General features: G+C 41.1%; 1 protein-coding gene across 7 annotated transcripts; it reads right to left on the bottom strand.

The window, feature by feature from the left end:
• Nucleotides 1-15,201: 15,201 nt before the first annotated feature.
• On the bottom strand, nucleotides 15,202-71,089 carry LOC143293461 (alpha-1,6-mannosyl-glycoprotein 2-beta-N-acetylglucosaminyltransferase-like). 7 transcript variants are annotated; one of them, XM_076604337.1, is made up of 11 exons: nucleotides 70,970-71,089; nucleotides 44,410-44,492; nucleotides 38,328-38,871; nucleotides 36,386-36,682; nucleotides 35,356-35,453; nucleotides 34,599-34,698; nucleotides 31,553-31,683; nucleotides 28,576-28,651; nucleotides 26,351-26,440; nucleotides 24,702-24,826; nucleotides 15,202-24,074 (listed from the first exon to the last, which is right to left on the bottom strand). In XM_076604337.1, the coding sequence occupies exons 3-11, from the start codon at nucleotides 38,676-38,678 to the stop codon at nucleotides 23,846-23,848; spliced, it is 1,497 nt and encodes a 498-aa protein (XP_076460452.1). In that variant the 5' UTR covers nucleotides 38,679-38,871; nucleotides 44,410-44,492; nucleotides 70,970-71,089; the 3' UTR covers nucleotides 15,202-23,845. The 7 variants fall into 7 exon arrangements, with proteins under 7 accessions (XP_076460452.1, XP_076460456.1, XP_076460457.1 ...); XM_076604341.1 differs by lacking the exon at nucleotides 70,970-71,089 and adding an exon at nucleotides 55,706-55,801; XM_076604342.1 differs by lacking the exon at nucleotides 70,970-71,089 and adding an exon at nucleotides 55,347-55,482.
• Nucleotides 71,090-72,089: the final 1,000 nt, after the last annotated feature.

Below are 72,089 nucleotides of genomic sequence, written 5' to 3'. Positions count from 1 at the left end.
TCTTAAGAAACCTGGACAGAAAAAAGAACCCTACACTAAAAGAAACCCACGACAAAAGTTACAGGATCGTTTTGGGGGAAACCATCATTATCACATCAATTACAGGAAAAGCAAATGCTGTTACTTTCAAAACAACTGTTGAAAAGATTATCAAAGACTTTTCCAAAGAAACAAAGACTGACGACGAAACAGAAAAAGAAACTTCGTATCATTCAAACAGCTGCTTCACTTCTCCTCTCGGACATCGAGGCCATGGTCACATCGAAAAAGCACTACCCACTGAGTTCTGACATTGCTAGCTTGGATAAAAACTTAGAATACCTTCAACCATCAGTCAAACTCTTTATTGATTATCTGCTTCACGACAACAACAACAAAAGATTGTCAACTGAAGATCGCTCCTCTTGGTCAGACATCCAAGTAGCAAGACCAAAGGTCGTAATATCAAATTTACATTAGGTCTCGGAGTTGAAGTTCATCATCTGATCGGTTCGAAATATTTAGTTGGTCATTTGAGAAAACTAGGGTTCTCTTCTTCATATGCTGAAGTTAAGAGATTTGAGCAGTCTGCAGCACTGACCCAAGGCGTTAACACTAAAGGTTTGACTCCAACCAGTTATGCGCAGTTTGTGGCACTGTGGACCACAACATCCAAACAATTGATGGGACTGGCACCTTCCATGGCATGGGAATGATAGCTGCTGACACTCCTGCCAACAGCAGTAACAGAGCCATCAAAAAGGACCAAACTGCCTCGGTTGAGAAAGTGAAAAACACTTGGAAAATCCCAGTAAAAATAGTTCACTTTTCCAACTCTGAGCTGAAGTTAGAATATGGTCTTCTTGATGTCAGTCATACTGCCGTAAAAAATTTCATTGACCTCTTGTGGAAAATTTCACGGCCATTACGCTCTCCGCGACCAGGCTGGTCAGGAATTATGCAAGCAGTGTGTGATGGCCCCTTCCCAGGACGAAGCTGCTTCACCTTCCTACCCATGATTGATATGGACCCCACAGACTTGTCAGCATTGGCAAACCAGTTCCATGTGACTCCAGTCACCACCTTTGATCAAACTCTCTGTGGAAGTCAAGGATAATTGTAGCCGGTGAACCAGATGGCAGCCCACTCCACTCCATTGTCTTACTGTTTCGCGGCTTTCATACAGAAATGAACTTTCTTCGTTCCATAGGATGATCATGGCAGGATCTAGTCTTCAGCAGTTGCTGGAAGTGATATTTGCACCGAATGCCATAATTCAAATGTTGACAGGAAAACTGTGGCTGTTCAATAACATTTATTTGTTCATCGATTTGTTTTTGTTGTTGTGGTTGATTATATTTCACTGTTCCGTGTTTTAAGGAGAAAAAAAGTGATGCTGAAGGAAGCCGAAACACTTACGTTTTGGTCATGTTCTTTCTATCACGGCAGCATTATGATCAGCTGTTAAGGTATTTAATATCATACTAACTGCATAGTTTATGTTTTGCCCTTTCTCTTCATTTATACAGCAAAAGGCTGCTAGGTTTGTATTCGGGAGTGTATAGTATTTTGAAAAAATGAGCCATAATCGTGCGCCAGAAAAGGCTGTGATCACGCGGGTAACACGGCAACAAGGAAGTGAAGCTGCAATGTGGGGCCCACCCCATATGCTTTTGAACTGACCGCTAAACTGTTTCACAGTTTATTGAATATGGGTATATATATATATATATATATATATATATATAAATTCTGCAAGCATATGGCGCTAATTAAAAACAATGTATATCAGAACCTTTCCAATGAATGGTTACTCGACCATGTTTTACTGGCCGCAGTCCTGTTCTAAAAATAGAGCATTTAACATCATCAGTTTCATCGAAATTATACAGATATGGCACATTTTCCCAATCAACACGCTAAATTATGTTAAATTCTGCTGATTTATAACGATACCTATCCAACGAATGGTCACTTGGCCATGTTTACACTGAGCGCAGCTCTACTGTAGAAATAGAACATTTGTGGCGTCATTTCATCAAAATTATAAACAAACTAAGAGTTCAATCAATCTCCCTTTTTCACAATGTTTTTATTACAATAGGTACTATCCAAAAACAACATAAAACAAACTGTTGCAATTTGTTCCTAACTTGCCTTATTTAATTCGTTCCACAACCGGACTATCTGCCCTGACTGAGTGAATGGATGCCCAGCAGTTGAGAGTTTTTGGCCTACTGTTAGGAGCTTGCACATGCACGTGCGTGCACGCACGCACGCACACACACACACACACACACACACACACACACACACACACACACTGCACTGACTGACTGACACACATTGAAGTCTGTCTGACTGTACTTTTTTAAATAACGGACTGGCATTTGAATTTGGCATACCTTCTTGCATTCCATCATTTTAACCCCCTTTCTTTTTCTTTCTAGATCGGGGGGTGGGTTGGAGGAGGGGGCTATGGAGGGTGGGAGGTAGCGGGATGGAGGATGGGAGAGCAGCAAGATAGACAAGAAGGCGGGGGGGGGGGGGGGGGAGTGAGTGTGAACGCCGACATAGAGGGAATGTGGAAATGGCTGAGAGTGCCGGAATATGGAAATTTCTGTTTATGTCAGTGTGAGTCAGCAGCAGCCGCCTCGCTGGCGAAGTGGTTAATTAATGGCGTCATGAGACTGACAGGAAGTGTACTCATGGGACTGAGGACGTGTGTTCGTCAGTAACCCCCGCGGTTAGCTCACTCAGTACGGCCAGTCCTCTCTTCTCCTCTACACAGACCCCTCGGATGTCCAGTGGGTGTCTGAATGACCCAACCTTTAGCTTCCGTCGTCAGAATTGTGGTATTCTTTGTCAACATTCACGTCTTCAGTGTAAGAGCCTTCCGCTGGTAATATTTTGATGGTGGTTATTGGGGTGAAACGCTGTTAACGTCGTCTCTTTCGCCGTTCGTATGGAGAGAGTTAGAGACGTGTCAGTGTGGCTTTGATCAAGGATTGGCTTGAATGGGAAGACTAAAAAGGCGATCGTTCTGCCGGGAAAACTTTGTGAAATGGTCAGTGTACTCCGTCCCCGGCACTGATCAAGCACTAGTGAACTGACACAACTGACTTATTTGTGTGTGGGGGGGGGGGGGGGGGTGGAGCGGTGGAGGGGGTGGAGGTGAGGATGTGTGTGTGGATGTGGGTGTGTGTATAGAATGTGCACCGTATAGATGTATATACAGTCAGGGATTATGTGTCGTCATGTCAAGTTGTATATAAGTGTTCCTTTTTTTTCGATATCTTTGTAAAATTTTGATTTTAACTCTCTCCATACGAACGGCGAAAGAGAAGACGTTAACAGCGTTTCACCCCAATTACCACCATCAAAATATTGCAAGCGGAAGGCTCTTATACTGAAGAGGTGAATCAGTGTTGACAAAGAATACCACAATTCTGACGACGGAAGCTAAAGGTTGGGTCATTCAGACACCCACTGGACATCCGAGGGGTCTGTGTAGAGGAGAAGAGAGGACTGGCCGTACTGAGTGAGTTAAAAAGTTTGAAAAGAAAAGTGACCACAACTGACCACTGACCGGACCAGGCACAGTAGTCCGGTTCTGGAATGATTTTCCAAGGAAAAAATTGCAACAGTCAGTTTTTTTGCTTCAGTCGACTCTAAAAATCAGCAGCAACAACATATCCAAAAGGGAGAAAAAGGGAGATACGGGAAAGTGGATTAAAATTAAATAAAAGATAATTCATTTCACCAAGATAAGCTTTTTAGTCCGCAAGGAGAACCATACTTCGGCATGCACAAGGCAGTGCGCTGACCCCGAGGTCAGAGCAAGAATGCCACGCCGCTCACAGGAAATGATAAGATAAACAAGTGATGGCGGACGCTGAGTCGTCGTCTGCTGCAACTTATCCTGGTGAATAAAATGGTAATCTTTTACATCTAGTGTGCAAATACAGCAACACAAGTGTTTTAATGAATTTATCTTTGATACATGTCATGTGTGACTGGAAAATATAATTCTAAAAGACAACAGCATAGATTAAAACTGGCGAGCAAAGCACTGGCAGTGTGCAGTTGTTTTTTGTATGGAACGATTTTTCCGTCAAAAAGTTATATTGCTCTCTCTCTCTATACACACACACACACACCACACACACACATACATACACACACACACACACACACACACACACACACAGTGTGTGTGTGTGTGTGTGTATGTGTGTGTGTGTGTGTGTGTGTGTGTGTGTATTTCTTACTCAGTGAAACACTGGAAATGTGTCTGAAGTTATCACAAGATGATTGTGGGTAAGTACGTAAAAAGTAATACATTATTATATCTTTTCAAAAATTAAAACGTGAAAAGAGCGAAAATAGCAGTTTGTGTGAAAAAAAAATCGTATATGGTAAGCGTACACTAAATGAGATGACTGGTAGAAAAAAAGTGTTGATTTTCCTCACTTCCTTCTGTTCTTACTTGTGGGACATTGCTGTATCTTATGTGTAAAACTGTAACTTGATGGCGACAACACAGTGTAGACTATTCAGTCAGAAGAAGCTGTGGAAGGACTCCAGAAAGCATCATGCCGAGAGAGGGGACAATTACACATTTCATCTTGGACAGAGACTTCACAAAAATGCCAACACGATAATACAAACGCCAATTCAATAAATAGTGACTTTGAGCGAAACATAATGAAGAAAAAACTGAAGAACACTCGCCCGTTAAACTCCGAAGAAAGGTTGACAAACCATTTAGAACAAAATTTCTTACTTTGGGCAGTCGGAAACATATGATAGAGTAAGGACACAGACACAGTGTTCGCCGTTCTGTCTTATGAATGTGAAAAAAGTCTGGAGAAATGTTTTGAGAGGGGCGACCAGTGGGCACAGACCGTAAGAAACTGTATCAAGTCTGTTAACGATCTGCATGCAGCAGATGCAATGCATCACCAACACCATAGTGTCAATTTTAGAACAAACAAAAATACTCCACAAAGCGCTTGTCTTGAACCATCAACAACGGGAATTTAAACCATCCGACACGAAAGGGTAGACCAGCTGATGAAGAGTGAAAAGCTGCATTTCTCAGAGTGGTACAGTTTCTGTTGGAAAATGATGATGAACAAATCACACTAACAGGTCTCCAAGAGAAAATGCGACAGCTTCTTAAGAAACCTGGACAGAAAAAAGAACCCTACACTAAAAGAAACCCACGACAAAAGTTACAGGATCGTTTTGGGGGAAACCATCATTATCACATCAATTACAGGAAAAGCAAATGCTGTTACTTTCAAAACAACTGTTGAAAAGATTATCAAAGACTTTTCCAAAGAAACAAAGACTGACGACGAAACAGAAAAAGAAACTTCGTATCATTCAAACAGCTGCTTCACTTCTCCTCTCGGACATCGAGGCCATGGTCACATCGAAAAAGCACTACCCACTGAGTTCTGACATTGCTAGCTTGGATAAAAACTTAGAATACCTTCAACCATCAGTCAAACTCTTTATTGATTATCTGCTTCACGACAACAACAACAAAGATTGTCAACTGAAGATCGCTCCTCTTGGTCAGACATCCAAGTAGCAAGACCAAAGGTCGTAATATCAAATTTACATTAGGTCTCGGAGTTGAAGTTCATCATCTGATCGGTTCGAAATATTTAGTTGGTCATTTGAGAAAACTAGGGTTCTCTTCTTCATATGCTGAAGTTAAGAGATTTGAGCAGTCTGCAGCACTGACCCAAGGCGTTAACACTAAAGGTTTGACTCCAACCAGTTATGCGCAGTTTGTGGCACTGTGGACCACAACATCCAAACAATTGATGGGACTGGCACCTTCCATGGCATGGGAATGATAGCTGCTGACACTCCTGCCAACAGCAGTAACAGAGCCATCAAAAAGGACCAAACTGCCTCGGTTGAGAAAGTGAAAAACACTTGGAAAATCCCAGTAAAAATAGTTCACTTTTCCAACTCTGAGCTGAAGTTAGAATATGGTCTTCTTGATGTCAGTCATACTGCCGTAAAAAATTTCATTGACCTCTTGTGGAAAATTTCACGGCCATTACGCTCTCCGCGACCAGGCTGGTCAGGAATTATGCAAGCAGTGTGTGATGGCCCCTTCCCAGGACGAAGCTGCTTCACCTTCCTACCCATGATTGATATGGACCCCACAGACTTGTCAGCATTGGCAAACCAGTTCCATGTGACTCCAGTCACCACCTTTGATCAAACTCTCTGTGGAAGTCAAGGATAATTGTAGCCGGTGAACCAGATGGCAGCCCACTCCACTCCATTGTCTTACTGTTTCGCGGCTTTCATACAGAAATGAACTTTCTTCGTTCCATAGGATGATCATGGCAGGATCTAGTCTTCAGCAGTTGCTGGAAGTGATATTTGCACCGAATGCCATAATTCAAATGTTGACAGGAAAACTGTGGCTGTTCAATAACATTTATTTGTTCATCGATTTGTTTTTGTTGTTGTGGTTGATTATATTTCACTGTTCCGTGTTTTAAGGAGAAAAAAAGTGATGCTGAAGGAAGCCGAAACACTTACGTTTTGGTCATGTTCTTTCTATCACGGCAGCATTATGATCAGCTGTTAAGGTATTTAATATCATACTAACTGCATAGTTTATGTTTTGCCCTTTCTCTTCATTTATACAGCAAAAGGCTGCTAGGTTTGTATTCGGGAGTGTATAGTATTTTGAAAAAATGAGCCATAATCGTGCGCCAGAAAAGGCTGTGATCACGCGGGTAACACGGCAACAAGGAAGTGAAGCTGCAATGTGGGGCCCACCCCATATGCTTTTGAACTGACCGCTAAACTGTTTCACAGTTTATTGAATATGGGTATATATATATATATATATATATATATATATATATAAATTCTGCAAGCATATGGCGCTAATTAAAAACAATGTATATCAGAACCTTTCCAATGAATGGTTACTCGACCATGTTTTACTGGCCGCAGTCCTGTTCTAAAAATAGAGCATTTAACATCATCAGTTTCATCGAAATTATACAGATATGGCACATTTTCCCAATCAACACGCTAAATTATGTTAAATTCTGCTGATTTATAACGATACCTATCCAACGAATGGTCACTTGGCCATGTTTACACTGAGCGCAGCTCTACTGTAGAAATAGAACATTTGTGGCGTCATTTCATCAAAATTATAAACAAACTAAGAGTTCAATCAATCTCCCTTTTTCACAATGTTTTTATTACAATAGGTACTATCCAAAAACAACATAAAACAAACTGTTGCAATTTGTTCCTAACTTGCCTTATTTAATTCGTTCCACAACCGGACTACAGCATTAACTGATACTGGGCCTCCTCTACTACACTGATTGGTTGTGACCTTATGGTTGACTTATGCCTGTCTTTGTCTGCCCCAACTGTCAGCGACCATTTCGTGCGCAGATTGGACTATTCAGCCATCTGCGCATTCACAGATAGATTCATGAGCATCCTCACCCCCCCCCCCCACCCCACCACCACCCTCCCCCCCATCCCCCAGCTGGATGACAACGATGGTCATCATCGATCTCGATGGACACACCACCATGGTGACTTGACACTGATGGTTCCTTCCGCCCCATGAATTGGGTGCCACGTGAGAAGTGTCAAATGAATAAATAGATGAATAAACAAATAAATGAATGAACAGATAAATAAACCGACAAATAGATAAACAAATAGATATGATATACAAAAAGGAAGATAAATAAACAAAAATAAATGAATTAATTAATCAATTGATTTAAATAATGATATTAAAGCTAGAAAATTAGGGGTTGTCTGTTGACTGACGTCCACAATCACTGACAGCATCAACTTGACAACAAGACTCGAAACTAAAGAAAGAAGACTTCAGATGCTTCTTCTTCTTCTTCTTCTTCTTCTTCTTCTTCTTCTTCTTCTTCTTCTTCTTCTTCTTCTTCTTCTTCTTCTTGTGCGTTCCTGGGCTACAGCTTCCACTGACGTTCACTCATGTACGTACTCAGGGTAGTGGACTTGTTACCAGTGTAACACCGTTTTCACCTCCTCCAATGTGCCGGGTTAGCCATCCTCTCGGCGTTTACTGCTAAAAGGGGTTGACATGCAGGCCCAGTCTCACAACTGAACCAGGAAAGAAGAAGCTACTGCCTGCATGTGGAAACATGACCCCCCCCACCCCCAACCCCAACCCCCCTACCGGGACTCAGTGACTGAGTGGTTCCACTGACTTGCCCCACCCATCCTCACCCACCCACCACCCGCCCTAATGCCCTCTGCGTCCCTCCCTCCCTCCCTCCATCCCTCCCTCCCTCCCTATACATCATACAACCCATGCACATCGCTGGATGCCGAAAGGTCTCCTGCTGACAGGCCAGAACAGCAGCACAAGTTGTAAACATCATCCCCCCCCGACACACACACACACACACACACACCCCAACCCTGCTCCCCTCCTTCCACCCTCTCCCCCCCCCCCCACCCCCCCCCCGCACACACACCTGCCTTTTACCTGTGATCAAATCATCAAGAACTGCCAGACCTGCCTCACCCCCCACCCCACTACCCACCACGCCCCTCCCCCCCCCCCCACCTCCCCCAACTCTCCCAACCCCACCTCCCTTTTCTTTTCACCACACACTGTTGATCAGAGCAGAAAAAAACCGTAGGTGTGTGTGTCGTTAAGGGGAAGAGGGGTAGAGAAGAGGGGCCAAAGAGGTTCATATTATAGTTCTTCAGTTATCATTATTATGTTTCAGGGAATAGTCACACACACACACACACACACACACACACACACACACACACACACACACACACACACACACACACACACACGCACACATTTTTGATTATATGCGTGTGTATATATATATATAAGATATGCATTTATAAAAGAACTAAAGTAAACTGATAAACACCTCATTTAGCCATTCTAATATTTAAACAAATTCACTCCGAAGGGTGACTACAATCCTGTTATCGAAAGCACTTCTTCTTCTTCTTCTTCTTCTTCTTCTTCCCCTCCTCCTCCTTCTCCTCCTCCCCCCTCCTCCTCCTTCTCCTCCTCCTCTTCCTTCTTCTCCTCCTCCTTCTCCTTCTTCCCCTCCTCCTCCCCCTCCTCCTTCCCCTCTTCCTCCTCCCTCTTCTTCTTCTTCTCCTCCTCCCCCTACCCCTCCTCCTCCCTCTTCTTCTTCGTCTTCTTCTCCTTCTTCTCCTCCTCCTCCATTTTTTTTAACACTGTCAAGGCCTGAGTGACCAGCGCTTTTGGTTCATGAGAAGGTCAGACAACTGCCCCTCCTCGTCAAGACATGGTGTGGCATGTATGGATCTGTCCGCACGCTTTGGCACCTCCTTGAAACTGAAACTGAAATTGAAATGCCTCCATCCCCGAGTATGACTGCCGACGTACATGGCGGGGTAAAAAAAAACAAAAACCAAACAAACAACCAAAACAACAACAACAAACAAACAAACACGGTCATGCACGTAAAAGCCTCCTCGTCTAGATACGAGTGAACGTGGGAGTTGCTGTCCACGAACGAAGAAGAAGAAGAAGAGTGTTGGCTTAATGGTAACGCGTCCGCTTAGGAAGCGAGAGAATCTGAGCGCGCTGGTTCGAATCACGGCTCACCCGCCGATATTTTCTCCCCCTCCACTAGACCTTGAGTGGTGGTCTGGACGCTAGTCATTCGGATGAGACGATAAACCGAGGTCCCGTGTGCAGCATGCACTTAGCGCACGTTAAAGAACCCACGGCAACAAAAGGGTTGTTCCTGGCAAAATTCTGTAGAAAAATCCATTTCGATAGGAAAAACAAATAAAACAGCACGCAGGGGGAAAAAAATGGGTGGCGCTGTAGTGTAGCGACGCGCTCTCCCTGGGAAGAGCAATCTGAATTCTACACACAGAGATCTGTTGTGAAAAAAAAAACACACAAAAAAAAACAAACGCCTGCAACTCTGTGAGGACTCATCGGGGCGCTGCGCAGAACTGTTGAAAGAAAAGATCTAAGCACATCACTCCTATTTTGCAACATCTCCATTGGCTCCCTGTCTCACTCAGAATAAAGTATAAGATCAGCACTCAATGTTATAAATGTATTCACAAATCTGCCCCTTCCTATCTTTGTGGCTGCCTTCACCTCTACACTCCATCTCGCTCTCTACGATCGGCTTCGGTTTTCGCTTACCCAGATTCAAACACTCCACTGTTGGACGCCGTTCTTTCTCTGTCTCTGGACCTTGTATTTGGAATGAACTTACTCTTTCGCTTCCTCAGGTCTCCGTACTCAGCTCTTTCAAGTCTGGCGTTAAAACCCACCTCTTCCCAAAATAGCTTCCCTCACCTACCTCTTCCTTGTCTTCAGTTTCTTCAGTTTTAGAGTTATGCATGTGTGTGAATGACTGGTGTGGGAGCGCTTAGATTTGTCTCTGCACAAGATTCAGCGTTATATAAATACCATTATTATTATTATTATTATTATTATCATTTATAACTGTTGACCCGGTCCGTCGGTTACTGTGTGCCAAAGGCTCGGGGTCTCTGCAAATGTGTTGTTTTTTCCCTTGTCCATTCAGCAATGTTCGGATCCTGTTAGTGGCACAATATTTTCTGCCGTCTTTAAAAGTACGCGGTGATGGTGTGGGTACATATTCAGCCTGTTTTGCCACCCCTCAGTGGTTTGGACTATCAGCTGTAGTGAAGGTCTCAGTCCAACATCCGTAGGTCCCCGAAGGAGAAGGCCCTGCTGCAGATTATAGTTAGTTCTTTTTCTTTTTCTTTTTTTTTTCAACATTAAGTTTGTTCATTACCTTTTTTTTTCCCCAGTGTGTGAACAACTACCTGCTGTGTGTTGCATGAATATTGTACGGTGTGTGTGCAAGTGTGTGTGTGAGTGTGTGTGTGTGTGTGTGTGTGTGTGTGTGTGTGTGTGTGTGTGTGTGTGTGTGTGTGTGTGTGTGTGTGTGTGTGTGTGTGTGTGTGTGTGTGTGTGTGTGTGTGAGTGTTTGGCTCAGTCAAGGATTTACAGAGCTTCTTCATTAATTTAGCTGGAAGCTGTCTGCTTATTGGTCAGTGGGTTGCTGTTAGGTGTGTCCAAGTTATAGTGAGTGGTCAATGATACACTGAAATCAAACACTACCACCACCACCATCAACACCACCACCACCATCAACAGCAAGAACAACAGCAGCAACAACAACAACAACAACAACACCATCAAGGACAACAACATTGATAACAATAACAACAACATCAGCAACGTCAACAAATCATAGCTCACGAAGCGTTGCCAAGACAAACTTATTCGTGGCGCTTCCGGATGACAAGTCAACAGTGTTATCGCTGTTGCTATTTTCATTATCCCCACTGCCTCGCCCTTACCCAGGTTCTCATGGTATTGTGTTAAAGGTCACACACACACACACACACACACACACACACACACACACACACACACACACACACACACACACACACACACACATGTAGAATTACGAGGAGAGGGAGAGCATGCGTGCGCGCGCGCACACACACACACACACACACACACATGGACATGCATGCACACGCACACACGCGCAAACACATATATGCACATGCGTGCACACGCGCACACACACACACACACACACGCACACACGCACTGTAAGGAGCGTGAATCAGGGAACAAGACTGTTGCCAAAGGCATTTTCTCCACATATACTGTGTGTGTGTGTGTGTGTGTGTGTGTGTGTGTGTGTGTGTGTGTGTGTGTGTGTGTTGGTGGGAATTTTCTCATTGCATCCGGCAACGACCACCCACCACCTTTTACCCCTATCCCATCCAGCCAGCTTCATTATTTACTGTATTCTTACTGTTGATGATAACGATGATGATAATGGTGAAAGGTGGTTGGTGGTGGTGGTTTTTGTTATTGTTATTGCTATCATCGCATTTGCTCTGGCAGATTTTAAATGCGTATATAGGTAGTGATGTGTTTAGTGACCTGTTGGCTGACGCATTTATGGCCAGGTTGTTCAGGACTGGGTTTATGGGAGAGAGACAGAGACAGACACACATACTGACAGAGACAAAGAAATAGAGAGATGGAGAGACAGAGAGATGGAGAGATGGAGAGAGATGGAGAGACAGAGAACTTTGAAGTCAAACGTTTTTATTCGAGGATTTAAGATTCTAGACTTGGTCTATTCTTCCTATAATTATGTCCTTGAGAATGAGAGAGGGAGAGACAGACAGACAGAGAGAGACAGGGAGAGAGAATGTGTGTGTGTGTGTGTGTGTGTGTGTGTGTGTGTGTGTGTGTGTGTGTGTGTGTGTGTGTGTTTGCAATCATCCAGTGCAGGTGCTGTGACTTCTTCCTGAAGATTGTTCCACTCAGACAGTGAGCGTTGGAAAAAAAAAAAAAGAAGCAAAATAGAAGGTGAACATCCTGTACGGGGTGCCGTGGCAAGGAATGTCATAAGTCAGGGACCTAAATAATTGTAGCGGCGCTTTTTTGCTGGCCGCAGGGCGTTGAAAGGTGTGACTGATAGTGATCTAACGAAAACGTCAACCCTTCGCACGATAAACCTCCCAAGTCGAATCCTGTTAGTCTTCTCTGGCTCAGTGCCATCTCCAGTCAACAGTTACTCGCCCAATGTAATCAAGAGACCCATGATCCATGAGAAAGCGGTGAAAGTGGACTGGACATGTCATATAAATAGAGCAAGGTGACGCCACGCGGAATTGCCTCGATAGCGCAGTAGGTTGCGCGTCAGTCTCTTAATCACTGAACTGAACTTTAAAAAAAAAAAAAATTATTTAGTTGTTTGGGTGTTGTTGTTTTTTGGGGGGGGTATGCTTATAGTTGACTTCATCAAGTTTTTGCGCCTTATACATATTATTATTAGTAGTTTTAGTTCTTTTTTTGTTCTTTTTTTTTGTTTGTTTGTTTGTTTGTTTTTCCCCAAGGCCTGACTAAGCGCGTTGGGTTACGCTGCTGGTCAGGCATCTGCTTGGCAGATGTGGTGTAGCGTATATGGATTTGTCCGAACGCAGTGACGCCTCCTTGAGCTACTGAAACTGAAACTGAAACTGTACATGGCACACGGACAGCTCTTCAGTGGACACCAGAAGGCAGGTCTGACACAAGAGAGGAAGGCCAAAGAACACCTGGTGCAGAACAGTGGAAGAACTCAAGACCCTGAAGGACACCCGAGGTTACCATTCAGAGACTGACCCAAGGCAGGCAGAGAGCTGTGGATCTTTATGTTGCTGCCGTACATGCCAAAGGGCGTAGCGGGCAGTATGTAAAACAAATTATCAAGGGTCGAGGCCTGGCTGCTATCGTCAGGAGTCCATGGGTGGAATTTATTCATTGTGGCCAAGGAGGTATTCCATGCCCTTCCATCTTAAAAAAAAAAAAAAAAAAAAAAAAAAAAAGCAATACAATACAGTCCAGTAATACAATACGATCCAGTACAATACGATACAGTACAATACAAATACAGCAAAGCAGACCGAATTATTCGATTGGCCTGCAGTGCGGGTGATAACCGTGTAAAGGTCGGATGACACTCGGTTTCAGATTCTCTCCCTTGGTCATTGATCTCTGCTCAACAGCTGAACTTCAGTTTCAATTTCAGTAGCTCAAGGAGGCGTCACTGCCAGCTGAACAAAACGCATAACAACTGATCAGATAATTATGTGCACTCATCACAAAGGAAACATGGTGTTTTGTTGGTGTTGTTTTTCCTATCTTTTTTTCTTCTTTTATTTTTTTGTCTGGAAGTCTTTTTTTTTCCCTTTGCGTGAGTTGTGTTGATTTCGAAGAAGACAGGATCACAAGGCGCAATAGCCGAGTGGTTTAAGCGTTGGACTTTCAATCTGAGGGTTCCGGGTTCGAATCAAGGTAACGGCGCCTGGTGGGTAAAGGGTAGAGATTTTTCCGATCGCCCAGGTCAACATATGTGCAGACCTGCTAGTGCCTGAACCACCTTCGTATGTATACGCACGCAGAAGATCAAACACGTTCGTTAAAGATCCTGTAAGCCATGTCAGTGTTCGGTGGGTTATGGAGACACGAAAGTACCCAGCATGCATGAACCACCACAGAGTCATCGGCAAGTCGATGTTGGTCGTGTAACGGAAAGAAGAAGAAGAAGAATCACAAATGAAGACCTGTGTAAACGAACAAGACCACATCCTGCAGAAGAAGACAGTCCCCCAAAAGACGCTGAGACTGATTGGCCACAAGTTCCGCAAGCCTGCATCCAGTGGCTCAAAGCAAGCCCTCACCTGGAATCTGCAGGTGAAAAGGAAAAGAGGTCATCTGAGAAATACATGGAGCTGTGACCTGGAGACAGCTGCAGTGACTGGCACTGGACCGGGATGGCTGGGGAGCTCTTGGCGGTCCCTGTCCCAGACAGGGCAACATGTGTTGGTGAGGCGAGGTTTCTGGATGAGACAATCCGTAGACTGCTAGTTTGACATCCGTAGACCGTTTAGTCTTTGGCACCATAGTGGTCACAAAATTATATTAAAACGCCCGTCTATCTCTCCTCCGTTTTCGATACCTCGATTGCTCCTGCGACTGAATGCAGTTTTGGCATGCATGACCACTGTTGGTATTTAGCACTGCACTCACCTTTCAAAGCATTTGACTGATTGCTATTAAAACTGAACATACCCGTTTGACATGCAGAGGGCAGGCCGCACCTGAGGACAGCTGAAGTGACTGGCACAGACCTGGAGATGACTTGTGTCCCAGACGGGGGCAACAGGCGTAGGTGAGGCAAGGTGAACATACCCATGCAAAGAGGTGTTCTCCAAGTGTGTTTTGGCATTGTTATACATTGCGAATTTCTCAGTGAACACAAGAACAGCCCGCTGTTGTTGCATCAGTGATTACAAAGAGGTAAGTGCGATGAAGGCATATAATTTCCCCGTAATTCATTAACGCTTTCAAATTGTCATGCTGCTTTGGTAACTGGCAGTGTGTGTGTGTGTGAAGGGCAGAGAGAGAGAGTGTGTGTGTGTGTGTGCATGCATAGATTATGATGAGCATGTACAAACATGTCTCAAATTCCCCTACTTTTATGCTGTTGATGAACAACCTCTGTATATTTGTGTGCATAAGAAATGCAGGCATGGTACAAGACAAACAGCCCACGCAGTGTGACAGACACAAAGGACAGACACCAGAGGTAACTGTAATCAATGTCAGTTTAATCACTCTGTACCTTTCCCAGCAAAACAATACAAATACAAACAAAAGTTGTAGCAATCTTGAGAATACAGCACAGAATGAACAAAGCCAGTGTGAGTATTATTTTTCGACTGTTGTCCTTTGGAGACTGAACTAATTTTTTTCTGTTTCAGAGGCAACTGACCAGTAATGAAATGATGCAAAAAGAAAAGAACTGCTTTGCTCCCATGCATATGAATCTATCCATTTTGTGTGTGTTAAATAAAAATTTTAAAAAAATTAAGCTGCTTTCATTATCTCCATACCACAAAGGTTTCAGAAGATAAAAACATTTCTACAAATGTGCTGGGCAATTGGATCAAAAGCTCACAATTCCAAGAAATGTTTACAAACCCAAATTACCTTTCCCAATGCATGAAGAAGCATGAATAATACTTTTCACTTTTTTTCCCCTGAACATGGCATGCAGTGAAAATGTCAGCAGATACATTTACTGTTAGAAATGTGACAGCGCGCATTAAAAAGGGAAGGACAAAGAGCACAGTTTGATTTTTCAATGTCAGTGACTAGATGTGTAACTGATTTAGTTGGCTGGGGTTTGGGTCAACCATCAGGTGTGACTTAGTGGGGTCTAAGCTTTGGGTCAACTACTAAATGTGAGGAAGTGGGGTGAGGTTTGAGTCAACTACAGTGAGGTTTGAGTCGACTACTAAATGTTAGAAGTGGCGTGGGGTTTGGGTCAACTACTAGTGGGGTGGCTTTTGTGTCAGCCATTGGTATGAAATCCAAGGGAGAAAAATTCTGGCCAGACCTCTGTTCACAAGTAATTCATGACTTGATAAATATGACTTGAACATTTAATATTGTTTACAGTACACAAATTGACAGTTCATGACTTGATCAATATTATTATAGTTTACCATTCATGGATTCATATGAAACTGTTCATAGGTGTGTCAGCATAATGTAACTTTCTAATCTTATGTAATTTCATGATTATCTAAACAAATACATGTGTTCTAAAAGCATATTTCATGTTTGTAATGTGAGCATCAGCACCACTAAGAATTTCTCTTTGGAGATAATAAATCTAACTTGACATCTGAAACTTCAGTTCCCCATAAGACAATTATCATCACACAAAAAATTCTAAGTGACCAGACACATTACTTTTGTCAACACAACTGGCTGGACGTTTTCCATATGGACAATTTATTAAACTTAATTCCCTATAGGCACCTACAATCCATTAAGAATTATCAAACATGAAAAAAAAAAAAAAAAAAAGATTCCATACTTCAGGCATAAAGTATGACGTCAGAATAACAGAAGTATGATGTCAGAATAAAAACCACCAAATAAACAAACATACACACAGAAAACATGGGGAGAATGGGGGGTGATGAAATGTTTACAATGACAAGAGTTGAAGACTGATTCTCCAGCTCACCAACTGATATGTATGAAATTTCTGTTCTTTTTAAAATGGAGATCGTATTCATAACAACACTGACTAGGTCCCTAGAGCATGGCGGACTGTGCAGTTCTGCGCAAGAAACCACAGGATTGAGAGGTAGGCATATCAGTATCTCTCTCTCTCTCTTTTTTCTTAAAGTGATCACTCACCATGGTTTATTCCACGTCTAACATCTCTTGAAGCAGATGTAACAAGCCTGGCTGATGCCTTGATAAAATCTCATCTCAAACATATTTTACAGAACAATGTAGCAAAAATTCCAATTCTAAAGCAATGTAAAACAAGTCCAATCAAGAATGATGACCTTTCATTTTACCTATTTATTCATTTATTGATATTTATATATTTCAGTGAGTTTAGCCAAGTGGTTGGTGTGTTATATTTAGATTCTTAAAGTTTGTGCTCGCTTTCTGGAAGCCTGTACTAGCATTCTGAAACTACGTGCTTGCATTTTGAAAGCCTGTGCTTGCATTCTGAAAGTCTGTGGCTTCCATCAAGGTTTTTCACCTTTGCTTTGCCAGGCCAGCATAAATTATGTGCGACCTGCTAGTGGTGCCTTTACCCCCATTTTGATGTGTATCACATGCCAAAGACACAAAACACAATGGCTTTCAGCAACTGTGTTATCACAAATTTGATGCAAAGCTTTCCTGCACATCTATGCATTCTGTTCCACTTCCAGTTTGTTTCCAAACTTCCAAATACACCGACTTCCTATCACAAGTGCACACATGTTGCTTTTTATTTTCCAGTCCCATTCTTGGGGAGCTCTTTCTTTTTTTCTTTTTTCTTTTTTTTTTCAAGACACACCATACATCTGAAAGACATTCAGACTGCTATAATCTGAACAAAACACTTGTTTTGTCTCAGGCTGATTCTCACTTTTCCCTTTTGGTATACAGAACACTCTCTTTTGTTCTGCAACACTGGTCATCTGTGACAAAATGTCCCCCCTCAACTCCACCCTTTTTTTTTTTTTTTTTTTTTTTTTTGGCTTGGGTTCACTTGGAAAGTCAGTATCTTATTTCAAAATTCTTTAAACTTATCACCTTCTTATGGTGCCTCATCTGACATTTCTTTGGGATATACATTTGCACCCCCTACCCTTTTCCTGCTTAGTTTCTAACAAGATGATGATGTACATCTTACCATGAATCTGAACTCGAGTGATCATAAAAACATGGAACTTTCAAAGACAAAAACAAAAAAACAAAACAACAATGAACAGATCATAAACAGGACACTGGTATGGGTGTATTCTTTTGTGAACAAAATAAATAAGCAAACAAATAAATGAAACGTCAATAAATATGAGAAACGTTTCATTCCTCAGCGGGATTAGCTATGATCATCAAAAGCCACAAAACAAGCTATGATTTAGTTTCATTTCTTTGATTCATCTTGATTTCTTTGATTGATTTTAATTTCTAACATCATATCTCTGATTTGTTTTGAATTCTAAAATATCTCTGGTGTATTTTCACTTCTAACATCTTTTTGCTGTAAGCACAATTCAGAGGTCATGTTAATTTTCTAGCACTACAGCAATCAATTTTTTCCACAGTAATTAATTTCTCCTGGTAAAAAATCCACTCATGGCCAGGCTACAGTTAATCAGACATAGAGGTCCATTCAATACACTGGCTATGTGATCCAAAATCATGAAACGATTTTAACAGTCAGCACAGTAAATCGTACAATGGTTATCAACGGCAATCTTTCTTTTTTCTTCATACCCATAACAATCCCATGTAAATAAAATTTTAAAAAAACCCACACACACACAAGAAAACAAACAAATCAGTCATTTTATGGTAAACAGAGAAAAAGAAGCGATTCATAAATTATAGAGATAAATTTACATTATTTTATGGAAGTCCTTGGGCAGAAGGTTAAAATAACAAATTATACCCCCCCCAAAAAAAACCCACACAAACGTACCTTCCTTTATACCCAGTAAGTTTGTGGTAACAAAAATGAACATTTTAATCAAGTCCTAAAATAACAAATTATACCAAAAAAAAAAAAAAAACCAACACAAACGTACCTTCCTTTATACCTTGTAAGTTTGTGGTGACAAAAATGAATATTTCAATCATGTCCTGATATTTTGATTAACTTCTCTTTGCTGGAAACAAATGTGCAGACCTGTCACTCTGTCTGACTCAGCCCACTACAGCATCTTACAATTCAAAGTATCACAAGCGTTGATAGATGATAATCCAAAGGTAGCAATATCACAACATACAAAGATGACAATAAGTACTTTCCCACTTTTCTGTGTACAAGTCATATGATGGGGGCAGGGAGGGGGGGTGCTGGGAGGGGGGGGGACTAACAACAAAACAAAGACACCAACAAACACTTACGCACAAAAACAAAACAGCAGGCATTGGACTTGGGGTGGGTGGGAAGATAATAAGAGGAAGAAAAGTAAGCATTCAGAAGGGGGACTCGGGGAGTGAAGTCCACAAACGGATATGTACAGGATCCAACAAACAGGAGAGGCACAGGTCAAGACACAGGTAACCAAAGGAACAGGACAACAAATTAAGAGAGAGAGAGAGAGAGAGACAGAGAGGGAGAGAGAAGAAAAACCATTAAAAACAAGAAACTGAACAGAGGAGTGAAGAGACAGAAACAGACCCACATGAAAGAAACAACACAAACTAAAGGAGAAAAGAAGACAGACACGCACACAAAGACAGACATTCACAGATGGACAACTTTTACATGAAGACAGACATTGGTGATTCACAAATGGACAACCATAACATGAAGACAGACATTCACAGATGGACAACTTTTACATGAAGACAGACATTGGTGATTCACAAATGGACAACCATAACATGAAGACAGACATTCACAGATGGACAACTTTTACATGAAGACAGACATTGGTGATTCACAAATGGACAACCATAACATGAAGACAGACATTCACAGATGGACAACTTTTACATGAAGACAGACATTGGTGATTCACAAATGGACAACCATAACATGAAGACAGACATTCACAGATGGACAACTTTTACATGAAGACAGACATTGGTGATTCACAAATGGACAACCATAACATGAAGACAGACATTCACAGATGGACAACTTTTACATGAAGACAGACATTGGTGATTCACAAATGGACAACCATAACATGAAGACAGACATTCACAGATGGACAACTTTTACATGAAGACAGACATTGGTGATTCACAAATGGACAACCATAACATGAAGACAGACATTTACACATGGACAACTTTTACATGAAGACAGATATTAGTGATTCACAAATGGACAACTATAACATGAAGACAGACATTCACAGATGGACAACTTTTACAAGACAGACATTAGTGATTCACAGATGGACAACTATAACATGAAGACTGGCATTCACAGATGGACAACTATAACAAGAAGACAGACATTCACAGATGGACAACTTTTACATGAAGACAGACATTAGTGATTCACAGATGGACAACTATGACATGAAGACTGGCATTCACAGATGAACAACTATAACATGAAGACTGGCATTCACAGATGGACAACTATGACATGAAGACTGGCATTCACAAATGGACAGCTATAACATGAAGACAGATATTCACAGATGGACAACATGAAGACCGACATTCACAGATGGACAACTTTTACATGAAGACAGACATTCACTGATGGGCAACTATAACAGGAAGATAAGACATTCACAGATGGACAATTATAACATGAAGACATTCACTGATGGACAACTATAACATGAAGACAAGCGTTCACAGATGGACAACTATAACATGAAGACAGGCATTCAGACGGGTAACTATAACATGAAGACAGACATTCACAGACAGACAACTATAACAGGAAGACCGACATTTACTGATGGACAATTACAACATGAAGACAGACATTCACAAATGGACGAATGCAGCGTGAGCGTGAATATGACCGTCAACCTCACCATCACAAGAACAAAACCACGATGAACCAGAAAGAAGTGACAAGTCCAACTGCAGGACAAATAAAAGCCTCCAGTCAGTTCATCACAATGCAGCCTTGGGTTCTGCACTAGTGGAGCGCACTGAAGCCAAGAGGGGAGGGAGGGGTGGGGGGGGGGGGGGGGGGGGGGGGGGGGGGACAATGAAAAGCACAATGCTGGATGAAAGCAAATGATATGTTGCTGGCTCGACAACTCATCACAATACACACAATCTGGGTTAAAGCGCTCTCGCGTGACATCCAGTTTAACTGAAATGGCAGGCGTCAGAAAGGGGGTCTTAACTATGTACAAAGTGACCAAGAACACTCTTCCACTCATCTCGCACATCCACACCCATTCACACATTCAAATTTTCTTTCTTTAGGTTAACGTCCTTTCACTGTTTACTGATATTAGACAAGCACACACCAAAATCTCCGCAAGCACATATGTTTATATATGTGTAAACATTTTCTTTTCAGCTTTTTTTGTTTGTTTGTTTCTAAAACCACAACAAATCAGCTGCTCACAGTAATTTCATACATGCTCACCAGCACGAAAATATATAACAAGTAATCTACAAAGCTCATAATAATCATTCATTCTATGCTATGTACATCTTTCATCATCGTCATCATCATCATCATCATAAATACACACTGAGGAGAAGGGAAGACAAGAATGGACACTAGACAAGTAACAAAGAAGAGACAGAACGCACATGTCATGACCAGTACACATTTCTCCAACAACTTTTCTTTCTTTCTAAAACAAACAAACAAACAAAAAAACCAAAAAAAAAGTGTGGAAGTGATTCATTGAGAATAAAAGGTTAAAGGTTCATCAGCCTTGTACAGGCATCAGGAGAGTGAACTGACATCCACTGTGTCTAGGGCTCGGCACAGGGAGGTGGGCCATAATCCTCTCCTTCCGCCGTTTTAACCTTCCCCAACCAAAGACAGGAACCCATTCCACACCAAGGTGGGGTCAGGGACATCAGAGTAAAATCACTCTCCCCAATGACACGTCACCAGGCTGAAACGTGGCCTTGAACAAAGATCACTGGTGGGTCTGAAGTCTAACGCCTAACCAGTTCTGTCATGGTGCCTCAGAAAGAGAATGGAGCAGCCGAGTTCATCCTCAAGAATTCCTGACCTGGAGTACCACCACTTCACCTCAACTTTCTCATCATTGGTCATGAAAAATGGATGAAGCTTCAAACATGTAAAAAGAGAAGACAAGAAAAAGGACCCGAAAAAGGTAATAAACAAAACACAAAATAAAAAAATTTTGATTCAAGAAACAGTATTCACTTCTTTTCTTCTTTCTTTTTTTTTTTGTCAAACAAGACCTCCGCAATGACAATGTATCATTGCCATTCAAATACTCTCCAGATTAAAAAATAAGTTTATCATATGTGTACAGTCTTTACCAAAAATACAAGAATCAGAAAGTGAACACAAGCAAAACACAAGCAAAGATCAGGTGCATAACATATAAACATATAATTTACAAAACATCATTAATTTTTATGTTAATTTGTACCTGTGCTGGCTGCGTTGCGTACAGCTCTTTCTGTTTCAAAGCAGTCTGATCAATCCCATCCCCTCTCCCTCCCTCTTCTCATAACTGAACAGACCACATCTTATCCCTATCCCCAGTGCTGGGATTCTTTGAGCGTGACTTTCTCAGTGCTGACTCCCAAGTATTTACTTCTCTATCCAACCCAGAGAGACATCTTCTTCTCATCGCAGAGACACAAACTGTGTGGTTAACTTGCTTCTCATCCATGGAAGACGTTATTATGAATGCATCCACTGGGTGGAGATGTGATCTATGTTAGCACACGGAACACTATTTCATTTCAAACCGTGACCACCAGCACAAGAGCAGACAGGTTTGGGACTTTTGATCCCTGTTGTGATAAACCCCCTTCCCACTGCAATTTATGCTGGACTAGTTGACACAGCACTTAGGTAGGATGTGATGATGCCAAGTTTGATTCCTGCAATCACCAGACTTTTTATTCCCCCCCCCCCCCCAACCCCCCCTCTATTAGACTGTGGTATTTAGGGTCTGGGTGCTAGCCTGGGTAATGAAGCATGCTCACAAAAGCAGCAAGCAGTCAGTGGTGCATGTTAAAAAAAAAACCATGGCAACAAGAGAGTTGTCCCTGGCAATTTTCTGTTGAAAGATTTACTGTGGCTGGTGAACATTTAAATATACACATGCAGGCAGAACAAAAATAAATGGAGTAAAACATGTGGTGCCAAGTTATGGCCACTGACTCTCCCCATGAATCATCTTTGAGACCAGATACTCTAAATCATGTTGTTTAACTTACAGCGACAAAACAATGAAGCCTGTCTCTACAAACGCGAGCCTGTACAACCAAAAGACCATCTGAACAGGCCCCTGTCTGTTAACAGCCGTTAATCACTCATCACCCTGACAGTCACCTGCATCTGTTAGAGATGTGTAACTATACATGGCTGATTGTTTATGTCACGCACCCCAGCCTATAAGAAATAGAGCCCATTACCTGTTACCTTGGCAATCATAACTTTGTGGTCTATCTTGTCTCTGATAACCAATGTTTACTAATAAAAGAACATTTTTTTAAAGAAGAAAGAAAGTTAAAAAAAAAAAAAAAAAGACAGACATGACCACGTGATATAAACTTACACATAAAATATGTTGAGGCTTCACAAGGTGAAAGGTAAACAGTTCCTAACTTGGTCCTTATCCAGATATGCTTCACAATGAATATACATATACTGAAGAATAAAAAGAAAAAGAAAGAATAAGAAAAGGGGAGGGATGATAACAAGGCAGCAAATGAATAAGCTCACATCCTGAATAACCTGTTCCCTGATAAATTCTTTCTTTCTTTTTTTATACAGAAATTACACGTTTTTCTTCTGTCTTAAATTTTCATCAAAGAGCAATGTACACATACAGCCATTTTGATCTATGCTGAACACTGCTCTGTCCAGACAACCCATCACATACACACACAGACGACACAGCCCGTGTTTCACCAAGGACAGATCACATTTGAGCAGAAGAAAATCGTTCCTCAGCAAAAGAGCTGGTTAAGGCAAAACACACACCCCACACACTCACACACAAAAAAAGGAAAGACACACGCTTAATCCTCAAAAGTCTGTCTCTATCATCTCAGAAACGGAGGTAAGGAGGGATTGAAAAAACTTTGACACATGTGGCGGTCACGGTGGTCCCCCCAGCCCCCGTTGGGTTTGGGGTCTCGCAGTTTGAACCTAGAGTCCCCGTCCACGGTGACCGTGTTGGGGAACAGGTGCTGCTTGTTTGGAGACAGGAGCACCTCCACCTTCTTCACTTTGGCTGACGGATCACAGTTCTTTGACTTGGTGTGCATCCCACTGAAACCACACACAGGGTCATATCAATCATCACAGTCAAAATCTGAAGTGATGTGCGTAATAAACATATCATGATAGACTGATGGTGATGATGATGATGGTCAATCATAAACTGAAGTGGTGCGCATGCAGCTGAAAGCAAACAGCATCATAAACATCATAATTCATCATAAAATGATGATGATGATGATGGTGATGATAAAGGTGTCAATCATAAGCTGAGGTCTTCACTTTGGCCGATGCACCACAACTCGTGTTCTTGGTGTGCAAGCTGCAAAAAGACACACAAACTCATAAAAATCATCATCATAAACTAATGAAGATGATGATGATGGTACTGTCATTCATAAACTGAGCTCTTTTTGACCATGCTCCCCAACTAAAAGAGGAGGCTCACAGACAAAAAGAGAAAGGGAGGAGAGAGAGAGAGAGAGGCTGTGACACAGAGAGAGAACGTGTGTGCGTGACTGTACCTACAAGTGTAAGAGAGAGAATTAGAATATCAAAGTGTATGTGGGTGGGTGAGCATGCCAGTGAGTGAGGATGTATGTAAGTGTGTGTGTGTATCGCGTTGCATGTTGCAAGTAAGCTGATGAAAAACATAAAAAGTAAGAAGAGGCTGCCTACCACTCTCCGATATGGAACACCCGCGTGGCCTTCATTTTCAGCAGGCGTATTTTGTTTGGGATGCACTTCATGCTCAAGTGCTGCAGTGTCCAGTCCCAGTTGTAGTCGTCATGCTCACAGAAGTCCTGCACACACCCACAAACTTTTCTTTGACTGATTGATATGGATACTTACATAGCGCCTATCCTCGGTTGAAGACCAAGCTCTAAACATTTTTCAAACACCGGTCATTTACACAACAGGCTGCCTACCTGGGTAGAGCCAACAGACGGCTGCCATAGGGCATTCATCATTCATTTCCTCTGTCATTCAATCGGATTTCAGACACACACACAAACACACTCAGACAGACATGTAACATTCTACGTGTATGACCTTTTCGTTTATTTACCCTGCCATGTAGGCAGCCATACTCCGTTTTCAGGGGTGTGCATGCTGGGTATGTTCTTGTTTCCATAACCCACCAAACGCTGACATGGATTACAGGATCTTTAACGTGTGTATTTGATCTTCTGCTTGCGCATAGACACGAACTTAATCAGCACTGACTGCTTACTCTAAAAATTAACAAAAAAATGACACACCATCTGCACCTAACCTTCCATACACACACACATACACAGAAAGCATGCATGCACGCACACACACACACACACATATACACACAAGCACACACAACATATTATGCACACACACAAAGACACACACACTGACAACACACACACATACACACAGACAGCACATGCAGGCACACATGCACACATTCATGCACACACACACACACACTCGCACATTGTACACATCTACAAACAGTGCAAATATTTTCAATAGATGCCATTATTTCACTGTTTGCTAAATGATATATTTACAAATACAAAACATTTTCCAAAAATGTATACATTTCAAAAAGGTTTTAAGACTGAACAATTCATAATTCAATGATCAACTGAGAAAAAGTGAATTTTCAAAATGTTTCAGGGAACTACAAATTAATACTTCTCCATGAAACAGCAATGGATGTGAACACAATATCAGTGACACATACTCAGCAGCATTCTCCACAAATTAAGCTCTGTGTCTGTTGCATACTACTTACTTACAACTACTTTGTAAATATTTGCAAAAGCACCGCATTCTCCAGAAATAAAGCTCTGTGTCTGTTGCATACTACTTATTTTACAAGTGGTTTGTAAATATTTGCAAAAGTACTGTTTGTATACCTTCAAGCTTGATGATGTCTCATTTTCTGTCTACTGCTTTATTTGATTCATCATTAATTTGTTTGTCTGTTCCTTTAATGTTTTGATTAAAATGTGTTGAAATTTAGTCACTGAAAATTTGTAAAGGGAGGGGGGTGGAGGGGGGTGGTGATGGGGGGAGGAGGCGTGCAAGATTTGTGTCCTTTGCATTTTCCATATCTCTGTGTGTATGCTGATGGAGAAAATACAAATGTATGGCTTCATACTATCTGCCCTTATGGCAATGAAAGGTATCGTAATGGTTTCTTCAAATTATTGTTGACCTGATGAAGTTGAACACATGTGACGCTGTCCTGTTGGATTCACTGCATTTGTACCATGACATTTTCAAACAAAATATTGTTTAAACTTCCGGTTTGTCACAGGAAACGGCCACCACTGGCACCCTACCTTCCCACATTTCTTTATCTCCTTCCACAAGTTGTTGGTGAAGGCCATACCCATGTTGTGTTTGGATGAAATCCAGTATGCTCTTTCCACCTGTTGAAAGGAAAACAAATATGTTGTCTGAATCAAACAACAAGAGGCAAAGCAGTCATGGCTCACGTATGATTCTTGTTGTCTTCTTACACGACAACCCCACCCCCACCCCTCCCAACATGCCCCACTTTTGACAGACAAAAGTATTTACAGAAATGCACACACACACACACAACCGAAAAGCGTTATTACATTTATTTACCCACAAGAGACAAAAAGGAAAACTACTCATGTTTCAGAGCAATAAATGATTTAAAGATTACACAAGTACAGGTCATACACACAGCGATGCGTTGTCATTCTCTCTCTCTCTCTCTCTCTCTCTCTCTCTCTCTACACACACACACACACACACACACACAGAGCACATAAACAGCTCACACTTTGAGAGAAGCCAAAGAAAGGCCAAAACAGTGCTCTTGAGTGAGTTAGTATTTTTCAAACAAATTATCATAACAAATATTGAAATGAAAAATGACAATAAAAGAAATGAAAGAGCCAGCAAGACAGATAAAACAGAAGAGCTTAAAGAATGGACAACGCAACAGAGGAACTGCAACAGTAATTACAGACAGCTCCTGAAGATGAAAACAAGCTGAAACTTTACACATCCAGCACAGATCTACCGAAACTGGAGGCACCATGGCTGAGTTGGTTAGGTGTTGAACTTCTGATCCCATGTTCGCCGGTGATCAAGGGTTCAATGCTCTGTTTCGGCATGGTGCTGCGTCCTTGGGAAACGCACTTTACCCCTATTTTCTTCACTTGCGCACTTTACCCCTATCTTCCTAGCTCAGGCACTCTGCCCCTATCTTCCTCGCTCAGGGACTTTACCCCAATTTTCCTCGCTCATGCACTTTTCCCTTTCAGGGACTTTACCCCAATTTTCCTCGCTTCACGCAGGCACTTTATCACAATTTTCCTCGCTTTACCCCAATTTTCCTCGCTTCACGCAGGCACTTTACCCCAATTTTCCTCGCTTCATGCAGGCACTTTATCACAATTTTCCTCGCTTCATGCAGGCACTTTATCACAATTTTCCTCGCTTCATGCAGGCACTTTATCACAATTTTCCTCGCTTCATGCAGGCACTTTACCCCAATTTTCCTCGCTTCATGCAGGCACTTTATCACAATTTTCCTCGCTTCATGCAGGCACTTTATCACAATTTTCCTCGCTTCATGCAGGCACTTTATCACAATTTTCCTCGCTTCATGCAGGCACTTTATCACAATTTTCCTCGCTTCACGCAGGCACTTTATCACAATTTTCCTCGCTTTACCCCAATTTTCCTCGCTTCACGCAGGCACTTTACCCCAATTTTCCTCGCTCAGGCACTTTACCCAAATTTTCCTCACTCAGGCACTTTACCACAATTTTCCTCGCACTTTACAGATTCAGGCACTTTACCCAATTTTCCTCGCACTTTACAGATTCAGGCACTTTACCCAATTTTCCTCACTCAGCCACTTTACCCCAATTTTCCTCGCACTTTACAGATTCAGGCACTTTACCCAATTTTCCTCACTCAGGCACTTTAACTCTTCAGGCACTCTGCCCCTATCTTCCGAGCTCAGACACTTTACCCCAATTTTCCTTGCTCAGGCACTTTACCCCAATTTTCCTCACTCGGGCACTTTATCCCTTCAGGCACTCTACCCCTATCTTCCAAGCTCAGGCACTTTACCCCAATTTTCCTCACCCAGGCACTTTACCCCAATTTATTCTCACTCAAACACTTAACCCCTTCAACCACTTTCCCCCAATTTTCCTCGCTCAGGCACTTTCCCCCAATTTTCCTTGCTCCACCCAGATGTGGTACCTGACCAAATTTACCCCAATTTTCCTAGCTCCACCCAGATGTGGTACCTGACCTAATTTACCTCTATTTTCCTAGCTCCACCCAGATGTGGTACCTGACCTAAAGCCGCCAATGGAAAGAACGGGATCCCACCTTCCTGAGCTGAGACCTTGACACAGTGAATATCAATTTATGCCCCAATGGCTGTAAAAAGCTATGGGACTTTAAAACTTTAAACCCACTGAAGCAAACACATGTTCTTGTCAATGACAAGACATTCATACATCAGCACAACCACCATTTCAAACAAACTGTACCACGAGCCATGCATTACCTTTCCCCCATTGCTTCTGTAATTTTGGGTCTTGTCATAATTTCCTAGGACCAACATCCGACACTCAGCACAATCTCTGCAAAGAAAATACCAACAACAACAAAAATCAAACAAAGAATCAGAATCATCAACACTGTTGTCATCAATATCTGTCCTTTAAAAAAAATTATTGTCATCATTGTCATCATTCTTGTCACTGTCAGCCCTATAAACAAAGTAGTAGCTGCAGTAAAAATGCCATTATTACTGGTATCATCATTATCACCATCATCAATATCACTACTGTTGTCTCTGACAGACAGACATAGTTGTAGGTGTGGCAATAACAGCATTATCATCATCATCACCAACATCATCATCGGTTGTCCTTATTACTGTCTGACAAACAAAACATAGAAGTAGCTGCGGTAATAATATCATCATCATCATCATCATCATCGTCAGTGGAAATTGTATCATCATCATCATCATTTCTTGTCACTTTTTTACCAACAAACATCAGTCCTGAAATGGCCCACTGCGGTTAGCTGGGCTAGAAACATATTCATAGCTGTGGTGTTAATAACATTATCATTATCATGACCATCATCACCATCATCATCATCATTCTTGTCAGTGTCTGCCCAGCATTATCGTTTATAAAACCATGGTAAATAATACCATTACCATCATCATCATCATCATTCTTGTCAGTGTCTGCCCAGCATTATCATTTATAAAACCATGGTAAATAATACCATTATCATTATCATCATCATCATTCTTGTCAGTGTCTGCCCAGCATTATCGTTTATAAAACCATGGTAAATAATCATGGCCTGGTTTCGCTGACGAAGATCTAGGAAGGGCGTTGTCCACGTCTGATGCAGGCACGCTCATGGCTGACAAGGCCAATGCGGGAAAAGCAGAGTCGGCCGCAGCGGTTGCAAGGGAAAGTCTGGTCTGAGTTCGCGGCTGCAGCATCGTGGTTCTTCCTCCTTCTGCGTTTGTCCTCAAGGCTGGCCCTGCGGTTGTTTTCGAAGGAGGAGACAGCTTGGTGGATGGTGCGTCGCCAGGTCTCTCGATCAGCGGCTACTGCGGACCACTGGCGATGGTCAATGTGACAGGCACCGAGAGCTTTCTTCAAGGAGTCTTTGTATCTCTTCTTGGGTGCTCCTCTGTCACGGTGGCCAGTGGACAGTTCGCCATACAGCGCGATCTTGGGCAGGCGGTGGTCCTCCATCCTGGACACGTGCCCTGCCCAACGTAGCTGGGTCTTTAGCAGCACTGCCTCGATGCTGATAGTCTTAGCCTGCTCCAGGACCTCGACATTTGTGATGTAGTCACTCCAGTGGATGCTGAGGATGGTGCGAAGGCAGCGCTGGTGAAAGCGATCAAGCAGTCGTATGTGGTGCCGGTAGGTGACCCAGGTTTCGGAGCCATACAACAGGGTGGGCAGTACAACAGCTCTGTACACGCTGATCTTTGTGTCTTTCTTCAGGTGTTTGTTGTTCCACACTCTCTTGTACAGCCTGCCGAATTGCAACGACAATGGGCGCCTTCTTCTCGAGTTTTGTGCAGAGCAGCAGTTTACCATCACCAACACGGTAAATAATACCATTACCATTATCATCATCATCATTCTTGTCAGTGTCTGCCCAGCATTATCGTTTATAAAACCATGGTAAATAATACCATTACCATCATCATCATCATTCTTGTCAGTGTCTGCCCAGCATTATCGTTTATAAAACCATGGTAAATAATACCATTACCATCATCATCATCATCATCATCATTCTTGTCAGTATCTGCCCAGCATTGTAAAAACCATGGTAAATAATACCATCATCATCATTCTTGTCACTGTCTGCCATACATAACAGTGGCTGTGGTAATAAGAAAAGAAAATAATAACTTTATTATATTGTAAAGAAAAATTACTTTTAAGCTGCAGAAAATTTTTTAAAGCATTACCAAAATAGTATATATCACCTTTTCCTTTCCTGTTTATATGTGTTTGTGTCACTTTTCAATGTGTAATAAAAATTGGTTATCTGAAAGTTTTTTTTCCAAGTATTATACAACACAAAAACATAATCTAATTTAAAACCCTTTCACCGCAAGTCAATTTAGAGTGCAAACATTCCCTTGCACTATAAACACAGAAAAGATGGTGTCTAAGAATAGCTGGGGATCTCACTGTGTTGTGTAGTAAATAAAGCCTATCCCACCACCAAAAACTATGAGCAGCAGGTCCATGGATAACAGACCCATGATATGGTCACACTTCAGAGACGTGGGTGCTCCACCTAAGCTGGTGCTGGAATGCGACACTGGCGGTGAAAGCAGCATCCGTGTGAAAGCATTGCACACACACACACCATTATCATCATCGTCATCACTACCACCACTGCCACCATAATCACTGTTCATGTCACACACTGTCTGCACAAATAATGAATAACTAAAGCATCTTTCATGCCCTGCTCTCATGGTAACCTCAGTTTCGATACTCACACCCCCACCCCACCCCCAATTCCGCGCTTGGGGCGAGTCTTGTTTAGACCTTCAGTGTTGGCGGATTCATTGGGAACTGCCGTTGGAGAGACGTGGTGGTGGTCTCCACTCTGGGGGAGACGCTCACTCAGTCTGGCTCCACGACCAGGCCATTATTGTCATTAGTAGGGGGCTCAGAAGGTGGCATCCTAAAGTACGTTAAGTCAGAACAGGCACTACCAAACACCACCGAAGTGACTCAGCAGCAGTGCAGGGTCTCCTCTATTGTGTGACCTCCTGGCAACCAAACATCAATGGTTCCCTGTGGACTGCCGGCACTGGGACTGTGACAGACGAGGGTAGGGTGTGGCCATGTATAGGGGACTCAGAATGAGCGGCGTGGGAGTAATGCCACTGAAACAGTGCAGATGATGGGGCAGCATACAAAGAAGAAAACAAAAATCTAAAAAATAACCAAGGCATGTGGCCATCGACTCACTTTTTCCTGACGTTTTCCATCATCTGTAAGGAAAAGAGGATGTCCTCAGACACATAGTAGTCGTCCTCCAACAGCAACACGTGACCCTCGTAACCCTCCAACAGCTTCACTTCCTCAAAAACAAATCGCAACTGCCAGAGGGGAGGGGGAGGAGGGGTGCGGGGGGCAGAGAGGGGGAGGAAAAACCATGCTTTAATTCAATATCATCACCATCATCATAACACACACACACACACACACACACACACACACTCACACACACACGCAGTGACACACCCACACTTCACAAGATATTTCTTCAAGACTGCTAGAAAATCAAAAGAACTTTGTTCTTATTGTCCATCACAGATAATAAATCCAAAAAACTATTCAAGGAGGAAAGAAAACAACAACTACCTTTTGTCGTCAATATAAAATTATGTGTGATGCAATACTATGTTGTTTTCTTCTTTTCTTTTACATCTATGAAATTCATTCTTTTTTTCTTTTTTTTTTTTTTTTTGCATCAGTTGTAATATCAAATTGCTATCGACTTCTCTGATTAAACAAAACACAATCACACACATGAACACACACACACACATATGCATATAAATACACACAAATACACACATAAATGCACAAGAGTTCATTTACATGTGTGTGTGTGTGTGTGTGTGTGTGTGTGCACGCATGTGCGTGAGTGTGTGCGTGTGTGTGCATGTGTGTGTGTGCATGTGTATGCTTGCGTGAGCATATGCATGACTGGATCTGTGTGTTTGAGGAAATTTGTGTGAATATATGTACACAAGTCTGTGCGTACTTTTATGAACCTACGTTTGCATATATGTAAATATATGTGCTTTAAAAATGCGTTAACATCAATATGTGTGCACCCGAGTGTGCATGCAGTTCTGAATAATATATGAATTGATTTCTGGATGCACTGACGCATATGTACGAATAAAAAAGGACAATAATCAATAACAGCAGCCCAACGAAATGAAAAGCAAGGTGCCGCAAGTGCATTTGCATGCTATAAGAAAGAAACCCCTCTGACATTCAATAACTTTGTCCACAATATCAGCAACAAGCTGCTGGCTCCATTACAAAATTGGCACACTCACTCAGCAGTGAGAAAAAAAATCGCACACTATGTTTACTTTTTCTAACAGACCAGACAGAACCTGTTCCAACGAATATTTTTCCCCCCATTTCTGAATAGCTCAGTTCCTAGTCAAAATTACATCAACGACAAAAAGTCAGGTTTTTATGACACACTGTTCAGACTATTTTCTTCTTTTCTGACCTGGAAATACTTTCAAAATTCCATTTAAAAAAAAAATACAAAGCATGCAGTGATAAAAATTGTGTATCAAACATGTAAATCTTCTTTCATTCAATCAACAGGGATGAGAGTAATCTCAGGTGATCTTTATTTTCAGTACTTGTGGTAGCAGAACTGGTCACATGTTGGGCTTCTGATCCAGTGTTCACAAATTATTAGAGTTCAAGGCCACATTTCAGTATGGTGTTGTGTCCTTGATTTACAAGATACTTTACACCAGCTATCCTAACTCCACCCAGGTGTAAATGGGTACTGTATTTCATGGACTACAAGATACTTTGTATCACAAGGCACAACACCCACATTAAAAAAAAAAAAAAACAGAAAAAATAAAATTTTGACAATAAACAAGACAAGTCAAGTCAGCTTTTCAAATCCATTCTTTATCACTGCCAGGCTGATAAAACCATCTGACAGATTTTATACAGTGATACTTGTCAAAGTCTTCCGGTTTTTGTGAAAGAATGGAGAAACTTTGCTGTTCCACCAGGGAAAACTGCCAAAACAGAGTTCAAACTTTTGACAGCTTCTGTGACTCCCTCTGGGATGTGTGCTTGCGTGCTGTTTGAAAGTGGATTGTTTGTAAGCATTTCAATTCTGATTCATGGTTTCCTTCTGAATGTCATACTTCCAGGTTTGAATATAAACCTCAATTTGATACAAATCCGATTTGCATCTTCCTTTGGACAGATATTAGCCGCATCTCAGAAGGCTGTATGACGGGCGCCATAGCCGAATGGTTAAAGCGTTGGACTTTCGATCTGAGGGTCCCGGGTTCGAATCACGGTGACGGCGCCTGGTGGGTAAAGAGTGGAGATTTTTACAATCTCCCAGGTCAACATATGTGCAGACCTGCTAGTGCCTGAACCCCCTTCGTGTGTATATGCAAGCAGAAGATCAAATACGCACGTTAAAGATCCTGTAATCCATGTCAGCGTTCGGTGGGTTATGGGAACAAGAACATACCCAGCATGCACACCCCCGAAAACGGAGTATGGCTGCCTACATGGCGGGGTAAAAAACGGTCATACACGTAAAAGCCCACTCGTGTGCATACGAGTGAACGCAGAAGAAGAAGAAGAATGTATTATAATGTGCATGGATCAAAATCAGAGCAAAAAAGGATCGCTCTGTCGTCCATAAAATACTTTACTTGACTGCAACATGGAAGGTTAAAATGGTGGGATTGGGTCCCACATTCCAATGAGAAGCCCAAGACACAGTGAGTATAAATTCACTGCTCTTATGGCCATAAAAGGCCACGGGAACCTTGGCTTGAAGGTTAAGTTCAATTTCAGTTTCAGTTTCAAGAATGCGTCAAAGTGTGCGGACTGACCCATTCAAGCTATACCACATCTGCTATTAAAACTGATGAACAGGTAACTTATTCTGCCCCACAGTTACATGCTTGCTACAACTCCCTTGGACCAGCACTACATGAGACCACTGCAGAAAAAAACCAGGGTGGTTCACTAACACAGCAAAAATAGATGGATAATTATTGATTTAATCGGTCAAAGCTTTGTTTTCATGCTTCCGGAATCTGCAAATGGTTCAGTTTAGAATGCCAACTGTACCAAGCAAGAATGAACGAAATCAGAATAGTGTGTTGGTACGAGAATTCCCGTACCTGGTCCACAGGGGAAGTAATCATGGTATGAGTTAACTTGTACCTGGAGTCGAATGAGATAAATAAAAATCTTGAAATAGTGCCGGTACCTTCCATATCCAGTGATGTTTGGTCTGGCAGTACTTGGCCTCCCTGTAGTGGCCATACTTGTCTGGATGCTCCGCGTTGTTGCATTTCTTCAACATCGCCCTGTGAACACACAGCACAGCGCAACACAGCATCACAACACCAGCTTGCAGGTTTCCATCGTCATTTTTTAAACATACATCACCTGCCAAACACTAACAGCAGCAACTTAAATAACAATGTCCAGTACTATCCCAAAACAAAGATTACAGTGTTCAGATTACCTGCTTTTTTTACACATGGCTCTGAAGAGATGAATGGCTCTTCTGCATTGTCGGAGAGTGAGTGCTATAATACATATGTTGTTGTTTTTTTAAGAACTAAAAATGTTAGTCTTACACTCTCGATAGAAAATCTCAAGATTAAAAACTGAATGTCAATGGATGATGCAGAATAAATTTTCACACAGTGATTAATAAATCCAAGCCCTGATGACTTTGTTTTCCAAAAGGAAGGATGTAGATTTAGTATTCCCTCATTCTCTCTTATCGTTCGTTTTATTTTTCATCTATTTTTCAATTTATTTCTGTGCGTGCATGCGTACATGTATGCGTGTGCTTTCAGCTTATTTTTTTCACCCTTAATAAAAGATTTGTAAGTTCTCTCTCTCTCTCTCTCTCTCTCTCTCTCTCTCTCTCTCTCTCTCTCTCTCTCAAGATAAAAAGATTATACACACACAAACACATCTATCTGTCAACATATCTATCTATCTATGCTTACTGATCTCTTTTGATGTCCCTGGGACAGTCATTGGGGTCCTCTCCAGGGAATCTATTGTGGTAAATTTGCTGCGAGTGAGGAAAAAAGATCTGAAGAACCTGTAAACAAGACAATTGCATTCACATCAATAAAAGGGAAACATTTATTTTTGTTACCAATTTCATCTGGTGTTGACATGTACGAGTTCAGTTCTATTCTTTTATATCAGAAATATAATAAAATTTCTGTGTGTGCAGAGAGAGTGAATGCGTGTGTATTCATTATGTATGTATGTATATATGTATGTATGTATGAATTCACATATATGAATGTATGTGTGTATGTCGGTAGGTAGGTAGGTAGGTATGATGCCCGAGTCACAAGAGAAGATGGATAAACAAAGAACAGGTGGCACAGAACAGTCGAAGGAGAAGAACTCAAGACCCTAAACACACACCTGAGGTTCCATTCAGAGACTGGCCCAAAACGGACAAGAGTGGTGATTCTGGTGCAGGGGGGCATAACAGGGCAGTACGTAAATAATAAGCATATATTATTGTGGTTAGTAGAGGGCTTAGTAGGTGGTGTCCTACGTATGTTGAATCAGAACAGGCACCACTGAACACCACCGAAGTGACTAAGCAGCAGTGCAGGGTCTCCTCTGGTGTGTGGTCTCCTGGTGACCTAACATCAATGGTTCCCTGCAGACTGCCAACGATGGAACTGTGACAGATGAACCCGGGTGTGGCCGTGTATGGGGAAATCTAAATGAGCGGCGTGGGAGTAATGCCACTGAAACAGTGCAGATGATGTGGCAGCAAAAAAAAATTTTTTTTTAATAATAATAATAATAAGCTTGTATGTGAATATGTGTGCATACTTAATATGTAAGTAGTAAACATGTGTCTGAGTATGTGAGCATACCTTAGCAAAAAAAGGATTAAAAAAAATAATAATTAAAAAAAAATTAAAATAAAATAAGATAAAATAAAGTGGACGAAAAAAAAAAAAAAAAACGAAAAGGAAAGAGAAAGTGACACGCTCCACTCACGGGACAAAAGCTGATGCTGCGAACCAGCTCGTTCATCTCGTGGGAGTAGACGTCGTGGGAGACGATGAGCAGCACGTTCTCAATGCCCCGCACCTGGCTGAGCGAGGCCACCAGCAGCCGCAGGTGGTCCACACGGTTGTGGGCCTGGATGACCATGACGACGCTCTCCGACCCCAGGGCCAGGCCAAAGCGGTCCAGGTTGTTGACATACTGCTCCTTGTTGACCCGCTCAATCTCCTTCTGGATCTCCTCCACATTGCTCGTGTTGATGGCCGAACTGGGGCCTTTGAAGACAGACTGCAACAAACAGTGGTGTTAACTTAATTAAGGTCAAATTGAAGAATGGTATTATTATTAGAATTCATCTATATGGCCTTTCTAAAAACAACCCTCCAAGGAACTGTTGATGATGATGATGATGATTATGATGATGATGATAGTGATATGGATATTTAATGACAAGGAACTGCTGATGGAGGGTGACAGTAGGAAAGACAGGAAAAAAAACCCAATTAACTGATAACATTGCAGAATGGAAAGGAAAATAATTTGCAGAGACTCAGGCAATGATATACAACCAGCAGACCTGGAACAATCTGGTGCGCAGTTCTTCAATATAGCACCCCAATGACTGACTCTTCATAGAGTTTAGGGAGAAGAAAAAAATACTGATTATAGAAATAGGCAACTGCCTGGAGGCGAAACTCTTAACAGTACTAACCCCCCTCCCATTTTATAGGTATGCCAACTGGGTCACTGTTGACCTGTTTGATACTGCATGAAAGTGTGCGTGAAGTGAATTGGCGTGGTACAGGCAGACGTGGCACATGAAGACTGTGTGTGTGTGTGTGTGTGTGTGTGTGTGTATGTCAGTATGTGTGTTATTTGTATTTCTTTTTAAAAAATATTAAATTACCAGAAACAGTTTGCTGACTACATTTCTACCGCAGTTGCAAAGAAACTGTGAGTGTATGACAAGCTGAAAACGTGTAGAATACCAGGACTTTCAGTTATAATTCATGACTGTGTACATTATGGTATGGCAACACATTTAGTTAAGTTGTTTTTCAGTGCATTTTTTGGGTTCTTGTTGTTTTTTGCTCATTTCAGCTGCTATTAGTATTGCTATCAATCTATAATATATATTCAGAAAGTATGTGAACTTTGTTTAATTCACATTTATGGTTCACTCGTCGCTAACCGGTGTGTTAAATAAGCTTCTATCAGAAACTGACAGTCTGTTCATTTTCCTTTCAGAAAAATATTGGTTACGTAAACTTTCTTGCAGGGGTTTGCGTGCTAGAATATTTTGTGTTAATTATCACCCTCCAAAACCCAAATTGCCTGGTAAATAGGAAGCACAAGCCAAAATAATGCCCAACACTGAAGGGATTAATCAAGTGATACCAAACACACAATAACATTATTAGCATTTGCAGAACTGATCTTAACGGAGGATTAACCACCTTCAATGCAAAGAGAAAACTAATTAAAAATTTCAAAAAAGATGACCAAACAAAAAAACCAAAAGAAGAAGGAAACATACTGAAAACACACACACATACCTTTTCTATAATCTTGATAGTTTGTTGTTTTTTTTAGTTTTTGTCCTCTTCCCAGTCTCCCCAAGGCTTTCATAACCCTCAAGTGCAATTTGAAGGAGGCCATTGTTGTTCACTGTGCACAAACTGACTGTAAACTAAGACAAGCTGTCATTGAAGATCTGCCACAAAGTGGCAGTGAAAATCCCTCTGTACCAGTGTACCTAGCAACGTGGCAGCATGTTTGGACTTAAGTTGGTCTGTGTGAATGTAACCCCTCTGTCATCTTTTCATTGATAAACGTGTCAACTATTACACTTTTAGAGATAATGAAGTATTCTTGCAACTCGTATCTTCTCTGACATAACTGCCAGCAGGCCAATTCCAATATCCCTCCTCACCTGTGTGTGATTGGAGCCAGAAGAAGCGATGACGATCTTAGGGTGGACAGGCAGGGCCACGTTGGCCACCCAGTCCGACCCTCCCCCTCCCGCCTTGTGCTGCTGGCTGCCACCACCACCTGGGTCCGCTGGGCCCCTGTTGTGCATGTTACCCAGCTGCACGTGCATGTCCTGCATGGCCGGCATCCCAGGCATCCCCGCGCCCATCGCCGGGTAGTCGTGGAAGCGCAGCGCGCTGTCCTCCTCCGAGGTGCTGAGGATGACATGAAAGTTGAGGAAGGCGAAGAGAGCCATGGAGACCACAAGCACAACCCGGAGAGCTCGCCGCGGGTGCAGCCGCATCTTCACCATCCCCCTGTGTTCCTCCCCTCCCTCGTCTCTCTCCCCCCACTGACTCCACCACTCTCCTTCACCAAGTATCAGTGTGGGAAAATGTCTGTGGGTTGTTGCTGTACTGCTTCATTGGGAACTGCCACCCTGCCTGCTCCCGGAGGTCACTTGGTGTGATGCCTGCTGCCACTGAGGATTCACAAGTGCTGGTTGACTGAGGAAAGAAAGCATGTTTGTATTCAAAACCAGGTATCAATCCTGAAGGCCAGTTCTCACAATACCGAGGACAGAAAGCAATGTCTTTATTCTAAACTAGCTATCAACTTTGAAAAGCCAGTTCTGACAAGAAACCCCAACCCACCCATGCAAAAAAGAAATAGAAAAAAAGATAAACAAATGAATAAATCAAAACTTCTCAATGAGATCTTTTAATGAAGCAACAAGAAAACAATTTCTGCAAAGCTGCAGACCTACAACTTAAAAAAACATATCAGTTCCATTCAACATCACTACACTCAAGCAACACTGACTCTAGCTGTGTTCCCTTGCTGTGCCCAGACTTTACTTGTCATATTAATTTCTCTCTTAACCTTCACCGTACTTGGTTATTTTCCCACTTATCCATATTTTGTGGGTCTCACAGACCCACACTCGCTAAAGAAGGAATCCAGAGCTTACCCCCTATTCATACATCGTGGGTCTGACAGACCCATACAAATTAATGTGGGCTTTTCCAACTTCAATAGACTGAGCAACACGTTCCTGTCATCAGATCTTTTCCCACCCCTCTTCCGGCCAATCAATAGCAGCCTCTGTATGTCTGTGTCTGTATCTGTGTGTCTGTGTGTGGCAGCCTCTGTATGTGTGTGTGTGTGTGTATGTGTGGCACCCTCTGTATATATATATATATATATATATATATTTGTGTGTGTGTGTGTGTGTGTGTATTTGTGTGCGTGCGCGAGCGTGTAAGTATACACGTCAGGAGAGCTCTGTGCGCGCGCGCATGTGTGTGTGTGTTCGTGTGTGTGTAGAGGATGAGGTATGTGTGTGTTTGCATGTGTACTGTAGGAGCAACGGAATATTGGAATGTGCGGGTGTACACACACACACACACACACACGCACGCACGCACACGCACGCACGCACACACACACACACACACACACACACACACACACACACACACACACACACACACATATATATATATATATATATATATGTCATCGTCAGGAAAAGGGATAGGCAAGATGTACGTGTAACAAAGACCATGTGCGGCGCCGAGTGTTGGACAGACCATCGCCTTGTAGTCTCGAAGCTGAATATTCGAATCCAGCCCAAGAGACGCCCCCAAGGCCAGAAGGCTCCAAAACGGCTTAACATCGCTAAGCTGAAAAACATCACCATCAAACAGTCCTTTGTGGAGCTGCTGGAAGATCGTCTGGAATCCACCTCTCTGGACAACCAGAATGTGGAGTCTGACTGGAGGACCCTGCGTGAGCTGATCTATAGTACAGCTTCAGAGACCCTGGGACCCATGACCAGAAAGCACAAAGACTGGTTTGATGAAAACTGTGATGAAATCAAGCAGCTTCTGGATGAGAAACGCCGTCTGCATCAAGCCTACCTCAGCAACCCAAAGTCCACATCAAAAAAGGATGCGTACGATGCCATCCGCAGGACTGTTCAGCAAAAGTTACGCCAGATGCAGGATAAGTGGCTGAGTGACAAAGCTGATGAGATCCAGGGATATGCTGACAGGCACGATATGAAGAGGTTCTATGATGCCTTAAAAGAAGTCTACGGCCCCACATCCTCAGGATCATCCCCCCTCCTCAGTGCAGATGGGAATACCTTGATCACCGAGAAGGAGAAAATTATCGAACGCTGGGCTGAGCACTTCAACAGTGTCTTAAATCGCCCTTCCTTCATAAATGATGAAGCCATAGACCGTCTCCCACAAGTCCCCATCAACGAAACACTGGACGATCCGCCAACACCTCTTGATACCCAGAAAGCAATCCATCTGCTATCCAGTGGCAAAGCACCTGGCTCAGACTCCATACCAGCAGAGGTCTACAACGATGGAGGCACTGTGCTGACTGAGAAGCTCCATCAGCTGTACTCACTCATGTGGAAAGAAGAGATGATCCCCCAGGATTTCAAAGATGCATCTATCATTCACTTGTACAAGCGAAAGGGGAACTGGCAAGCCTGTGATAACCATCGGGGCATTTCCTTGCTCTCCATCGCAGGCAAGATACTTGCCAGGATCCTACTAAACCGCCTCACAGCACACCTTGACCAAGGTCATTTGCCTGAGAGCCAATGTGGATTCCGGAGAGAGCGCGGAACCACCGACATGGTGTTTGCTGCAAGGCAGCTGCAAGAGAAATGTCAGGAGCAAAATGCTGCTCTGTTCTCCACCTATGTCAACCTCACCAAGGCCTTCGACACCGTGAGTAGAGAGGGACTGTGGAAGATCATGGCCAAGTACGGATGCCCTACCAGCCGCCGTGGCGAAGTGGTTAGCGTCGCGGACTGACAGCTGGGAGGACGCGGGTTCGAATCCCAGCGGAGGTGGGTTTTTCGGCCCGTGGCCGGCTCCTACCCAGAGTTGAGTGTGCTGTGGGCTTAAATGGGGAGACTGGGACCACACAGTCGAGTGTCATCCACTTCAAGGATGCGTCTTTGGGTGTGTTGCTCTAATTACCTGACCAACACTGCAAGTGTCTGTATCTCTCGGGCCTGGTTAACGCCGGGATATCATTATGACAGGAAGCGTAGAGTACAGCCTTGTCACGCAGTCCCAAACCAAAATGGACCTCCATAGCAACATCGTCATCGTCATCCTCCTCCCCCTTCATCGTCATCAATATAAACAAAATAGTCTCAAAGTCTGTGACCTTTCATGCCCTGCTCTCATGGTGACCTCAGTTTCGATACCCCTCCACTTCCGTGCTTTGGGTGAGTCCTGTCAATGTCGTCAGTGTCGGCAGATTCATGGGGGGGCTGTTGTTTGAGGGACGTGGTGGCGGTCTCCACTCTGGGAGAGACGCTCGCTCAGTCTGGCTCCGCGACTAAGCCATTATTGTCGTTAGTAGGGGGCTTAGTAGGTGGTGTCCTAAGTACGTTAAAACAGAACAGGCACCACTGAACACCACTGAAGTGACTCAGCAGCAGTGCAGGGTCTCCTCTGGTGTGTGGCCTCCAGGCGACCTAACATCGATGGTTCCCTGTGGACTGCCGACGCTGGGACTGCGACGGACGAACCCGGGTGTGGCCGTGTATGGGGGAATCTAAATGAGCGGCGTGGGAGTAATGCCACTGAAACGGCGCAGATGATGGGGCAGCAAAACAAAAAAACAAAAACAAAAAAAAAGTACGGATGCCCTCGGAAATTTATTTCCTTGGTCAGCCAATTCCATGAAGGCATGCAGGCTCGAGTCCAGGACAATGGCGAAACATCTGCTCCTTTTGCTGTCACAAATGGTGTCAAGCAAGGCTGCGTCCTGGCTCCAACGCTGTTCAGCCTCATGTTCTCTGCAATGCTTACTGATGCCTTCAGAGATGGCGATGTTGGAATCGACCTAAAGTATCGAACAGATGGCAAGCTAACTTGATGGCAATTAATAAACTTGATAATCATCAAAATATAACTTGCCTGAGGCAATGACACCGGTAGCCTGCTGTACTGTTGTGTTCTCCGTGAGAGCCGGATGCGATGTGCCAGCCAACTACAGAAGCAGTGAGGTAGCCTATGTGTCATCAGTCATGTACGCACAATCACTTCGTTCCACGTAGTACAAAGGGATTATTGGTTTGTTCCCTTCTTTTGCGAGTATGGGTCTGAGAGACCCACGAATTACGAATAAGGGTACTTAGTGTTTTCTCTTCTTTGGGGAGTATGGGTCTGTAAGACCCACAACGTAGGAATGCAGGTAAAAATTTTCACAATTACGTAACTGATTAACTAATCAGTTAAAGTGTACATTAATTTACTAAAATGATGCATATGTTGTGACAACAAAAGTCATGAAATTTCAAATTAATCGGACACCAAATATATTTTAAAGGCATTTTTTAAGGCAAAAATGGGTCTGTCAGACCCACAAAGTACGGTGAAGGTTAAGTTGATATAAAAAGTGCAAGAAGTTCAAAACACAGCAGCAAGGTTAATTTTTCAACAACAAAAAGACTAACCAGATAATTCTGCTTCTTCTCTCTCCACTGGCTACCAATATGTGCACCTTTTCAGTGCAAAATCACCTCTCTGCTATAAAAGGCACAGTCCCTGAGCAACTGACAAGAGTCACTCAAACTTGTACACTCCAACAACAATTCTGATTATTTTCTGATATGCTTGCTTATCGCTTCTTGTACAAAAACAAAATATTTTCTTCTAGATCTCTGCCATTCCTCTTTCTCCTGTATCATTTAACAACTCATCTTGTTAAAAACTCCTATTCTGATTCATAACTCTAAAAACGCTTCCATCCTCGTGACACCGTGTTATAAAACAAAACCCGGCTCTGTGTGTGTGAGAGTGTGTGCATGTGTGTGTTCAGGACACCTGATGGATCAGAGTGACTGGGGACTGTTAAGGAGATAGGGATGTGTCATAAAATATGTTAACTGCTTATCTTTTTTTTTTTTCTATATGTAACATAAGGATTTCCAACAAGAGAGCAATGTGTCAAAAAGGATAAAATGTGTTAACTGCTTTTCCTTTTTTCTATATGGAACATATGGACTGTTAAGGAGAGAGGGGTTTGTCGTATGTAATATATGTAACAAAGTTGTCCATAATTATATTCCTGTGTATGCTATTGTAAAGGGCATTATGCTCCACTGAATGTAAAGAGAAAAGGTAAAAACTCTTTCATTATCATAATTATTATTGTAAATCATTAATCAATAACTCTTTCTACCATGTTCCCCAACCCTCTCTCTCTCTCTCACACACACACACACACACAATTTCTCCTATTTAAGTTATTTTTTTGAGCTTCCAAAAGAGCAATACTCACTGCCCCAAACAAAAGAAATTTTGCTTTCCTTTGCAAAGTACTTTTCTCTTCATCCCCCCCACCCCCACCCCCCCTTCCCCCTTTTCTTTTTCTCCAATTTTTTTCTCTTTCCCTTTAACATACAAAAAACTCCTCTGTGTGTGTGTGTGTGTGTGTGTGTGTGTGTGTGTGTGTGTAAGTGTGTGTGCGAGTGTGTGTTTTTGTATATATTATGCCTGTGTCTGCATAAGCATGTGCATATGTGTGTGCATAATTATTCATGTATCATTGTATGTGCATGTGGTATAACAGTGCAAGTGTGTGTGTGTGCATCTGCATTTGCGTGCAACAGCAAATTTACACAACACATGTTCACGTGTTTATAAGTACATTTCCTGATCTCTCCATGCAATGAGCCCCAACAGGCCTGGGATACCTAATGAATGGCTACTCCACTCCTACATTACACCTGTGTCTGCATAAGCATGTGCATATGTGTGTGCATAATTATTCATGTATCATTGTATGTGCATGTGGTATAACAGTGCAAGTGTGTGTGGTGTGTGTGCATCTGCATTTGCGTGCAACAGCAAATTTACACAACACATGTTCACGTGTTTATAAGTACATTTCCTGATCTCTCCATGCAATGAGCCCCAACAGGCCTGGGATACCTAATGAATGGCTACTCCACTCCTACATTATTCATGGGTCTGGCACGGTGCAAGCAAGTTGTTAACCTTTGATTTTCACAGGGTGTAGGAACGATGCCAAGGGGCCTGCCTGTGCTGCCAGACTCCAAGTGTAGCAGCCGCCTTAGTTCCTGCAACACACAGACAGAGCCAAACGGGTTGGTCATTGAAACATGGTAAACAGAAAGGTGTGAACGTCTGGTGTGAGTGTGTGTGTACACATACGTCTGTGTGCATGTGTGTCTGTGCACACAGGTGCACATACATGAATCATGTCGTGTGTGTGTGTGTGTGTGTGTGTTGTACTATCCTTGATCCTGTTCACATTATCAACAGTAAATTTTCCACGTTATCTGTTGAAATTATCAACATGTATATAATTATATATACCACCTGTTACCATTTTCATCCAAACGTGTATGTGTGCGTGTGTGGATGTGTGTAAATGTATGTGTGTGTGTGTGTGTGTGTGTGTGTGTGTGTGTGTGTGTGTGTGTGTGTGTGTATGTCTCATTGTGTGTGTGTGTGTGTGTGTGTGTGTGTGTGTGTGTGTGTGTGTGTGTGTGAATGTGTCATTGTGTGTGTGTGTGTGCGCGCGTGTGTGTGTGTGGTGTGTGTGTGTGTGTGTGTGTACTTACTAACAATAAAAACAACAACAATCTTTTCAGGCAAAGTGGCCCATATGGACTGGAGAAGTGTCAGGAAACCATTTTCGTGCTCCGCAGGGGGAGTACGTTTTCACATCTTAATCGGTCTCTATAGGCCCAGTTGGTCTATCATAGACAGAAGAACTGTAAGTAAACACCAAGAGAAACCCACTAAACACAACTGATGACACATTATCCTAACCATCTAGCTCCTCAGGGCAAATGAGACTAGGCCCTGCTGAGGCCTACAAAGGGTGAAGACATGAAATATCAGTCAAGAGTTTCATACATCCACACATTCGAAGCTTCATTCAGTCAATGGTTGTGTTCACGTTTTCAGATGTAATGGCAGAGACACAGACTTCTCAGAACCAAAGAGAGCAGGATGCCAGTCTTCAAGCAAAGAACAATGCAAGAAAAGCAAGGAACCAGAAGTTGACTGGGCCTACAGAGTGTACATTATACTAACGATGACCCTGAACTTTACAATCAGATGAAGGACAAAGAGAGAACATGAAAGAATCAAGAAACCAGTCTCAATATTGCATTGGTGTCAATTTGTTGATATCTGTCCTTTCTAGAATATTTCAAACATGTTATGCAACAATATTATAATACTGACAACTGCCAAGCTTTGGTCACCGAAATGGGTTTTGTTGGGGATGAAAGGGATGAGCTTTCGTAGTTACACTTAAGTGATTAAAAAAAAAAAAAAGTAGCCATTGTGATTGTGTAATGTTTCACTGCATTTTAGTGCATAATATGTGGCAAAGATGAATGGTGGCTGAATTAACTTGTGTGGTAAGTCAACATCCTATTCTCTCTTTTTAATCAGTGTAAAAGTTGCAAATCTTGTATGCACTGCTTTGAAATTCATTTCTGACAGCATTTACAGCTTAAATATCAGAGATATTTCATTATGATTACAACAGGGAATGAGATATAATATTGCTATCAATCATACTGGCTTATCTTAATTTTTTATCGATAGTATGACTGTTGTTCTATTCGCTGGAAAATGTTTTGTGTAAAACTGATGTCTGTTATACATTTGTATTGTACTTACAAAACTGCAAAATTTCTTCAACATTAAATATTTAAATGAAAATTGCTTTCTTTGTGTTTGTTTTTATTGTGTGATAACATTCTTTGTATTTTTAAATCTAACTGTTGTTTAAAACAAAATGTTCAGCCTTGATGTGATGATGAACATCAATGATTACAACCAACCACCCCTATCAGGCTAAGGGAAAAGGCTGGGAACAAATATTTGACACCATGACTAAGCACATCAAAGTTATAACACTGCACAAAGATGTGTTTTCAACCTATCTGATTTGTCTCTTGCTGCAAAGAGGTGTGCATGTGTTGTAAACACTGATGTCCATCATACTTGTCAAAAGAGACTTATTTACTAAAAAAAATACAAAACATGCTGTCTTGTCCTCTTACACAAAGGTGAGTACTTATGGTCCCTTCACAATAAAGCATTCATCTCTGCGAAATCTTATAACTGATTTTTCCCAGTCACTGTCCACTTTCTGTGCCCACCTTTTGGCAGTGACTCATATACCGCTATTAAACTAGATACTATCAGTTTTGTTTTCAAGCTGACACATCTGTATATATTGCATCTAATGCTGAGGTGCCTGCCATTACTCACATTCTGTATCATCTCTGTTATTACCTTACATATTGCTTTAGTCCGTAAATTCTGATGCCCTTCTCTCTCTCTCTCTCTCCCTCTCTCTCTCATCCTCACTCTCTCCTGTCCCTATTCCCTCATTTCTCTTATGTCCATTTGTTTTGTTGTTGTTTTTTTAAATAGAAAGGAAAAAACCTTAATATGTATGGAGAAGTTTGAAATTATGGTATGCTGGTTGTACACATTTCGTGATTAAAAAATGGTTTGGGTTTTTTGTTGTTGTTGTTGTTGGGTTTGTTTGTTTTTTTGTTTGTTTGTTGTTGTTTTTTTAGTGTTCAAAATGAATGGACTCATGTGAGAAAACTGCGTAATATAAACAGCCAATTCTAATTTCAAGACCTATCTCTGGAAAGACAAGAAACCAGAAATTATGTAGAAATGAAGAGGTTGAACAGTTGCACAAATTTGCAAGATAGTAGCTGAAACAGAACAATGCAAAAAATGGGGGGGTGGGGGGGGGGGAGGTGGGGGCGGGAGGCAGGCGGTTACTGGTCATTGTACCGCAATATTTTTTTTCAACTAGAAAGAGATAGTCAAGGGAATCAGATTACCAATCCAAATGTTTGCATCCTTTTTCATTTTATTTACTTGTTTTGATCACACCCATATTGTTTTGATGCATTCTTTGCAGGTCTGCAGGGACTGGTTCAATTAAACTGTCCGAAAAAGCAAGACAAGTTTGGCTGCTGAGTAGTGAAGGGGAAAAATATCAGTACTGCTCACACCTGACGTAAAAACCCACTTACCATTAATCAACAAATGAGTAAATATGAAAGACATGCGCCAAGAATGCGAAAGGTTTATTTTTTTTTAATTTGTTTATTTTTTAAACTTGAAAAAAATTCAACTAAGTTCATAAAGAATTTCTTTTTTTAATATGTCCTAAACATACCTAACATGAAACATGAAAAACCACTTGTAGTTCATCAATGAATCAATGAATGAATATGGAAAAGATATGCCATGAATGCAATGCAAAAGGAAAAATATTTCAAACACTTTTTTCAACTATCATTTCAAATTGTATTGCAGTTTTGTGAAGTTCTTTCAGAACTGAAACCTTTTAACAGCTATCCTATTTTTTATTTTTAGTTTATGTTTTTATATTATTGTTGCTTTGTTTTTTTGTTGTTGTTGCTGTTGTTATTGTATTTGTTGTTGTTACATGTTTAAAAAGACTTTTCTTTCTATTTCACTGACAACAATTTTTTTTTTTTTAAATTGTTCAAGAAAAACAGCCACACAACACTGCCTGAATGCCATCAAGCACTTCTGTATTCACAGCTGTACATATAATTTCCACTTACCGTCCCCTCCGACTAGGCAGTCTAAGTGCTGCACTGCAGCCCACACTTTATGTCTGTCTACAACAATAGCAGAGCTGGCCAAGCCAGCAAGCACACAGCTGGGCCCATAAACCACAGCCAATGAAAACAGAGCATTCACACTCTACCGCCGAATCATAAATCATGTTGCTTATTGTCCAGCCAACCACAAAAGGGGCCATTTCAGGGCTGAGACCTCATCAAACATAAAAACCACCCAGTTTGCGAGAAACCTAATGATGTTTCAACAAAAAAAAAAAAGTCAGCTGAAATAACATTAAAAAAGACCCATTCACAACTATGTCTCATCAGCCCATCAGATATTCAAACCAACCATGTCTCATTACCTCATTGAATATTCAGACCAGTCACAGGTAAACCAAACAATATAAAATAAAAGGTCTGCTGAAATAATGTTGAAAAGAGCAAATCAACCATGCCCTGTTCAGTCCACATGCAATTTGAACAGAAAACAAGAGTTAAAGGGGAGCTAGCTGCGACGTGTTTGAGCCTGACACCATGTAGATCACAGCAGTTGAACACGGATGTTTTACACTGAGAAGCTTTTTGCAATGCATTCACCATGGAGCTCCTTCACCTTCAGGCAGAAAGAATGCATTGTATTAACAATAAGACTGACCCGTATGAACCATGCAGAGGACTGTCATCTCTCTCCTATTTTCCCTGAAAAGAGGAATTTCTTTTTCTTTTTTTTTTTTGTGGGGGGGGGGGGGGGGGGTTGTTTTGCTGGGTTTGGTTTTTTTGTTGTTGTTTTTTATTTTGTTGTTGTTGTCAGGGTGGATTTTTCACAGTTTCCTGGGGGTTTTTTGTTTTTGTTTTTTAGAATGGCGAACTAGTTTCAGAGAAGTTATTTTCAAATGAAAACATTCAGATGTGGAGATGAATACTTTCAAACCAGATGTCTACAGTCACCAGGTTCAGTTTCTCAAGGAGGCACTTCATTTGGACAAATCCATATATGTACACCACACTACATCTGCTATGCAGATGCCTGACCAGCAGCATAACCCAATGCACTTTGTCAGACCTTGAGTGCATGCATATCTGTGTACCAATCAATCAGAGTGGACTTCTGTAGAATTTCGACAGACGACAACAATTACAATTTACAGGACATCAGGGTTTATTGTCTCACCCAAATGACTAGACACCAAGTTAGATTTTCATGTCAAACTTGGGAGAATGGGCGAGACCAGGATTCGAACCCAGACCCTCACAGACAATGTACTGGCAGATAAGCGTCATAACCATTCTGCCACCTTCCTCCTTAAGACCACCAGTACGTGTGAACAGACAATAAACAAAATCCTTTCCTTGCTTCCAAGTTTCTGAGCCAGAACCAGGGCAGTGAGTTCAGCTGTGTAGACAGAACTGTCAGAATGTCAGAATAAAGATGTTTACTGAGGGGGGAGCCTGCAGTGGAAGAACGGAACACAGCAGCTGCCACCACACCATCTTCTGATTTTGAACCCATCTATCAAAAAAACCCAAAAAAAACACACCCACCTAATAAAAAATAAATAAATAAATGAATAACGTGAAAGCAGGATATCCCTGACAGGGGTTCCAGAGTAGTAGGAAACATAGGGAATTAGAGAACTGGTGGTGTCTTTTTTAATGAGCAGCCAGGTCAATGATAACTTAATAACAACAAGTGTTTGGAAACCTTCACAGAGTTATCACCCACTGACATAAATAGAAAATCTATTTATAAGTCCATGGTCATCACTTCGAATCAGGTTCTTTGTTTCTTTCTTTATTATTTTTTCATCATTATTAACAGATTTTTTTCTTAAAACACACACACACACACACACACAAAAGAAACTTTCACACAACACTGCAGTCAAGCGCATCCACAATTATCATTCACAGCTGTATACACATCTCCACTTACTGCTGCAAAGCCGAGTTGTTAAAATGTGCTGCACTGCAAGCACATATTACACGTCAGTCAACACAACAGCACAGCACAAGTGTTGGCAAACAAAGCTCCAGAAGATATGGGATTAGTCCCATGAACCCAAGCCAGACTGCAAACCTTGCCCCCCCTCCCCCTGCATCTGTGCTACGCTGTATGTGCGCACTGGTGGTGCAGACCTGATATGGGAAGGAGGGAGGGAGGCCAAGGAACTTTCAACCACAAACACACACCTCCCCCCCCCCCCCCCCCCCCCCTGCAACCCCCCTCTTAAGTTAACTAGGAGAAGGCAATGAGTTTCAGTTTCAGTTTCACCAGGAGGTGTCAAAGAGTGTGGACTGATCCATGTGTGTGTGTGTGTGTGTGCTACACCATATCGGCTTCATTTTTTTTTTTTTTTTTTTTAACAAGGAGCATGTGCATGACGACCTATGCGTGAATCCAACACACTGGTCAGGCCCTGAAAGCCTTCCTCTAGGTCTGTATAATCAAAACACTGACAAAAAACGAATATAAAATGATGAAACAAATAAAACAAATCAGTACTTCCATTAAAGTACAAAATAATAATAATAATAATAAACCCCAAAGATGCACAGAAGGCAAGTGACAAAAAGATTGAAAACAAAAAAGAGCTCCATTCAGTGATGAAGGCAATGGAATAAAAAGTATGCACCAGCTGGCTGAGTATTGATCAAAATGGACCTGTCTGGGCTTTTAAAGTCTGTCAACAGCTTCACCCCACCCCCAGTCACCACCATCACCCCACCCCTCTCCTCCCTTCCTACTCACCATGCCCCCCCCCTTTTCTGTCAGCCTCTCATCCCACAACAAACATTCAAAACTGTTTGTTTGTATTTTTCTTTCTCCTTTTTAGAAAAAGAAAACACTTCAGCAGAGGTATGGATTTGTGACCCAAAGGGTGATAAGGGAAATCAATGTGTGAGTGAGTCAGAGTGGTGTGTGTCTGTGTGTGTGTGTGTGTGTGTGTGTGTGTGTGTGTGTGTGTGTGTGTGTGTGCTTTTTTTTTTTTTTCTTTGTAAAAATACAATTTTAAAACTGAATCTAAAAAAAGAAAATTGTACTCACATTTTTTAAAACTTGTAAACTTAAATTTTTCCCCCATCTTCTCTTAAGTTCCATACACACACACACACACACACACACAAAAACAACTTTAAAACTCCCACACCTTCTTTGAAGTTACAGATATTAACAATCACATCTCAGCTGACTTTGTACTCATCTTACAATCAAAATTGTAAAATTTCCTTCCCACTTCCAACCCCCGGTGAGGAGTGTGTGCAGACTGTCTTGATCAGGCCACACCAGAGACGAAACAGTTTACAGTCCCCTCATGGTTCCCGTATAACCTTTGTACTCAAATATATATATATATATGTGTGTGTGTGAGTGCGTGTGTGTGTGTGTGTGTGTGAGAGAGAGAGAGAGAGAGAGAGAGAGAGAGAGAGAGAGAAAGGTACCTTCTAAAGCAGCATACATTTAACAATCACAACTTAACTGACTGTTCGCACCTTCCTACCTTAAGCAGCCTCTTTTTTTTTTTTTTTTATCAACAAAAGACTGATCAGTAGACAGTGTCTGTGCTGCCCACCACCCAACTCTCTGCCCCCCAACCCCCACCCCCGCCCCGTGAGGGGTGTGTGCAGACTGTCTTGACCAGGCCAGACCAGAGATGAAACAGTTTACAGTCCCCTCAGGGTTCCCCTATAATATTTTTCACAGAATTGACTCCATACCTTGAAACATGCCTCTGTGTGTGTGTGTGTGTGTGTGTGTGTGTGTGTGTGTGTGTGTGTGTGTGTGTGTGTGTGAGTGTTTCATACCTGTTCAATTTTTTAAAAAAAACTAAACTTTTTCCTCCTCTCTCTTCTTTTTCAGTGTTTTACCATCTCCCATCCTCCCACCACATTCCTACTTCTCCTGTTGTTTTCTTTTTAATATATTTTCAAAAGTGGGTCTCCATCTTACTCTATATGCTCACAGTTTTCTTTTCGTTTCCTTATTTCTCCAGATGGAGACTACTGTTACAAATTAAAGATAGCATCATAGGAACAAATACTCATGACCACTATTAAAATTAGCACAAAATACCTGTGAATCACTCAACCATCAATAGGTATGAGAGACGAAAGCATTTCATTAACATAAAATATGTATGAGAGCGAGAAGCAGCTCACCAAAGTAACTATAGTAACTATAATTGACATAAGTTTTGCATGACTATGAGAGATAACAGCAGCCTGCCGGGGGGGGGGGGGGATGAGATTCTTCTAAAGAACTTACAACTGAAGACAGTTTAGCGGTTACAAATGAGACTGTAAAATGCAATTTTAAAACTATTGGAAAAGGGTATTGTACTCATCTCTGTTATTCTGGCTGACACTCACTATCTTATTTTCTTTAATCTCTAAAATTTACAAAAAATAAATTATCATGACTGAACTGATTGTACTTATCCTGTTTTTTTAATCTTTCCAAACTTACACTGACTTTTTTTTTTCTCTCATCAACATAAGCAATCACAACTATCATATTCATATCACTTCTTTTTTTTTCGTCTTTTTTTTTCCTTTTTTTTTTCTTTTTTTTTTTATAGTGTCAGCAAAATGAGAAGACAGCAAAGCAGTGCCATAATCCTCCCTCCATAACAGAAGGGACAACAATGCCATAAACCTCTACTGATCAGGTGGCAGATCAGTAAAGTACTAATTCAAAGCAAATCAAGACATGGCTACAGATGTTCTCCTGTCATGTGCAGATCCAGTGCTTTTCTTATCTTGTGAAAAAAAAGTGACAACAATGCCATAAACCTCTACTGATCAGGTGGCAGATCAGTAAAGTACTAATTCAAAGCAAATCAAGGCATGGCTACAGATGTTCTCCTGTCATGTGCAGATCCAGTGCTTTTCTTATCTTGTGAAAAAAAAAAAGTGACAACAATGCCATAAACCTCTACTGATCAGGTGGCAGATCAGTAAAGTACTAATTCAAAGCAAATCAAGGCATGGCTACAGATGTTCTCCTGTCATGTGCAGATCCAGTGCTTTTCTTATCTTGTGAAAAAAAAGTGACAACAATGCCATAAACCTCTACTGATCAGGTGGCAGATCAGTAAAGTACTAATTCAAAGCAAATCAAGACATGGCTACAGATGTTCTCCTGTCATGTGCAGATCCAGTGCTTTTCTTATCTTGTGAAAAAAAAAAAGTGACAACAATGCCATAAACCTCTACTGATCAGGTGGCAGATCAGTAAAGTACTAATTCAAAGCAAATCAAGGCATGGCTACAGATGTTCTCCTGTCATGTGCAGATCCAGTACTTTTCTTATCTTGTGAAAAAAAAAAAAAAGTAATCACAGCACCACAAAAAGAACTGGCAAAGTTGACTTACTGCATAAGAAACACACTTTTCATCTAAATCCCATCACATCCAATCTGGAACACCAAACTGAGATCACAGACTCCCTACCATGTGCAGCAAAGGATGTGGCATAATGCATGCAGACTGAATCGACAGGAGTGTTCACATTTTGCTTTGACATAATCATCATCAAGGATTAACTCCATTAATTAGGCAATAAACGAGAGGACAACATTAATTAGCACAAGCTCTTTCTGTAATGAGGGTGCTCAATAATGTATGAATTTGTGAGGCAATGTCGACTTATGTAAGTGAAGTGTAACATAAATGTAGGTGACATAGACTAGGCTCATAAAAATCCCATTTGCTTGTGACATGACATTTACTTTTGTCTTTAGATGTGCATATTTTGACTCTGTGTGTGTATGTGTGTGTGCATGCTCGCATGTGTGTGTGTGTACTTGACTGAGAGAGAGAATGTACGTATGTATCTATGTATATATATATATATATATATATATATATATATGTGTGTGTGTGTGTGTGTGTGTGTCAGTGTGTCTGTCAGTGTGTTGAGAAAAACATCCAAATCACAAATTGGTCTAATCCACCCCATCACAAACAAAATGAAAAAAAATACAACAGAAAATCATACAAAAGAAAAGAAAAAAGAAAACCCATACTGGACACATTGATCACACAAACCAACAATTTACCTTGAGTCTGAATGCACTATCTTTAACTGAACCCGATAGAGACGAAACAAAAGGAGGTGTCGAACACACACACACACACACACACACACACACACACACACACAAATCTACCACTACCTTACACCTTGCAATACCCGTTACAGTAGTATACATTTCTAACACATACAAACACACACGCATACACACTGTGCTACACACACACATACCATGAAGACTGCGTGCAGTTAAAACGACCAGACACAACAGAATCCACAATCAACTATCCCCCCAAGACAACAAGAGCCTGTCACAAAAGTTGGCAAAAACCCGGTCACGGATGGGAAAAAAAAAAAAACCTTCGGAGCTTGACACATTAGACAGACAACCCAACCCACAGTTCACATAGAAATACACCCCTCTCTAGATTCCTATATCCCCCTTCCATACCCACCTCTCACCCACCACCCACCACCCCCAAGTAAATGCACAGACACAATATACATTGTTCCACTTGTGACGTGTTGAGTCAGTCCAACCGAACGAATCATTTCTGATGGTCCTAAACTGAGTGTTGTCCTTATAGTTGACACGTTCTCGGTTTCAAACACACACACACACACACACACACAGAGTTACACACACACACACACACACACACACACACACACACACATCACTGTGTCCCTGATTTTACACAGTTACTTCAGATTACTGACTGACTAACTGACAAATAGCTTTATATTTGTGAATGAATTCCTCTCTCATCCTGAGTTGCTTGTCAGTCACGCTTGGTGGTTTAGCCGATCAAAACGCACAGCTGAGTTTAAGAACCAAACGGCTTTCGCCTAAAGATCAAATTTTTCACTGCGGTTTACCTCATGTTGAAGTTTCACACCAGTGCTCCAACTGTACGTCGCGTTATCAAAGGGTGAAAAGACACGTCAGAACGCGCCGCCGGCGTTTGCTGATATTCTATTTGTTTGATTTATCATTAAAAAAAACCAAAAAAAACGAATAAATAAATAAATAACTGTCAACTGTGTTTGTAAGTGCCACAACACACAAGTTCACATGCACCGAGACAGATGAACAGACACGTGTGCACATACGCAAACACGGACACAAAACAAACGTGTCCCACACATAAGGACAACGCCCACTCAGGACTACGCACAAACACGTTTAAGCTTTGCGCGAGACGGTCGTGACATAACCCACTCGACGCGAACACGCGCGATCTACCCCACCCTCCTTTCACACACACACACAATAATAAAAGACCTACATAATTATGTAAGTAGTGCAAAGCCACCGTGTGTTGGCCGGCACCGAAATACAGTGGCGAAATGGACCGAGAATAAAACTCCCATTCATTATGCGTAGTCGACTTGTCACCACTTTATCGTCGTTTCGTTGGGGCAATGCACATACGTACAATCGCACTCACTGCGTGGCTTGAGGTGGCGAGGCAGAAACTTGAGAGGGCATACCACTGGGACAGAACGTGCAAAGTTGTTGCAACATACTGAACTGTTGACAAGGAACAAATTTTCTTCGTTCCTTCGATGCAATGTAATACCAAAAAAAACATAATAGTAACAACTGGATCACGGAACTAAGCCTACAAACTGACAGCCTGCTTACTTTTGCACAAGTGGGGAGGATCAGCAGCGAGGTTAACTGAAGTAAACTGATCCACAGATGACTGCACGTCTTCACGCTTCCCTCTGTGATAACAGATCGCTGATGTCACTGAACCAGCTTTCCCACTTTAATAATAGTAATAAGAAAAAGAAGAAAAAAAAACCCAATAAAAAACCGATTTTGTCTTGTATGACTGGTTGAACTTTAATAATGTGAAATGAATTACCCATTTACTACAGGGAAAGTATTGAGCAACGTCGTTTTTCATTGGATTACAACAAAACGTATTGCGTTCATCCCGTGGCCTCACAGCTGGTGGTGTATGTGATTGTAGTCCAAGATAATGGTTGTTTAATTAAAAACAAAAAAACTGCTGGGAGTTTCCGTTGATACAATCGTGTGTGTGTGCGCGCGCGCGTGTGTGTGTGTGTGCATGTCTGTGCAAATGCTTATGTGTGTGGATGTATCACTGTGTACATGTGCACTCTCTCACCATACTATATTAATTTATTCATCCATTTGGAAATTAACTGTGCATCCACAGGCTTTCACTCACCCACTACAATATCTCAGCCCATAACCGAGTCCAGTGCAATACACACACACACACACACACACACACAGCATGACAAAGGTTGGACCAAAAGAACAAAAAGCTACATATATAAAACAAAATATGCACAAGAAAGACACAGCTGCGGCTTTCCGCATACCCCTAATCCCCTCTCCCTCCACACACACGTACAGTGTTATAAAATTACTTGTATATTAAGAAACACATTTTCAAAATAAGTTATGCTTCTGTCTCAATGAATACTTTCCTTAGACTAGAGATCTTTTGAATGTTGTACTGTTTCCAGATTTTAATTACTCACTAAATTTCCTTAGATAATTAAGCGGCAGACCCACATCAGTCTGAAATATGCAGAGAAGTCACTGGTACTGGTCACAGTGCACCCAGTGTGCTCAGTCAGTTAATCTTAAGAAATATGGAGATTTGTTCCACTCTGGATGACAAGACAGGGAGAATGAGAAACGAACAGGGCTAATCCCATTCATTCCACCCATGTATGAAGATAAAAGTCAGACAAACAGATCTGTTTTTCTTTTTTCTTGGAGGGGGGCCGGGGGGGGGGGGGGGGAGTAAGTGAGGAGGTAGACAAAAGGAACAGAAGAATAGAACTGAGAAACAAACATTGATATAGTTAAACTTGACAAACAGACAACACAAGAGCAGTAAAACAGACAGACATGGCTAGACAGACAGAGAAGAAAAAGCTTAGAAACAGACACACAGACTAACCAACTCACAGCAAAGAGAAAGAGCTGGAAAAAAATTGTACAATAACACAAATAAATAAATAAGATCTGAATACATGCTCTAAAGAATGTAAATGGTCATTTCCATCATACAAAGTGCAGCAGACATGCCAACCATGTCTGGACTTCCACAGGTATTTTACAGCCATTCTTTTCTCAAGTACCAATCATCAAAACACAATTTTCATGAGACAAGCAGATCGACAGCCAGAGACTAACACAGATGAGTGGCAAAGGGAGAAGCAATTAAATCCATGTAATGATGATGTGTGTGTGTGTGCGTATGTGTTCTTTCACCACTCAACTGCCTCAGCACAGCACATAAAATCCACGATGTACATCATACGTACAAGTACTGACACTGACCATGAAATGACCTTCTGAACTAAAACACTGACTTACAATCACGCTCAGTTATCGTCTGACCAATAAAGTTATCATCTGATGTTATGACACTGATAATGAAGGAGTTATCATATCAGGAGCCATGTCTCCCTCTCACCCACACCCTCTCAATCTCTGGTCTTCACCATGAACAATCATCACTGCTGATTTCTCACAGCCAGTGATTTCTTTCTTTCTGCCTGACTTCATAAGATGCAACTCTCATGTTCACTTTTAGGTACGTAAGTATGAGCAGGCTTTTAGTTTACGTTTGTGATCGTTTCTACCCTCTATTAAATAAGGTAGTCATACACTGTTCTGAAGTATGCATGTTGGGTATATTTGGGCTCATGTTTCCTTACTCCAGTGAACGCTGACATGGGATCTTTTTATACTGTGCATATGCAATATTGTGCATGTGGATACACATAAAGCTGACAAAGACACTAACAGATCTGTATCTGGGAAACTGGAAAAATCAACAGCCTTAACACACTATGCACCTATTCCAGGATCGAACCCGGGATCTTCAGACTGGAAGTTCAACGCTTGAACCATTCAGCCATTGCACCCTCCTCGCAGGTACTGAAGTGCTCTGGGCTCAGCTGTGACAAATGAAACAGCAGCTGACATCTTCCACCATGCCTGCTGCTTTGTATGGTACACAAAGCATGAGTTCTTCCCTGATGGATTTGAACAATAACCTTTTGTCAATAACCTCAGCTATCCATTCTCTCACCACCACCACCACCACCCACAGCCCCCCTTTCTCTCCTGATCAATCTCAATCCTTTTTCAGATTTCCTGTCTAGTGTGGCTGTAGGTGTGTGAATATGTGGTGTGTGTTAATGCATGTGCGCACGCACGCACACACACACACACACACACACACACACACACACACACACATGCATGCGCATGCGCACACACACAGCATCATCACATGGATTTCTTTGTCCTTCATTAGCAAATAGAAACAAACTTTTTTTTTCAACTTCTTTTTTGTCCTTGTTGCTTTCATTTTCTTTCTTTCTTTCTATTTTTTCCTTTTTTATCCTTTTTGTACTTTTTTTTCAATGAAAAGCAATTCATGATCTGACTTTTTATTCCTTCATGGGCAACTTCTCTGTTACAAGAAGATCCAAGTCAGTGGCGTCTTTTGGATTCACTTGGCGTATAAATGTTACACTATGACTGTAAAATCAGTAATTTCATGAAATCTCTGAAAGCTTCAGCAATTTCCTGTAACAACTGTGGCCATCAAAGACTTCATGAAATCACTAAAATTCTAATTGATTTGATGAAATCTCTGAAATCTTGTCACTCCAGTTGACTCCAGTGAATGTAACTCTTTTAAACTACTTGCTTGCTTGTGTGTGTGTGTGTGTGTTTGTGTGTGTGTGTCCCTGGCAAAATTCTAAAAAAAATCCATTTCGATAGGAAAACAAATAAAATTGCAGACAGGAAAAAATCATTAAAAATTTTTTTTTTTTTTTAATGGGTGGCACTGTCAATGTAGCCACGCGCTCTCCCTGGGGAGAGCAGCCTGAATTTCACAAAGATGAAGACAAAAAGAGTAATACAAATGCAATTACATAAGTCAGTGTTTCAGCACTGCAGAATAAAGCTTAGTAATGACTATGTTGTTGTTTTCCGTGTTCATCATGACACAGCAAACATTAGCACACAGTCTCTATGTATCATCACACACACACAGAGTCACACACACATCACATTCAAATAGTAAATTACTAAATATCACTTCACACACCGATGAATGTGATGGACAAAGTACAAAATCAATTGCAAATTTTGGGGTTATGGGGGACACTGGGGCAAGAATGAGGGGTGTTTTTCCTGACCTGTTAATTCTGAAAATGACCCATTGATTTTGTGGTGAACCAGTGAAATGGCCAATGGTGTCCTGAACCCAACCTTAACTCTGACTGGCTAATGTGTCTTTTAGTTTGATCAGCAGTTATAGCTCAATGTACTTTTTAATGTTTTTCTTCCTTCGGTTTTTTGTGTTTTTTATGTTGTTGTTTTTTTTAATAGAGAAACAGTTGTAACAGGAACACATTCTTTCAGGCTAAGTTGCTCTGTAATTCTCACTGCCTTTTCTTGGTGTTTGTTTAACTAATTAAATGGCATTTAAGTCACAAACATATCGTTTTGATGGTACACATGATGTCTGCATGTGCATGTGGAGTTCAGTGATTTTGTGAAATAACTGACACATGCATTTAGAGATTTTGTGAAATCACTAAGAATCATTTTAGGTGATTTCATAAAATTTGTGATGGCCACAATGGTTCCATGAAACAACCTAATCAGGGATTTCATGACGTTACTGGTTCTCACAATCTCACTGTAACACAGACACTACAGTTTATCTGTCTGTCCACAACTTTGCAAATAAACATGCCTTAACCCTACAACTAGTACAAGTTCAAATTTATGACACGGATTAGTTAAGACATTTTCTTGCAGTGATCAGGAATTTGGGAGGTACGACGTTTTCTTGCAGTGATCAGAATTCAGGAGGTATCTGTTTCATTTGGGAATTGCATCAGTTCATCATTTAAAAAAAAATAATAATAACAAAAAATAATTAACCAAAAAACAAAAACAAAAACAAAATCAACAAAACAATACTTTAATGATACAGGATACTGTAAATGCCTGGCTGGCCACATGTCTACTCATTTGTGAGTCATCTTTAAAATGGAGCTTATCAGTGTTCATTTCTAAAACACCATTTTAGCCCAAGCTCTCCCACAATCCCCCACCACCCATTCCACACACTGAGAGAAAATTCCATCAATTCCGAACCATCAAACAAGAAGCTGATGTACTTGTCTGGATGAGACTTGTGACTTTTACAAAGGGGTTTCAATCTTCTATCACCATGAGTTGGACCAGACCACGGAAGCCCCCAAAACGTGGGCACACCACTGCATCTAACCTCCACACTAACTTACTAGCACTGGCTTTGCCTCCCCGACAACTCTCCCATTTCCCTCTCTCTCCCCAAAGATTCCATCCCCACCCCCAAGTGGAATATTGCAACCCGTCAAGTCAATTGTAGTTCTCTATTTGTGAGAGTTAAAAAAAAAAAAAAAAAAGTGCTAGACATCCAAAGGCAAACATATTGGACGGCGTGTGAGATAGCAAAAGCTGTGTGTTGCTCAGTACAAGGCCTGGCCATTAGAATCATTGTAAAGTTCAACAAAGGTGCATGCCCTCGCTCAGTCAGCAGATGCTGGGCACAGACAGACAGTGCTAGTGCTGACTGGCTAGGACAGCAGTACACAGTGTGTGGTCGACCTGGGCTGTCTGAATGCTGCATCAGCCATAATAACAACTGGCCAAGTACTGCAAACAACACGCTGGCTGGAGCTGACTTTGAGGTTTGACACAGCTGCTGAAAGTCCAGCCCACACAGGGTCATATAGCAGGGTGCTAAGGCCCAAACATCAAGTGAATACTGCAAAACTGAGTGAAAGCAGGACCTGCTGCACACATGTACCTGTGTCCGAATGTTTTCAGGCACAAAGGCATCTTGAGACTTTCCTCACTCGGCTATGCTATGAAATTAGGTCTTTCGAAAAACTGTGTTATACCACTCCAAACATGCATACCATGTCTTCTCCGTGAATCAAATCAGGGTGACCTAAGGTTTCTCTCCAAATGACTGCAGAAGTTTGCCTCATACTGATTCACTCAGAAGCCAGTAAAATAAAATAAATAAATGAATAACTCTTCAAACAGGCATGTAAAATACGGGTTCAGTTTAAATGTAAAACCCCAAGGCCAAAGGCAAGTATATCTGTTGACTTAAATGGTCATTTAGGCCTTTACAAAAATCTTTCTCTGAACAGACTTAGCTGCTTTCTCAGCTCCTTTGAGTACTGTGTTCTTGTGAACTATTCATACGAACCATGTGCTGATAATGATATGCATAAATAGAAGCAACAGGTTACTTTTATTTTTACCAAAAAAACAACCACTTGGGCAAATGTACGTTGTGAAAGACCTTCATACTGAGTGTAAAACACAACAGCCATTTAATATCTTGAGTCTTTTTTCTTGATTTAGTTTTGGATGGGTGAATTGTACGCATGAGTATGCCCCCATGCTTCTTAATCTTTAAAGAATATGATATTTCTTTATAGTCTGTTCTAAAAACAAAATAAAAGTTGAAACTGTGCATAAGTTGTTGTCTTTCACCAACAGCAGCTCTTTTTTTTTTATTCAAACTTACAGTTGGTCTTGTAAATTAAACACCGGTGATGTGAATCGATATTCACTGCATCAAAATGACAAAAAGTAGTAAAGTTCTACATCTTTAAATTACAAAAAGTAGTAAAGTTCTACATCTTTGATTTGATAAGCCCTTTTAACAACTTTTTTTCTCAAAACATACAAAAGTTACTTTATCCGTCCTTGTTTTTCTTCAGAAAAACTCGATCACCGACCTATGTGATAACATGATGGTATGGTATTAGTTTACTATACCAGTGTTGTCAAAAGAGAAAAAAATGGACGAGTGATCCATTTTAAATCGATCATTGCGCCTCTCACAGATGACTCTGAAGATGTCTATGTCGCTCAAAGAACTCACTATGATCAAATGTGTCTATATGCAGATAGTCTATCTTTCACTCAAAAGTGCAGTTAGACATTGCTTTCATCCCCCGCTAATATCAGGACTGCCCAGCTAAACAAAACAAAAAAAACACCAAACAACAAGAACATGTTAAACACAAAGTTCCATTTCAACTTAACTGAGAAAAAAAGCAACAACAACAAAAATTGCAGAACAACACAGTTTATCACATATATCCAAATGAAGTTTATCATTCAATTTCTAAAGGCAAATTAGACTAGGCTGTGCTGAGGACGTTAGCCCTTCCACTTAATCTATCATCCCAAGATTACAACAACAACAACAAAATCACAAAATAGATGAAAAAAATACTTAAAGCCACAGAGCTTGTTTGACACATTACAGTGCATTACTTCAATATACTGTGAATCCTAACAGTTTTACACAATTCAACATCAATGAGAATGGATTAACAGCAATGTCATCAGTGATTATTTAAACCCAGTGAATATTTGTTGTGTGTGTGTCTGTGTGTGTGTGTGTGTGTGTGTGTGACCCCCCCCCCCCCCCCCCCCCTTTTTTTTTCTTTTTTTTTAAATTTCATTTTAACTTCAAGTGCACATAATGAAAACGGGATACTTACTGGATGTGTGATGAAAAGCGATTTCATCAATAAATCTTTACAAACCATTTCCCCATTCACAATCCATTATAATCCATTTCAGCACTTTCTTTGCAAAGATAGCATTCTCATCTGACCAGAACAAAAATAAAAACATTTAAGAGCACAGCTGCACTGTGTTATTTTGTAACCCTGGTAACATCAGCCCCAAGAGTTCATTATCACTGTTCTGCTGATGAATCAATGAACGCTACAACTGTACAAGTGCTGTGGGTGTGTGAGATCTGCCTCAGGTTATAAAACTGATCAATGAAACCACCTTGAAACCTGAAACCTAAAACCTCACATGCTATCAATTGTACAAGGAACAAAATATTCAGTTCTTATCAAATCATGGTGCTTGAATGGTGCCCAGCAAACTGCAAAGGGGCTATTTCAGGGCTAAAACAAATTTCCGTTAAATCAATCTAACACAAGTAGCAGTTAAGCTAACAACAAAATGACCAAAAAACCAAAAAAAGATATTAAAAAAACCCAGAATCAACAGTCACACATTACATAACTGATTATAAATCAATATTATGTGCCATCAACAAAAACAGTTCAATTCATTCCATGGTATAACTAACTACCAACCAACCCCACCAAAACAAAATAAAATAATTGACTTCAATCACAAGTACAGACCAAATGAAATGTGCTGATTTCTGTCACTTTTTTTTTCTTGTTGAAGAATAAAAGATAACATCAACTGAAGGCAAGCTTCCACTTGTATACATACAAAGGGAAGAAAAGCCTTCAGCTTCAATACTCACAAGCAATGTCTGCTTAATTCAATACAGGAATTACAGAAAATAAAGAAAGTTCCACAAGTACTGAAGCAGAATCCAGAAAATAGTACAAAGCCTCAGGATCAGGAATAGCATCATTGTGTTACCTTGACCTTTGATCCCATCCAAAAAAGAAAAGAAAAAAGAAAAGAAGAAATAACAACAAAAATCGTGATCTGACCTAAACCTAACAGTAACACTGTTCCGGTCGTCATAAAGATCAGATGTAAAACCCGAGTTCTGTGGTGCTGATAAACTTCCATTAGTGCGGCAACCATTGATGTACTGATCTCAAAGTGACTTTTTACCTCTGACCTTGAATTTCTGTACAAACTTCATGCTATTGCTTTCATTGGTCATAGTAATGTACCAAGTTTGGTGAAAACTCAGGATGCAAAGAGTGCATATCATGTTCACAACTTTACTGCTAATATTAAATAAGATACAAATAGATGTGTGTGTGTGTCACTCTGTGTGTTTGTATCACTCTGTGTGTGTGTGTGTGTATGTGTGTGTGTGTGTGTGTGTGTGTGTGTGTGTGTGTGTGTGTGTGTGTGTGTGTGTAAACAATTCCTTTTAGTCTGTAATCAGAGCAGGGGTTATCATTTTCTCTTTGTCTTAAGAAAAAAAAATCTCATGGCATTCTAAGCCATTGTCTCTGTCTGATCCTAACATGACTGTGATCCTCAAAAGGACATTAAAATGCCCTCATCTTGTGAAAGCTGTGCTCAACTAACAGAAAATTAAAATCATACACACAGAAATAAGGCAACACTGGGATATTTCTATCAGTAATAAATACCCTGAAAAGCTGCTGGATCGACATGGAATCTTGTAACGTCACATGAATCATTCTCCCATTTCTCAGTTCAGTCTCCACTGTTCAGTACCTTGTTATCCTTGGATCAGTTGGATGACAACACTTCTTTTCTGGTTTGCTTTGCAAAGAGAAAGTGTGGCAGCTGCGGTAGCTGATGCCATCAGTGTGATCAGGCACTGATACAAAATGGGATGACAGCTGCATCAAACAGGTTTGCAGCTGATGGACATACGTCCAACTGACCTTCATCAAAGGTAGTTCCGATCAAACGGGAGCACAAACCGGTGTAATGAGAAACATTTTAATACAATCTGTTTGTAGTACTAGTAGTAGAACTGGATGAGGAGCAGTAGTAAGCAGAAGAGGAAGATGAAGAAGAAACATGGAATCTACAAATGCAATTCTTTGAGAAGAAGCTCCCTGCACAAACACACACACACACACACACACACACACACACACACACTTTCTCTCTCTCTCTCTCTCTCTCTCTCTCTCTCTCTCACACACACACACACACACACACACACACACACACACACACACACACTCCAACTTCTATGCAATACATTGGTAAGGAAAATAAAGTCATAAGAAAATACATATACAAAAAACAATCACTCCATACAATTCTAAAATGCAGAAAACAAATAAAAGATCAAGCCTTATTTTGATCAAACTAAAATCCTGATCCCAAACCTGTGTGCACTCAAAAATGGATAGAAGTGTGGTCATACTACCAGTCCAAGGGATGACAAGGTGATGAACAGTGGAAACTCAACTGAAAAATGGAATTATGATTCAGGCAACTTTACAGAAACAAGTATTCCATGCCAAACCTTTTGAAATACTCATCCCTGTAAACTATGGTGATTCATTTTCAAATATATAAATACAGTTGTGTATTTTTCATTTATTTTCTCAATGATTCATCAGTCTTCATCACTTTCTCAGTGGAAATGGAAGACCATGAACCATTAGCAAAATGGCTTGAGAGAGGAGAAACTTGAGAGGGGAGAAACTCAGACGTAATCTCACATTATCAATGACGAACTCATTTTACTGTTATCACACCACTATCAGTTTATACTGCTTCCTGCATGAGTTCTTTTTGTCACAAAGCAGAAACTGCACAGCTGTGGCCCCATGACATTCGATTATGAATCAACATTTCTTACCTGACTTGCTTGAGAAGTTCTAAATGTTTTTCTGTTTGTTTTGTTTTGTTTTTTAATTTTATCACATTCTCTCCTTCTCAAGTTCTTGCCCTGCCCACCCCTACCTCTCTCTTGCTACTTCTCTCACCTTCTGTGACATTAACGTGCACAAATGCACCACATCAGATCAATCATTCTAAATGCACAAGCACATAACATGTTGAATTGCGCATCAGAAACAGATGTGAGTGGTGTGTTGGGGCGAGTGGATATGTGTGCATGCGAGCATGCCAATGCTCATTTCCATTTTCTCCCTCTCCCATGCTTTTGAGCACTTTAATGTGTGTAGGCTCTTTCCCCTGATGAAAAACATGCATTATTTTGTTATGTTGTACTGTTGCAGTTATGCAGCATACTGATACATATATAAATAAATAAACATTCCAAATCCCTGATAACACTTCAAATCAACCATCCGTCACCTGACAGGTACCTAATTCTAGTAATTGGCAACTTCATAAAAGTGGGATCTGGGATGTCTTTGATTCAACTGTGGCATACAATTCATTTTATTTGGATGCAAAATAGTCACCCTTCATAATACAATCCTTCCTTTAGAACAATGAGACTAAAGATGCAAACAAAAACAAAACAAATAAAAAACAACATAAGCTTCAGGCCTGTTTGGCTCACAACACAGAATAGTAACATAATACCATCAGGCAACGAAACAATGCTTGTATTTTACTGCACTTGCTTCATGACAATGAATGCTGACACTAACACTCAGGAACAGTCCATTTGTGTGTAAATTTTATTTTGCATATTCACCACCAGCAGTAGGACTTCAGAGAAGAGGGAAACGGTGAAGTATTTACATCTCATGGGTGTGCATGCACTAGTGTACCTGGTGTGTGTGTGTGTGTGTGTGTGTGTGTGTGTGTGTTGAGTTGTACAAACATCAGTTAGGATGTATATATGAGTGAATTAAGTTAGAATACATGATATTTCTAATTAGAATATTACACAAGTGCATGATTTGGTTTCAGTGATTCAAAGATTGGCAAGTTTGTTTTTGTTTTTTGGGTGTTGCTTACATTTTTTTGCCTCTTTATTCTGCATTAAGTTGTACTGCTTTTTTCTTTGCCTGCAAAACTGTGTATCTTTGTCTTCTATATATATATACATAAGCAGTGAGGGGTACTTTGGGTCAGAGACCCTTTTGAGATCCACATATATTAGTTTTTTTAAATACATATTTTTAGCACTTTTTTCTTGCATGAATCTGTACATGTAAATCTGCACTGTTAATTTGCCAGTGTAGTGAATAGTCTTCCAACAAGAAGTTGAAATGGTAAAATGTGTTCTTTTAGTTTCACTGTGTTTTTTGTTGTTGTTTTTGTTTGTTTGCTTGTTTTGTTGTTTTTTTGTTTTGTTTTTTGTTGTTGTTGTTTTTTGAGTGATAGACCCTTCAAATATCAGCATGTTATTGTCTGCTTGTAATTCACTGACATTTAAAAAAGTTCTTTGCTGCATAAATTTGTGACTTTGAAACTGCACTACTGATCTGCAAGAGTACTGAACATTTTAAGCAGCTGACATTACTTTTGTCAAATGTGACATATGTAACTAGTGTAAGTACAACACATGATAATCATGGGTCACAACCAACTGAAGACAGCAGAGAAAAATGTAAGAGGCTCAATTTTTTCCCCACACATCATGAAAATGCAAAAATCAGTTTAGTAACACATGATGTAGGCAGAAAGAAATGATTCAATTAATCAAATTTATGCTTCTACACTACAGGAACAATGTTTTCACAGTTTAACCAGCTTTGCTTTTGTCTACTAATTCTGATGTTTCACAAATAGCTGAGACACAATCTGGGAAAATGCACATAATCATGTTGTCATATAAAGATATACATGTATGAGTTTAGTTGTTGTGAATCTCTACTGCTCTAGTCATATTTGTAACAACTTTTTATACTGATGTGTCCCATGTTTACATCTAATAATCTAGCTTTCAGCTTTTGAAGTCCCCACCAAACATAGATATGAATAATGGATTACAGGATCGCTAGTTCACTGCATGCATTTGATGTTCTGGAACTGTATATCATATATGTACACAATGTGGGTTAACTTGATTATTAATGTAAGGCACAAACAGATCTACTTAAAATTGTCAACCTGGGTGATTACAGACAGGAAAAAATTATTTCACCTTTGACTGCCTACCAGACATTAATGATTAAAACCACGATTCAGAGTTCACAAAGTTCGTCAAGTTATTCAGTCACACATAAAATATTGATCATATAATAATATCATGGCTAAAGTGTTGCTTTTGAAATTCCTCAGCATGGTAAATGCATCACTGCATGTGACTTTTTTTTTTTTTTTTAATGATGTTTGGAAATAGAGTTATGCATGCATGTGAACAACTGGTGTCAGTAGTGTGTAAGCCATTTTGTCTCTGCACAAGATTCAACACCAGATTCAACAAAGTTTGGGTTACACTGATTCTCTCTCTCTCTCTCTCTCTCTCTCTCTCTCTCTCTCTGTGTCTCTCTCTCACTCACACACACACAGTGACACACACACACACACACACACATGCGTGCACACACACAAGCACACACTGTATAGAAACACATGCCATGTCATTTTATGAGTCTGACAAGGTGTGTGTCACCTGGAAACAGACAGACTGTGTCAGGGCATCACATGGTAGCAGACAGATTGCCCTATTACATCATCTCATGTCACCCTGGCAATGCCTCACACTGTGAGTGACACTACACAGTACAGCTGCCTTTCAGTTTCATCACCCCTGACTGGAAGATTATATACAAGATGCATCTCAGACTCAAACATACTCACAAACATAAATTTACAGCAGTATGCATTATTTTCTTTTAAATTACATTATTTATATGCAAAAGAATAACAAAACCACGATTCTCCCGTTAGCCTGAACACACCAACATTCATCTTGCTGCTAAAACAAATATCTCTAGTTTATTTGGCCTAATATACTTTTGTGTTATCCCTGATAACGACTATCCATAAGCATGACTGACTGTGTTCATATATTTTTATATATCTGAGTGGGGAAACATACATGTGCAACAGCAACAAAGGTCACAACAGAAGACAATCTGACTTCCCAGGAGACAAATACATGTTGTTGTTGTTGCTGTTTAAGTGTTTTGTTGTTTGGTTTTGTTTTGTTTTTGTTTGTTTTTTGGTTTTTTTGTTTCATTTTGTTTTTTTCCTGGGGAAACTCTGCAGCGATAGTGCAAAACTACGAGTACAGTTCACTTCAGTCAATTACTCAAGGAGACGTCACTGCGTTCGGACAAATCCATATATATGCTACACCACATCTGCCAAGCAGATGCCTGACAAGCAGCATAACCCAACAAAGTAAAGGTACAACTACTAGTAAAGGTCAGGGAAACCCGGAAAGTATTAAAAAAACAGGACCACTCACTCTCATAACTGTCTTCAGTATGCCTACACTACACATGCCATGATAAGAAAATGATGTACTCGCTCAAGCAAACACATGTATGTGCTCGCATATCTAGACATTTATACGGTTTTTCCTGATATACTGCTCAAAACGCTTCAAATTTCATTCCCTCATCCCCCACCCCCTACTCACCCACACAAAGAGAAAAACATGTCAGAATTATACTTGTCAGTTTGTGCACAGTACCTCCATAACATCCATCCACCCACCCAAAACACCCTCTAGAACTGTAGAAGACACATCCTTGCAACACACACACACACACACACACACACGTGCGCGCGCACGCATGCACACACGCACACGCGCGTGCGCACGTACGAGTGTACTGACACTCATAAGCACCATGCCACACACAAATGGAATACAGATTCCCCATACTGAAAACATGCATTTGGAACCAGATCATACCAACACCAGCACTGGAAAAGTAATGTTGCTGGAAAATGTTTCCAAAACAGGCTTAAACTAAAATGTCACAGTTAGAAAGATCTCTGACCCTGTTGCTTCTTCTTTACAATTGGGATTTTTAATACTATAAATAGCCTGGTATCTATCAGGAGCAGAATGAAGATGATATATATGTAAAAAATTTGCGACTTTGTGTCAAAATATTATGTATACATCTGCTAAATCAAACTACTATAAGGGAAGCACTTGAAAAATGTGCTTGGAACAGATAAATCTAGCTAACAGTTTGATGGTATTGGCAATAGTAAGGGAAGCACTCAAAAAATGTAAAACATGATACAGATTAAACAAGCATACATTTTCATCGGTAACGGTATTCCTATTTTGCTGCATTTTACTATAGTATCAATTAGCATTAATTACAATAAATGGAAATGTCACGCCCAGGATCATCAGAATAGTTAAAACTGCATATTAGAATTATGCATCTGACATACATTTATACTTTAATTAAGGGGGTACTTGCTTTTTTTGCTTTTTTTTTTTTTTTTTTTTTAATTGACATTATCCACAATTATTTTCCCTCAAGATGGAATTAGTGTCTGTGATTATAACAAGATATGGATGTTCAATCCACCAGTCACACAGAGGAATGGACTTAATGGTGGGGGAAAAATGCTGATGTAGCCAAAATTTTAACAGTTTCCAAGTGATACAAAAAATAACAATGAATGTATCTATATACTATCTGAGGTTGAAGTGGTTGCTGAAAGGACTATCAAGGATGAGAGTGAATTTAAAAACACACAAACAGCACACCCAGGCACAACATACTTTACATACACATACATATGTATAAAAAGGACACCTGAAGCTTCAAAAAGCACAAACTGCATTGTGAATAAACAAGCAATGTCAACAGTCTTTGGTGTTTTCGGTTGTTCTTTTTTTTTTTTTCTTTCTTCTTTCTTTCTTTCGTTTCTTTTCCAAACTGTTCCAGTTAGACGATGTACTGTACACCACTTGGTCAATGGGTGTGTTGCTATTCCGAGTATTCCGGCTATTCCGAGTATTCGCAATAAGTTCGTCAGACGATCACTTGACACTCTCTGAAATGCCGGCACATTTGTCTTGATGAACTCATGATCGAATTCCAAAAAGGGTGTGTGGGTCGCGATTGCTTGGCTGTCATGTTCATTTTATGCTTTCGTTCCTAACCTGCAATGTATCTTGCACTGGCCAAATTGCAAAATCGAATGTGCATTTGTTTCACTTCCGCCCGGGTGAAACCCACCCAGGTGACCTAAGTCAGTTATACATTTGCCCACCTCTAAAAAAAAAAACTGTACATATATCACACAGAAAGGCTTACGTGACATGCACGTGATGAAGGAGCAAAAAATCAAGACAGATAATACACATCAAATGCCCTAACTGTCGAAGACGAAAAATGGATCAAATGATCAAATGGCAGTGATCGATCAGAACTCAACAGGAAGACGTCCAGCAAAATCTGCTTTGACATCTATACAAAATAATCAAAATGCATAGAAACGGGTTCAGCTTACCATCGGTGGTGATTAAAAATAGGAAATAGGGCGACTCTTTCTGTAAAGAAATTACACTTCACTGCACAAGTCTCTGTCGCCATTTTCTTGTGTACAGTTTGCCTACGAGTGTCTTATTACCGAAACGGAGGATCCCCTCGCTCTCCCCGGCTATGTTTGTGTGTGTGTGCGCGCGCGCGCGTGCATGTCTGTGTCTCTGTGTGTGAAAACTTGGAGAGGGGGATCAGTATTTTTTTTTAGTCATGTCTAATTTGAATTACATCTGGCCTAAACTGATTCAAAATAGGTTTCTACTATAACTGCTTTAAATTACCTTAGTTAACTGAGAGGGATCTGTTGGTTTTGTATTTTTTCAAAACAAAGCCGCCTACCTATCACCCAATCTCATCGACAATATACGACCATCACTGAAGCTGAAGCAGGACCCTAGTGAACATTTTCGTCGCACGGCAGTCGGATCATCAGTCACGGATTCTACGGGTCACGTTAAGACTATATCTTCAGTGACTCAGTGCTAGTCCCATTGCCATTGAGGCCACATACACAAGGTGAATTGTCATTGGCCTTGTGATCGAGTGTTTTCTTTCCGGAATTGTCCGGCTCCATCACATCAAGGCTGGAAAAAGGACCGTGCTACTCCACCACCTGCACCACTGACTGGAGCTGCTACTGCAGTGCTGGGACTGAAGAAGGGACTCAGTGTGCCCCAGGACTGAGATGCGTGACGCCAGCATCATCACCCTTTACAAGAACAAGGGTGATCACAGCGTCTGCAACAACTACCGCGGAATCTCCGTCCTCAGTATTGTTGGGAAAGCCTTTGCCCGTGTAGTCCTGACTGAGCAAAATGCAGTCACTTGCTGAAGCGTATACCCTGAGGCCGCACTGACAGTGACAGATCAACAACTGAGTCGACATGGTCTTCTCCTTGTGACAGCTGCAGGAGAAATACCGGGAGCAGAGGAGGCCACTATACGTCGAATTCATCGACCTGACTGACCAAGGCCTTCGACCTGGTCAGCAGAAAAGGCCCCGGCCTCTTCGCACTCAGTGCTACACGGAAGATCAGTTGGATGCCCCCCCCCCCCCCCCCCCCCCAATTTAAGCTCCTTAGGATGAT

This window comes from Babylonia areolata, chromosome 19, assembly GCF_041734735.1.
Source record: "Babylonia areolata isolate BAREFJ2019XMU chromosome 19, ASM4173473v1, whole genome shotgun sequence".
NCBI lineage: Eukaryota > Metazoa > Mollusca > Gastropoda > Neogastropoda > Buccinidae > Babylonia > Babylonia areolata.
The sequence above is the reverse complement of the archived record's forward strand: the minus strand, read 5'-3'. Positions and strand labels throughout refer to the sequence as shown.

Coding starts and splice junctions, on each gene's coding strand:
- LOC143293461 (XM_076604337.1), bottom strand. CDS start 38,678: ATGGTGAAGATGCGGCTGCACCCGCGGCGAGCTCTCCGGGTTGTGCTT. Junction 31,684..34,598: donor AACATCACTGGATATGGAAG/GTACCGGCACTA, acceptor CCCCTCTGGCAG/TTGCGATTTGTTTTTGAGGA. Junction 26,441..28,575: donor ACAGAAGCAATGGGGGAAAG/GTAATGCATGGC, acceptor TCCTTTCAACAG/GTGGAAAGAGCATACTGGAT.